Source organism: Adiantum capillus-veneris, chromosome 17, assembly GCF_014529385.1.
Source record: "Adiantum capillus-veneris isolate H3 chromosome 17, ASM1452938v2, whole genome shotgun sequence".
Taxonomy (NCBI): domain Eukaryota; kingdom Viridiplantae; phylum Streptophyta; class Polypodiopsida; order Polypodiales; family Pteridaceae; genus Adiantum; species Adiantum capillus-veneris.
This window is the reverse complement of record NC_140947.1, coordinates 31674228-31741485: the sequence shown is the minus strand read 5'-3', so window position 1 is coordinate 31741485 and position 67258 is coordinate 31674228. Positions and strand designations below refer to the sequence as shown.

At 44.0% G+C, this 67258-nt stretch overlaps 1 protein-coding gene across 1 annotated transcript; it reads left to right on the top strand.

Annotated features, from left to right (window-relative positions):
- The first annotated feature begins 7999 nt into the window (after nt 1-7999).
- On the top strand, nt 8000-40998 carry LOC147437016 (uncharacterized). Its single transcript, XM_086486429.1, has 3 exons — nt 8000-8196; nt 40272-40375; nt 40466-40998. The coding sequence occupies exons 1-3, from the start codon at nt 8098-8100 to the stop codon at nt 40641-40643; spliced, it is 381 nt and encodes a 126-aa protein (XP_086342555.1). The 5' UTR covers nt 8000-8097; the 3' UTR covers nt 40644-40998.
- Nucleotides 40999-67258: the final 26260 nt, after the last annotated feature.

Here is a 67258-nt window from a genome sequence, read left to right as displayed (position 1 = left end):
GTTCTGAGTGCTTCTGCTTAAAAAAATCTATTGAATTTTTACCCTCATCTGGACTCAAATGCACCTTTCTCGAAGGAAAGAAGCAAGTTGAAAGTTGAAATGCTATAGAAAGAAATGACTGTAACCATTTAGTAAAGGCTTAACTACACATCGATGACCATTAACAAGACAAAAAAATTTAATCAAGAGTGTGTCCATACACAATGCACAATAGCTTGATCTACTTTATAATGAATGCGACTGCAGTGTTGCTTATGCTTCTAGTGCAAAATGTGGTATAGTAGAGGGCCATTTTATAAGTGAATGGAGGATAGAGGTGTAAATAAGTAAAGTTGGGACTTTTGGGCACCCCTTCTTCCTAGGAGACTCCCTAGGATGCAGTATTCATCACATGTAGAGACATGGCCCTTATTGATTGGCCATGTGAGATATATACACCATGTGATAGTAAAATCTCGTAGGGAAAAACTGTTAACGTACACGCAAGGAGGGCAATGCAATGATAGGTGAGTGTGGAAACCCTCAACAAAACTTCCTTTTCCTACATACTCATTTTTTGGCTCTCCTTGCCTAGTCAGAGTTCACCCATTTGTGATTACGGGGTACTTTTGTTTAAGCTTTGAATTGATGGGCCCCTTCTTCCTAGGAGACTTAACATATAATTAAGGAGGGCAATGCAATCACAGGTGAGTGTGTATGAAACCCTCGACAAAACGTCTTTTCATACATACTCATTTTTCAGCTCCCTTCCCTATTCAGATGTCACCCAATCGTGATTCCATGGTACTTTTGTTTAAGCTTCAAACTGATGCCTGTAGTTTTGCTCTCGTCCTCTTGCTATAGTGGCTTATTTGAAAATAGAGGATTACAACTTGAAAAGATTGTTCCTGACGCTATATGGCGAGAGTAGGTTGCTTTGGATTTCTTTAGGAATGATCACTAGCCTTTTCCAAAATGTGTCTCCTCAAATGAGGCGACTTCCTTTGCTCCTTAAACTATATGAAGTGCTTTGCCATTTATTCCTTTGGAACCAACAGCCTCTTGTGATTTGGAAGGACCCATCCGTGTGATTGTCACTCAGTCTTTGAATTTGCCTTTCACTTCTTCTATTTGACTTTAGCTTGCTTCTTCTCCACTTTACAATCCTTGTCAGCTACCTATTGGACCATCTCACTAATTTGCAAATGAGTCCAAAGCTACACTAAGTTTGCTTGGTGTCATCCTTTTGATCAGTGAAAGAGTTTAGCTTTAGTGCTTTTAGTATTTTTACTCTTTCTTGACAAATGCTACCCTTTTTCATGGCGGAGTATCACCTATGGAGGGTGATAGTAACTCAATCCGTTTGTTTTATAGAGTAGGTTCAAATCATGAATGAACTCTTTACAAACCTGCACCTACTCTTGGGCACTAATGATGTGAGTAGGGATGCCATAGCTGATGGCTAGGCTATGCATGATAAAGGTGATGATTTTGAGAGCATTATTTCACTGTGAAACCATCCAAAGATCGGATAGAGGTGTTCTCGTTCGTTGAAGATCTCCCCCCCCCCCCCGGCCCCCAACCTCCTCTTCCCAGCTACACTCAACGTGCCCCTTGTCCTCAAGTCGCTTTACAGGGAAAGCATCCAAAGATTGGATAGAGTGTTCTCGCTCGCTAACACACACACCCCCTCTCAAAAAAAAAAAAAAGAAATAGAGTAAAAGGAAGAAGAAAAGAAACCTTCTCTTCTTAACTCCACCCAGCGCGCCACCCTCATCCTTGGGTGGCCTTGCCACAAATTGCTGACGTGTCAAAGCCGTGAAGAATGGAGCCAACTTGCAGATCCCGGCCGAGGGTCCTAAGCCCTAAGAAGAATAAGTAACAGAAGAAGAAGTCCTACCAACTTATGGGGACCCTGTCCGATGAGGCCCCAGGGACATAAAGGAATTAAAATAAAGCAAGACCCACACACACACACACCAAGACTTGCGCAAAAACTGATGACGTGGCAGCTGTACGGACGCTCCGGATTTTCGATGACTAATGACGTGGCGAACTGTACGGATTTCCACGTTTTGCGTTGACTGTTGAAGCGGCAGTTGTACGGATTTCTGTGATTTACGTTGGTAGCTTTTGGGCATTGCTTTTGGACTAGATGCTTTTGAGTTTGAAGGCTTTTCATGTAAACTGCTTTTGGCAGCTAGGGCCTTTAAATATGAGGCCATGGGCTCATTCTCTGGCATGCTTCCTGGAGAAGGTGCAGCGTCTAGAGTACCGGCCTGTACTATGTTGATGCAATATAAAGAAATACCGAAAGGGGCGCCAAGGTTTGGGACCAATACTCTCCGGGATGGAATTCTGCCACTCCCGTGTTGCGTTGTCTCTCTCTCTCTCTCTCTCTCTCTCTCAAAGTTCAATTGTTATTGAAGTGCTAAAAGTCTGTTCAGTCTGTTCTTTTCTATTGGCACGTGGTGCCCGTTTTGTCACTGCGTTTGGGCATTCCATATGTAATGAGTCCCTCAAATATGGTGATTTCGAGAAGGGAAAGTTTCAGCAGAGCATGCAAGACTTCTTGAACAAAGCTCGAACAGGAAAAGAACACTTTGATAGAGATTCCCTTGTCCATGATGTGTACTATGCAGTGCTTATCACTGTTGAGGTATGGATGAGTGATTATGTCACGTGTCCTTTTAAAAATACTGTTGTAAAAGATTGCTATGAGTGTTACGATTTAGCTTTGGTACATTTCTGAGGTGGCACCAGGAATCAGACTGCAGATTCACGGAAAGTATTGAGTGCTTCTGCTTAAAAAAATCTATTGAATTTTTACCCTCATCTGGACTCAAATGCACCTTTCTCGAACGAAAGAAGCAAGTTGAAAGTTGAAATGCTATAGAAAGAAATGATTGTAACCATTTAGTAAAGGCTTAACTACACATCGATGACCATTAACAAGACAAAAAATTTAATCAAGAGTGTGTCCATACACAATGCACAATAGCTTGATCTACTTTATAATGAATGCGACTGCAGTGTTGCTTATGCTTCTAGTGCAAAATGTGGTATAGTAGAGGACCATTATATAAGTGAATGGAGGATAGAGGAGTAAATAAGTAAAGTTGGGACTTTTGGGCACCCCTTCTTCCTAGGAGACTCTCTAGGATGCAGTATTCATCACATGTAGAGACATGGCCCTTATTGAATGGCCATGTGAGATATATACACCATGTGATAGTAAAATCTCGTAGGGAAAAACTGTTAACGTACACGCAAGGAGGGCAATGCAATGATAGGTGAGTGTGGAAACCCTCAACAAAACTTCCTTTTCCTACATACTCATTTTTTGGCTCTCCTTGCCTAGTCAGAGTTCACCCATTTGTGATTATGGGGTACTTTTGTTTAAGCTTTGAGTTGATGGGCCCCTTTTTCCTAGGAGACTTAACATATAATTAAGGAGGGCAATGCAATCACAGGTGAGCGTGTATGAAACCCTCGACAAAACTTCTTTTCATACATACTCATTTTTCGGCTCCCTTCCCTATTCAGATGTCACCCAATCGTGATTCCATGGTACTTTTGTTTAAGCTTCAAATTGATGCCTGTAGTTCTGCTCTCGTCCTCTTGCTATAGTGGCTTATTTGAAAATAGAGGATTACAACTTGAAAAGATTGTTCCTGATGCTATATGGCGAAAGTAGGTTGGTTTGGATTTCTTTAGGAATGATCACTAGCCTTTTCCAAAATGTGTCTCCTGAACTGAGGCGACTTCCTTTGCTCTTTAAACTATATGAAGTGCTTTGCCGTTTATTCCTTTGGAAGCAACTGCCTCTTGCGATTTGGAATGACCCACCCGTGTGATTGTCACTCAGTCTTTGAATTTGCCTTTTGCTTCTTCTATTTGACTTTAGCTTGCTTCTTCTCCACTTTACAATCCTTGTCAGCTACCTATTGGACCATCTCACTGATTTGCAAATGAGTCCAAAGCTACACTAAGTTTGCTTGGTGTCATCCTTTTGATCAGTGAAAGAGTTTAGATTTAGTGCTTTTAGTATTTTTACTCTTCTTGACAAATGCTACCCTTTTTCATGGCGGAGTATGCCCATCACCCATGGAGGGTGATAGTAACTCAATTCGTTTGTTTTATAGAGTAGGTTCAAATCATGAATGAACTCTTTACAAACCTGCACCTACTCTTGGGCACTGATGATGTGAGTAGGGATGCCATAGCTGATGGCTAGGCTATGCATGATAAAGGTGATGATTTTGAGAGCATTATTTCACTGGGAAACCATCCAAAGATCGGATAGAGGTGTTCTCGTTCGTTGAAGATCTCCCCCCCCCCCGGCCCCCAACCTCCTCTTCCCAGCTACACTCAACGTGCCCCTTGTCCTCAAGTCGCTTTACAGGGAAAGCATCCAAAGATTGGATAGAGTGTTCTCGCTCGCTAACACACACACACACACCCTCTCAAAAGAAAAAAAAAAGAAATAGAGAAAAAAGAAGAGGAAAAGAAACCTTCTCTTCTTAACTCCGCCCAGCGCGCCACCCTCATCCATGGGTGGCCTTGCCACAAATTGCTGACGTGTCAAAGCCGTGAAGAATGGAGCCAACTTGCAGATCCCGGCCGAGGGTCCTAAGCCCTAAGAAGAATAAGTAACAGAAGAAGAAGTCCTACCAACTTATGGGGACCCTGTCCGATGAGGCCCCAGGGACATAAAGGAATTAAAATAAAGCAAGATGCACACACACACACACCAAGACTTGCGCAAAAACTGATGACGTGGCAGCTGTACGGACGCTCCGGATTTTCGATGACTGATGACGTGGTGGACTGTATGGATTTCCACGTTTTGCGTTGACTGTTGAAGCGGCAGTTGTACGGATTTCCGTGATTTACATTGGTAGCTTTTGGGCATTGCTTTTGGACTAGATGCTTTTGAGTTTGAAGGCTTTTCATGTAAACTGCTTTTGGCAGCTAGGGCCTTTAAATATGAGGCCATGGGCTCATTCTCTGGCATGCTTCCTGGAGAAGGTGCAGCGTCTAGAGTACCGGCCTGTACTATGTTGATGCAATATAAAGAAATACCGAAAGGGGCGCCAAGGTTTGGGACCAATACTCTCCGGGATGGAATTCTGCCACTCCCGTGTTGCGTGGTCTCTCTCTCTCTCTCTCTCTCAAAGTTCAATTGTTATTGAAGTGCTAAAAGTCTGTTCAGTCTGTTCTTTTCTATTGGCATGTGGTGCCCGTTTTGTCACTGCGTTTGGGCATTCCATATGTGATGAGTCCCTCAAATATGGTGATTTCGAGAAGGGAAAGTTTCAGCAGAGCATGCAAGACTTCTTGAACAAAGCGCGAACAGGAAAAGAACACTTTGATAGAGATTCCCTTGTCCATGATGTGTACTATGCAGTGCTTATCACTGCTGAGGTATGGATGAGTGATTATGTCACGTGTCCTTTTAAAAATACTGTTGTAAACGATTGCTATGAGTGTTACGATTTAGCTTTGGTACATTTCTGAGGTGGCACCAGGAATCAGACTGCGGATTCACGGAAAGTTCTGTGTGGTTCTGCTTAAAAAAATCTATTGAATTTTTACCCTCATACGGACTCAAATGCACCTTTCTCGAAGGAAAGAAGCAAGTTGAAAGTTGAAATGCTATAGAAAGAAATGACTGTAACCATTTAGTAAAGGCTTAACTACACATTGATGACCATTAACAAGACAAAAAAATTTAATCAAGAGTGTGTCCATACACAATGCACAATAGCTTGATATACTTTTTAATGAATGCGACTGCAGTGTTGCTTATGCTTCTAGTGCAAAATGTGGTATAGTAGAGGACCATTTTATAAGTGAATGGAGGATAGTGGAGTAAATAAGTAAAGTTGGGACTTTTGGGCACCCCTTCTTCCTAGGAGACTCCCTAGGATGCAGTATTCATCACATGTAGAGACATGGCCCTTATTGAATGGCCATGTGAGATATATACACCATGTGATAGTAAAATCTCGTAGGGAAAAACTGTTAACGTACACGCAAGGAGGGCAATGCAATGATAGGTGAGTGTGGAAACCCTCAACAAAACTTCCTTTTCGTACATACTCATTTTTTGGCTCTCCTTGCCTAGTCAGATTTCACCCATTTGTGATTACGGGGTACTTTTGTTTAAGCTTTGAATTGATGGGCCCCTTCTTCCTAGGAGACTTAACATATAATTAAGGAGGGCAATGCAATCATAGGTGAGTGTGTATGAAACCCTCGACAAAACGTCTTTTCATACATACTCATTTTTCAGCTCCCTTCCCTATTCAGATGTCACCCAATCGTGATTCCATGGTACTTTTGTTTAAGCTTCAAACTGATGCCTGTAGTTTTGCTCTCGTCCTCTTGCTATAGTGGCTTATTTGAAAATAGAGGATTACAACTTGAAAAGATTGTTCCTGACGCTATATGGCGAGAGTAGGTTGCTTTGGATTTCTTTAGGAATGATCACTAGCCTTTTCCAAAATGTGTCTCCTCAAATGAGGCGACTTCCTTTGCTCCTTAAACTATATGAAGTGCTTTGCCGTTTATTCCTTTGGAACCAACAGCCTCTTGTGATTTGGAAGGACCCATCCGTGTGATTGTCACTCAGTCTTTGAATTTGCCGTTCACTTCTTCTATTTGACTTTAGCTTGCTTCTTCTCCACTTTACAATCCTTGTCAGCTACCTATTGGACCATCTCACTGATTTGCAAATGAGTCCAAAGCTACACTAAGTTTGCTTGGTGTCATCCTTTTGATCAGTGAAAGAGTTTAGCTTTAGTGCTTTTATTATTTTTACTCTTTCTTGACAAATGCTACCCTTTTTCATGGCGGAGTATGCCCATCACCCATGGAGGGTGATAGTAACTCAATCCGTTTGTTTCATAGAGTAGGTTCAAATCATGAATGAACTCTTTACAAACCTGCACCTACTCTTGGGCACTGATGATGTGAGTAGGGATGCCATAGCTGATGGCTAGGCTATGCATGATAAAGGTGATGATTTTGAGAGCATTATTTCACTGGGAAACCATCCAAAGATCGGATAGAGGTGTTCTCGTTCGTTGAAGATCTCCCCCCCCCCCCCCGGCCCCCAACCTCCTCTTCCCAGGAACACTCAACGTGCCCCTTGTCCTCAAGTCGCTTTACAGGGAAAGCATCCAAAGATTGGATAGAGTGTTCTCGCTCGCTAGCACACACACACACACACACACACACACCCTCTCAAAAAAAAAAAAACAGAAATAGAGAAAAAGGAAGAAGAAAAGAAACCTTCTCTTCTTAACTCCACCTAGCGCGCCACCCTCATCCTTGGGTGGCCTTGCCACAAATTGCTGACGTATCAAAGCCGTGAAGAATGGAGCCAACTTGCAGATCCCGGCCGAGGGTCCTAAGCCCTAAGAAAATAAGTAATAGAAGAAGAAGTCCTACCAACTTATGGGGACCCTGTCCGATGAGGCCCCACGGACATAAAGGAATTAAAATAAAGCAAGACCCACACACACACACACCAAGACTTGCGCAAAAACTGATGACGTGGCAGCTGTACGGACGCTCCGGATTTTCGTTGATTGATGACGTGGCGGACTGTACGGATTTCCACGTTTTGCGTTGATTGTTGAAGCGGCAGTTGTACGGATTTCCGTGATTTACGTTGGTAGCTTTTGGGCATTGCTTTTGGACTAGATGCTTTTGAGTTTGAAGGCTTTTCATGTAAACTGCTTTTGGCAGCTAGGGCCTTTAAATATGAGGCCATGGGTTCATTCTCTGGCATGCTTCCTGGAGAAGGTGCAGCGTCTAGAGTACCGGCCTGTACTATGTTGATGCAATATAAAGAAATACCGAAAGGGGCGCCAAGGTTTGGGACCAATACTCTCCGGGATGGAATTCCGCCACTCTCGTGTTGCGTGGTCTCTCTCTCTCTCTCTCTCTCTCTCTCAAAGTTCAATTGTTATTGAAGTGCTAAAAGTTTGTTCAGTCTGTTCTTTTCTATTGGCACGTGGTGCCGGTTTTGTCACTGCGTTTGGGCATTCCATATGTGATGAGTCCCTCAAATATGGTGATTTCGAGAAGGGAAAGTTTCAGCAGAGCATGCAAGACTTCTTGAACAAAGCTCGAACAGGAAAAGAACACTTTGATAGAGATTCCCTTGTCCATGATGTGTACTATGCAGTGCTTATCACTGCTGAGGTATGGACGAGTGATTATGTCACGTGTCCTTTTAAAAATACTGTTGTAAAAGATTGCTATGAGTGTTACGATTTAGCTTTGGTACATTTCTGAGGTGGCACCAGGAATCAGACTGCAGATTCACGGAAATTTCTGAGTGGTTCTGCTTAAAAAAATCTATTGAATATTTACCCTCATCTGGACTCAAATGCACCTTTCTCGAACGAAAGAAGCAAGTTGAAAGTTGAAATGCTATAGAAAGAAATGACTGTAACCATTTAGTAAAGGCTTAACTACACATCGATGACCATTAACAAGACAAAAAAATTTAATCAAGAGTTTGTCCATACACAATGCACAATAGCTTGATATACTCTATAATGAATGCGACTGCAGTGTTGCTTATGCTTCTAGTGCAAAATGTGGTATAGTAGAGGGCCATTTTATAAGTGAATGGAGGATAGAGGAGTAAATAAGTAAAGTTGGGACTTTTGGGCACCCCTTCTTCCTAGGAGACTCCCTAGGATGCAGTATTCATCACATGTAGAGACATGGCCGTTATTGAATGGCCATGTGAGATATATACACCATGTGATAGTAAAATCTCGTAGGGAAAAACTGTTAACGTACACGCAAGGAGGGCAATGCAATGATAGGTGAGTGTGGAAACCCTCAACAAAACTTCCTTTTCCTACATACTCATTTTTTGGCTCTCCTTGCCTAGTCAGATTTCACCCATTTGTGATTACGGGGTACTTTTGTTTAAGCTTTGAATTGATGGGCCCCTTCTTCCTAGGAGACTTAACATATAATTAAGGAGGGCAATGCAATCACAGGTGAGTGTGTATGAAACCCTCGACAAAACGTCTTTTCATACATACTCATTTTTCAGCTCCCTTCCCTATTGAGATGTCACCCAATCGTGATTCCATGGTACTTTTGTTTAAGCTTCAAAGTGATGCCTGTAGTTCTGCTCTCGTCCTCTTGCTATAGTGGCTTATTTGAAAATAGAGGATTACAACTTGAAAAGATTGTTCCTGACGCTATATGGCGAGAGTAGGTTGCTTTGGATTTCTTTAGGAATGATCACTAGCCTTTTCCAAAATGTGTCTCCTCAAATGAGGCGACTTCCTTTGCTCCTTAAACTATATGAAGTGCTTTGCCGTTTATTCCTTTGGAACGAACAGCCTCTTGTGATTTGGAAGGACCCATCCCTGTGATTGTCACTCAGTCTTTGAATTTGCCTTTCACTTCTTCTATTTGACTTTAGCTTGCTTCTTCTCCACTTTACAATCCTTGTCAGCTACCTATTGGACCATCTCACTGATTTGCAAATGAGTCCAAAGCTACACTAAGTTTGCTTGGTGTCATCCTTTTGATCAGTGAAAGAGTTTAGCTTTAGTGCTTTTAGTATTTTTACTCTTTCTTGACAAATGCTACCCTTTTTCATGGCGGAGTATGCCCATCACCCATGGAGGGTGATAGTAACTCAATCCGTTTGTTTCATAGAGTAGGTTCAAATCATGAATGAACTCTTTACAAACCTGCTCCTACTCTTGGGCACTGATGATGTGAGTAGGGATGCCATAGCTGATGGCTAGGCTATGCATGATAAAGGTGATGATTTTGAGAGCATTATTTCACTGGGAAACCATCCAAAGATCGGATAGAGGTGTTCTCGTTCGTTGAAGATCTCCTCCCCCCCCCCCCCCCCCCCGGCCCCCAACCTCCTCTTCCCAGCAACACTCAACGTGCCCCTTGTCCTCAAGTCGCTTTACAGGGAAAGCATCCAAAGATTGGATAGAGTGTTCTCGCTCGCTCGCTAACACACACACACACACACACACACCCTCTCAAAAAAAAGAAAAAAGAAATAGAGAAAAAGGAAGAGGAAAAGAAACCTTCTCTTCTTAACTCCGCCCAGCGCGCCACCCTCATCCATGGGTGGCCTTGCCACAAATTGCTGACGTGTCAAAGCCGTGAAGAATGGAGCTAACTTGCAGATCCCGGCCGAGGGTCCTAAGCCCTAAGAAGAATAAGTAACAGAAGAACAAGTCCTACCAACTTATGGGGACCCTGTCCGATGAGGCCCCAGGGACATAAAGGAATTAAAATAAAGCAAGATGCACACACACACACACCAAGACTTGCGCAAAAACTGATGACGTGGCAGCTGTACGGACGCTCCGGATTTTCGATGACTGATGACGTGGCGGACTGTACGGATTTCCACGTTTTGCGTTGACTGTTGAAGCGGCAGTTGTACGGATTTCTGTGATTTACGTTGGTAGCTTTTGGACTAGATGCTTTTGAGTTTGAAGGCTTTTCATGTAAACTGCTTTTGGCAGCTAGGGCCTTTAAATATGAGGCCATGGGCTCATTCTCTGGCATGCTTCCTGGAGAAGGTGCAGCGTCTAGAGTACCGGCCTGTACTATGTTGATGCAATATAAAGAAATATCGAAAGGGGCGCCAAGGTTTGGGACCAATACTCTCCGGGATGGAATTCCGCCACTCCCGTGTTGCGTGGTCTCTCTCTCTGTCTCTCTCTCTCAAAGTTCAATTGTTATTGAAGTGCTAAAAGTCTGTTCAGTCTGTTCTTTTCTATTGGCACGTGGTGCCGTTTTGTGACAATGGTATCAGAGCATTAGGCATGTGCTTTTCAGAAAGCATACCGGTCCTACAAAAGAGCAGACATAGCAAATCTTCGGGTCCCGACCCCGGACTTATTAGCCACTCCCACCCTTACTTCATCGTGCACCGGACGTGCTCCTGTCTTCACCACTCATGTCTTACAGGGCATAAGCCATAAAGATCACTTGCAAGAGAAGGATCTGTTTCGAGCTGTTGTTTTTCTCAGACGCAGTGCCATGCAGGGGTGGAAGTCTATAGCTACCAATCCGCACACTCCAAGGACTTGGCAAGCTTTCAAGAAAAATTTTCCCCGAAGTTATATGGTTTTTGATATCTTCCTTCGGAGTGCAACTTCTGGCTGAGTGGGGTATCTTGAAATGCTTGCCATGGAAACCCTAGCAGATTACAAACCGAAATTTCTTGACATCTCTTAGTAGGTGTCTCTTGTTGATAACCTTGGAGGTCCAGTGTGATTGCTATGTCTTGGGACTACCACTGCCGCCAGAGGAACAATGTCTGGCCAAGAGCTAATGGACCATGCTGTGGTCGGCTACGACCTTATGGAAGGAACCTAACCCTTATTTTTGGTGTAGGTTTGAGGATGGAAAGTCAGTCGACTCGATTGATGTCGAGATTGCTTTTCAAGTTTCAAATCTGTTTGAGAAGTTGTTTGGTGATCCTGTTTGAAATTTATTTGAAATGGATGGTATGTGTTTTGAACCTGTTTTGGTGCTGAGTTGAGATGTTTCTCTCGTTTTGATACTAGTTTCATGATGATTGGTGATTTTCCTGTTTTGGTATTGTTTGAACCTGGCCACGTCAGTTGTTGTCAACGCATAACGCGGAAACCCGCCATACTGTTTGCCACGTGAGTATGTCAATGCAAATTCCCGGCCTGTCCGTACAGCTTGCTGCCACGCCATCTGTCCTCTGTCCCCCCCCCCCCCCCCCCCCCCCCCCCCCCCAAGCCTTGATTGCAGGAGTAGACAAGATTGGACCCTATTGGAGAATACTCATTGGTGGCCTTCTCCTTTCCGTTCTGCACTCCCAACGATAGAGAGTGGACCATGGAGACTTGCAGGAGCAGACAAGACTGGCCCCTCCTGGAGAATACTCATCGGTGGCCTTCTCCTTTCCATTTTGCGACCAAGCGATAGGGAGTGGACCCATGGATCTTACGATGCATGATGGAGCTGATGGTTATATCATCTTGCGGGTGATTACCATGGGTCTATATCTTGCACGTTCCCTTAAGGGTGAATCTGGGCTTATCTTGGATATATCTAGGTATTATTAGTATTATTATTGTTTGTCTATGCAAGCAATGGAGTTCTCTTGCCATATGGGAGACTTAGACGTGACAAACATACTGGCTCGCTTCTGGGTGTTAGCGCACTTCTTCGTCATTGGGAGAGTGGATGCTATGGGGTTCGCCACTTAGTGATTTGGATTGTGGCAAACCTCTTACAGGCTCCTAGTTATGTATGCATACATGAGGATCACATGGAGGAAAATGATGTTTTGACAATGGCCTGTAGGCATTGGAACTCGGTTAGGATGCTCGTGGACCTGTAGGGGGCTATATTTGCAGTCATTTGGACGCGGACTACTCCCATCCAAGCGTGTTGCGAAGGCGCGCCGCACAATTGAGTTAGCTACTCTCTTCTCGAGTCAGTCATGAGGACCATCTCATGGAATGTATAGGGTTTGGGAGGCTTGCAATATTTGAGGTATTGAGGACGACTTTGGTAGGAGTTTTAGAGATGCCTCATTGGTGGTAGCATAGATATTTTGATGCTACAAGAGCACCACCTAAGTGAGAGCAGGATTTACAGATATGGCTCAGGGATGCTTGGCAGTTGTTAGACATTTTGGTATGCTAGCTTTGGCTCCACCTTGTAATTTGCGTTTAAGAAGGCTTTTCTCTTATCCAAGCTCAGCTCCTTCCAACGGGTGCACCCCTTGGCGGCCTTGCACTCACGCCAAGGTAGCTTTTTCCCACCTAACATCGATTGGCCTGCCGCAATGTGCAAGGTCCGCTCCTAATGAGTGGAAAAGAGGAACGTGGACAAGCCCTTCTAGTCTGGGTTACCTGACACTCCTCAAAAACACATATTAGCGAGATTGACACGCCCAAGTGGTCTTGGCTTACATCTCTACAAGCATTTTTTTCACAATGGTTCTTTATGGCTTAATTGCCCTTAAGACAGAGCGACAAAGAGGGGAGCGCGCCCGATGCGCGATGGACTAAGGGTGAGAGTGGCTATTAAGTCCGGGATTGAGAGTGGCTAATTAGTAATAAGTCCAGGATCGGGAGTGGCTAATAAGTCGTGGATCCGAGTGGCTGGTAAGTCCGGGGTCGGGGCACGAAGATTCTTTGGTAAAACCTCTGAGAGAGATTCTTTAGGTTCTTTTCTTGAATGATGATACCGAACACTACCATAGAGCTTTGATACCAATGCTATGTGCAACGGAACTGATTTATGGTGTGTACTCAGGATGAAGGCTCAGTGCGTACTCAAGGTTCCTTTTAATGATTGAAAGACTTCCTTTTATTTCATAAGAGTTGTGCACTAGACGAGAGAGAGAGAGAGAGAGAGAGAGAGAGAGAGAGAGAGAGAGAGAGAGAGAGAGACACTGATGGCTGAAGCTGAGAAACGCTTATACTTGGTGCTGAAAAACGCTGGAGACTGAAGGCCGGAAACGCTGATGCTGATGCTTGAAAACGCTGGCAATGGGCTGGAGTTGGAGAATGCTGATGCTGCGGGTACTTTTGTCATGCTACTGCAGGTCCTTGCTTGCTTTGAGAGGTGACCAATAAGATCGCGTATATAGGAGTTTAGTGTTGGGTCGAGCATTCACTTATTTAGCCCCAATGACCTTGGAAAATAATGCTAACATGACTTATTAATAAGTTGCTAACACACTAATAAGAGGTGCTTCGTATGCGGTTTTACCTAGGGTTGGTACTAATGGGAACACTCCCTAATGCCTAGACCTAGTAGACACGGGTTTGTGCCTTTGTGCAATCAGAGGGTATGCAGCTACTCTAAAGTGTTTGGACATGCATGTCCTGCGTACAAGGGTGCCAGAACACTTCCTAGGCTGACCTACGCCCTAGAAGCAAGAGCTACAGCTCTTCCACATGCACATAGGACTAGATGTGCACATGACAGGTGGATTGCCGGCAAAGAGGGATTAATCTCTCATGGATTGATTAATTCCATTTTGGGGATGTGTACAAGAGCATGGAGGCTTTGTAAGGATTCTAGTGGGCACTACTGTCTCATCAAGTTGTTGTCTTGGTGTTGGAGGAGCCGACTCGATTGGTCGGCGAGTAGCTCTGGATTCTTGAGATGGTATTGTTAGCTTGGCCGATGAGGCTGAGAGGATCTGGACGGCTAGTGTCATGTGACACATGCCAACCCTATGTGTCCGTGGACAAGCTACACCACAGCAGGGTTCAGTCAGTCCAGTCAGTTTAGATTAGCAGTGATCTGGCACTTTTGTGAGTCTATTCGTAGACCGTGCATGCCCAATCACTGAGTGTAGATGCATATCCTCCGGTTGCACACAGCATGATCATCAGTATTCCCTTCAGAATCCAACAGATTCAGTCAGGGGAATTTTCCAGTGCATTTAGCCTATTTTCCTATTTTTGGTTATTTTCACTTATTATTTTTAAGTGACTTTCCAACAAAAGTAGGTAGGGCAATTTTGCTAAGTTAATATATAAGCAAACCCAAGTTAGCACTTTCTGGCAGAAGAGGCAGCAGGACCTTCCCGCTCAACATGCAACTTCTCAGCAGCACCCCCCCCCCCCTCAGCACCCCCAGCAGATTACCATCACCATCCATTGACTTCCCTTTGCGTTTTTCTTCATAGCAGCCTCGCCTACAAGACCCATTCCCTGGCGTTTTTACCCATCTACAGCAGCCCAAGCCATCAGCGTTTTGGTCGCTAGCAGAGCAGTAAGATCCAGCGTTTTTGGACTGAGACAATTCAGCCCCATCATTAGCGTTTTTCCCTTAGCCACTTCAGCCAATGCAGCGTTTTTGGCTCAGCAACGTCAACAAACTCTTGCAGATCATTAGCATTTTCAACCTCAGCAGATACATAGCGATTTCAGCCAAAAACGCCAGCATTACTTCAGCCATCTCAGCGTTTTTGGGATCATCTACCCCAGCGTTTTTGGATCAGAAATTCAGCAGTCGAAATGCAGGTTTTCAGCCTTTAGCAAAGTAGAAGATCAGTCCTAGATTGGTTGTAGAAGTTCCCCCATTTTTGACCCAAGAAAACGCAGCCAAAACAGTCATTTTCAGCCACTGAAACAGTCCCGAAATTCAGCCAATAGAAGATCACAGATTTCAGCCTAAGTCGTTGTCGTCATCACCGTCGTCGTCATCAGCATAGTTTCATTGCATCAGTCCATTGCATACGCATTGTACACCTTTGTGCAATCAAAGTAGACCACTCTCGCCGACGAGAGTGGGGCCTTCGGAGGAGGGTTTTACAACCTCTCGGGTGTCGTATCTCTTCTCTCTCCTTCTCTCAGTCTCATTCACTTGCACGCACAATATCCACTCACTTGTTCGTGATCATAGCACTCTCCATAAGACGGAAGGCTCTCTCCTTCCCTAAGAACTAAAAGGAACCTTGAGCAATAAAGATCACTAATCTTGAGAAAATACAATATTCATTGCTTTGCACCTTACATTGGTATCAGAGCTTTGGAAGTGTTCTGCATTACTCAAGGAAAGAACCACAAGAACCACAAGAATTTTTTTGCTTGTTGCGGTCGCACGAACCCAAGTTTACCTGGGCGTGGCGATTCCTAATTATGTTTTATTGAAGAGTGACAGGAATCCCAAGAAAGAAGGGCTTGTCTAGCCTCCCCTTGTGTCTCTTTTCACTCATTGAGAGCGGACCGTGCACTTAGCGGCCGGCCAATCGACGTGAGGTGGACAAAAGCAACCTTGGTGTGAGCGCAAGGCCGCCAAGGGGTGCGCCCGCATAAAGGAGTAGAACTCGGGTGAAGAGAAGATCCTTCTCCAACGCGATTTGCAAGTGAAAGAACACCTCAAGAACCTCAAGATCCTCAAGAACCCAAGATTCTCACGAATCAAGGACCTCAAGAACTTCACGACCCTGAAGAACCCAAGTTCCTCGCGAGCTTAAGACCCCAAGATCATAGTGCATGGTCGTCACCCGAAGCGGAATGGATACTTCGCATACAGGTGATGAGCATGAGAGAGGCGACGAAGACTCGTCCCCACCCGGAGATGATTTCTTCAACCCTCCCCCTTCGCCATCTACGCCACCAAGTGCACCAAACCCTATGGAGGCAATGGTCAAGCAGATGATGGCCATGATGGATAGACAAGAAGCAAATCGCCTTGCTCAGGAACGTGAGCGCGATGAAAGAAACGCAAAACTTGCCGCAAAACAAGAAGAAAATCGACTTGCTCTCGAACGCGAGCGCAATGAACGAAATGAACGCAAAGCAGAAAGGGACGCCGAGCGAGAAGCTCATAGGGAGATTCGCAATCAAGAATTTATTTCCCAAGTGCTAGCCTCGAAGACCGAACCACCCAAAGATCGTGGGAGTTCCTCTAGTGGTGCAAGCCACGATGCGGACTCCAACAACCCAGTCACCGAAAAGTTGACTTTCAGTAAGTATGATGGTAAGATGGATGCTACGGTGATTCATTCTAGGTTACATCAATTTAATGCTGATTTTGCGACAACTAAGAAAACAAGAATTAGCAAAGTTTTGACGACAGCTATGTACCTTGCCGGTGATGCCATCAATTGGTACCATGCATGGCAAGAGGCATAGCTAGCCGCTAACCTAAAGGCAGCCGATGATTTCACGCCCCTCTCTTTTAGTTGGGCTGATTTCCAAGACAAGCTCAAGGCGCGGTTTATGCCACCTCAGTACCTCGCACAATTGAAAGAGGATTGGCGTAATCTCAAGCAACATGGTATGCCAGTCATCTCTTTTTCTAACCGTGTTTTGCAGCTAGGCACTCAATTACGCAAGTCGGATGATGAGCGCAAAGAGGCTTTTCTCCTTGGGTTAGACGAATACATCAAGTTTGATGTTGAAGTCTTTGACTCCGCGGATCTCAACAAGGCAGTAGCAATCGCTCTCGCCTAAGAGATGAAGCACAACAAGGGAAAGCCTAAGGAGAACAAGTCTTCTCAAGGGACATCTCAGAATTCTCAGAACCCTCAGAATTGTAAGAACGGTAAGAATGGTAAGAATGATAACTCTTCTAACCAATCTTCCAACAGCCTCTCATCAAAGAATTCTTCCAATGAATCTAAGGGTGAGGCTAACACAACTGCTAAACCTAAGCTTACTCCAGATGAAAAGGTAGCACAAGGAATTGTAGGAGGATACATCACCTCGAAAGAACAAAGCACGTATTCTAAGGAAGGTCGGTGTTTTCATTGTCACATCAAGGGTCACATAAAAAGAACATATCCTAAGCTTGAATCGAATGAATCTAAAGACCCCACAGCACCTACTACATCTGTCAATGCAATGAATGATAACACGATTGTGCCCAAAGTTTCTTAGGACCCTCCCATTGATGATTCTCTCATTAAATGTTATGGTCGTACGTCGGGGCACCGTTTTGTCATATTGTTTGACCCAGGTAGTATGCATGATGTGATTAGATCCTCTCTTGTTGAGAGAGCCCGTCTCGAAGTTAGTCCGAGATCTCCTATCGAGGTCTCTGGCTTTCGTCCCGGTATGGACGCTCTCATCACGGAGGAGTGCCTTGATGTGTTGTTTGCAATTCAACAGACCGCCTTCACTAGAAGATTTGTTGTTTCTCCTCTCTCAGGATGTGATGATTTTGGGCATTCGATGGTTTCGTGAGACTAACGCTCTCATTGATTTTGAGGCTAACACTTTAACTCTCAATGCCAAAAGTGATTCTCCTACTGTCTTTCATGGAGTGGACATTGCTCCTTCTCCATCTCTCATTGCTAATATGCAGGACAAGGTTGAAAGGATTCGGGATAAGGAGATTCTCTCAGTCTCTCAGTCTCCACAACATGACACACAGGATTTTCATGATTATGAGAAGCATGATGATTTGAAGGGTAATGATTTGCATGATTATGAGAAGCATGATGATTTGAAGGATAATGATTTGCATGATGATTTGGATGACAATGACAAGCATGATGATTTGCATGATGAAGATGTGATTGTTCACAAGCATGATGAGTTAGTGGATGCTTTTCCTAGCAAAGCTAACCTCGTTGTAGATTCGATCAATCACGAAGAACTGATCTTGGTTGTCGAGTCGAGGTCCAAAGAACCCCCACAAGACAATTCGATCATTCAAGAAGAAGCGATCTTCGAGCCTTGGTCCAAAGAACCCTCATAGGAAGTATTATGTGTTCACTGTTGAGCACGTTTCTCTCATGGATGAGCACGAGTGTATGCGGATTGTTCATAAAAAGCTGAAAAGTTTGTATGTAAGGAAGTCGCATTCCATGTCTCTTCCTTGGCATGACACAGTTTCCGAAAGAGCACATGACAGTATGAGCACCAAGCATGGGCATTTCCATTGTGATTTGCCACAGTTGATTGATTTCGATCAAACAGAAAAGATTCGATCTCATTGTTTGCATGTGTTTGATGAACGGGTTGTCACTCCGTCTCTATGTTCATCTACATTGCATATACAGTCTTTAGAGAAGACAAGATTTTTTTCCTTCACTTTACTTGGAATGGGTATGTTCATGGTTTTGTGTTGGAGATGGTTTCAGGAATTTTCAGCCATGGAGATTCTTGAAGACTGAAGAAGTAGGTCTCTCGACGAAGTTGAAGCATCAAAGGAGCCACAGAAGACTTTGAGTCGCTTTCGGTGCGGCCCAAAGAAGCAAGTGTTGTAGATCTTTATGAAGTTCAAGTATCGCATGACCCACACAGCAGAGTGGGCCGGCGAAGAGTCCCTTCCAGGATTCTGGATGCTGTTGGCGATCTCCCTCAACGCCATACAGTTCGGTACCAATACCTCACTTTGAAGAGGAGGGGATGTCACGTGACACATCCCAACCCTATGTGTCCGTGGACAAGCTACACCACAGCAGGGTTCAGTCAGTCCAGTTAGTTTAGATCAGCAGAGATGCCATCAACGGAGAGAGATAGCATGAAGACAGACTGCGTGGGCACACGTACAGCACAGTCTCGGATCGCATGTGAGTTGTCCTAGTGCAACCTTTGAGAGACTCTTAAGTCGATAGATGTATTGTGGGCTTTGCCAACAATTGCCTAGGAGAGGATGGTTTGACACCTGCTTTTTTACATGTAAGGTGCAGCGGAATGAATGATGAACTTTGCTCAAGATGAGTGCTCCGAACTGTGCTCAAGGTTCCTTTTTACTTATGGAAGGGAGAGCCCTCTGTTCTTATTGAGAGAGTGCAATGGACACAACAAAAGTGAATGGACACTTTGCGTGAAGGTGTATGAGACTGAGAGATAGAGAGAGAAGAGAATACGACACCAGAGACGTTGTAAAACCCTCCTCCGAAGGCCCCACTCTCGTTCGCGAGAGTGGCCTACTATTGATTGCACAATCTGGTACAAAAGTGGATGAATGATAACTGATGCAAGTCTAGGGGCTATGTCAATGTCGACGACGTGGATGACGAGACCGACTCGAGGGCTGAAAACTGAGTGCTTGTTCTGCTGTCCAAAAACGCCAATGAGGCTGAAATTTGCTGCTGCAAAAACGCAAGTGTTGTAGCATGAAAAACGCTGGTTTGCTGCAGATTTTCAGTGCCTTTTGATGCCCAAAAAAACGCTGATTTGCGGGCCCTTGAAGTCTTCCAAAAACGCTGGTTTGGCTGGTCTTAAACGCTCAAATCCTGAGGCCTTATCGTTGAATTGTTGAGTCTATGGCGCTGTTGAAAACGCTGGGGAAAAGGGCGATGAGGTTAATGCTGAAAAACACTAGGGTGCTGGAGGTCTATGCGACGATGGCCTTGCTGAAAAACGCCAGGAAGAGGGGGATCGCTTGCTTGCCTTGCTTGGAGGAAATCGCCACCAAAGGGGGAAAGGTCTTGCTGACATAGTTACAGGGGACGGGGGGGACGGGCCCTAGGGCCGGGGAACGGCCGTAACCGGGCCGGGAACGGCTGGGAACGTCGAGGGACGGACGGAAAACGGGCCGGACGGGCGGGTCGCAGGGGGGACGGACCGAGGACGGCCGGGTCCGGACCGGGGTCGGACGGACCAGACGGGGACGGCAGGGGTCGGCCGGGGTCGGATTCAAAAAAATGGCCGTTTTTGACCGTTTGCAACGGCTGTGTGCAGCCCCAACTGCCATATTTTTTAAGCCTTGGCCCTTGGGAGGCTATAAAAGGCTCCCTTGGGCCTCTTAATACTCATAGTCTCAATGCTCAATGCTCATTCCATTTCCCTCAAGCTCAAGGCTCAAGCTCATTGCATTTCCCTCAAGCTCAAGGCTCAAGTTTGAACTTTGAAGCTCTCCTCTCCCTCTTCTACCCACTTTGAAGCTCTCCTTTACTCTCTCTCCACACAAGCTCTCCTCTAACCCTTCTAACTTCTAAGCTCTACTCTCTCGAGTCTCTCCACCATCATGTCATCTCAAGCCAACTCCACTTCTCAAGCCGCTTCTTCTCGAAGGAGGCCCGCCGTGCAAACGTGGTCGTGGTGGGATGAAGTCGACTTTAGCTCGCGTGGCAAAGGTGGCGGTGCAAGACCATGGACGTGCAAGCTATGTCCATACAAGAGATCGGGTGGTTCAAACAAAGTGCGAGCCCATCTTCTTCATGAACCCGGTCACGAGGTGAAGTTTTGCCCTCATGTAGCTCCCGAGAAGAGGTTGGATCTTCTTGAGAAACTCACGGTGTATGAGGTTGCGGAAGCGGCCAAGAGGGGCCGTTTTGTTGCCGTTGATCCCTCCGCCACGGCGACACCGCGAGAGCAAAGGAAAGCCAACCTTGACGACATCTCTCGAACCTTCAAGAGCCATGGATCTACACCGTCCTCTTCCCTTCCGCATCGCCAAACCACTCTCAACGAAAATTGGAATCCTAAATTGAAGGAAGAGGTAGATAGGTCGGTTGCCCGGTTCCACGACCACATTGCCTTCCATGCTTCGCGGTGAGTTTCCCTTGGCATATGCACATTGCAATCTTCCATTTTGTATTCATAATGGGTTATAATTTCTCAACTCTCCATACTAACGCAACATGCTCTATTTTGTGTGGATAGGTCTCCATACTTTCGAACCATGGTTACGAAAATAGGGGAATATGGCTCCTCTTATGTGCCACCTTCATCGGAGAGGCTTCGCACCACCCTCCTTGACAAAGAGAAGCTTGCCGTGGAGCAAGCGGCCCAAGCAACAAAGGATTTGTGGGAGACCAATGGCGTCTCTCTTCTTGTAGATGGATGGAGCGACACCCGCAAGCGGTCCATCCACGGGGTGGTGGCCTACTCTCGGGGGGAGATGTACTTTGTGGAGTCACATGATGCATCCGATAGTGGCAAGGCCGCCGAGATGCTTGCTGCGGAGTGGACAAGCACCATAGAGATCACCGGCCCGGAGAATGTCCTTTGTATGGTTGCAGATGGAGAGGCGTCAAATAGGGCAGCCGGAGCTATCATTGAGGGCATGTATCCCAGCATCCATGTCACATTTTGCATGGCGCATTGCCTCAATAACCTCCTCAAGGACATAGGGAACTTGTCATGGATTTCACCCACCATTGGTGACGCCTCTCGAATTGTCTCCTTTGTGCTCAACCATCAAAAAGTGCGCCATGAATTCTCAAAGAGGAGCCACTTGTCTTTGCTCAAATATTTAGAGACAAGATTTGCATTCAATTGGCTTATGCTAGGCCGCTTGTCTACATGTGGCGGAGCCTTAAGGGGCCTCTTTCTCAGTGATGAGTTCCAGGCCATGCCGGAGTCTACATCAGCAGTAGGATTGAAATGCCGAGAATGGGCCGACGACGCCGCTTGGTGGGAGGAGGTGAAGACTCTTGACGCCATGGTCAAGCCTATTCTACACCTACTTCGAGTGGTGGATGGCTTGCAGCCATGCATTGGCAAAGTCTACGAAGCCATGGATCGGATGATAGAGGCACTTGAGAAGCTTGTGCCTGACCCTGTTCAGTATGCGGAGATTCATGGCTTGTGTGAGTCGAGGTGGAATGGATACTACTCTCCACTTCATGCGGCAGCTTATGTGCTTGACCCTGAGTTTCAAGGAAGGCGTGAAGAGACCGACAAGGAGGTGAGCAAAGGATGGCGGCTTGCATTGGAGCGCCTTGAGCCTAGCAGTGACATTAGGCGCAAGATTAGAGACGAGCTACTCAACTACAGGCAAAAGAAGGGCTCCTATGGATGTGTAGATGCACAGCTTGATCGCAACAAGATTGGCTCGGTTTTGTGGTGGGAGGACTATGGAGGAGATGGCCCACATTTGCAGCGCTTGGCTGTTCGTGTCCTTAGCCAAGCATGTACCACTAGTTGCTTGGAGCAACTATGGAGTGTGTACAGCCACATTGCCTCTAAGAAGAGGAATCGCCTTGGCGTTCAGAGGGCCAATGATTTGGTGTTTGTGAGGGCTAACTTGCGCATGCTTGCCAAGAGCGTCACACACAAGGCAGATCCTTTCATTGAGTGGGAGATGGCACAAGAGAATCCATCTATGGCCGATACTCTTTTGGAGGAGCTAGAGGAGGATTTCGAGCCTCAATGCGAGCCTCCCGAGCCGGAGCCCTCATACGTTGCTGACGACCTCGACTACGACGACGATGTGGAGATTCAGCAGGCGAGCACTTCTTGAGTTTGATGATCATTGATCACTCGACTCTCGAGTCTAGACTCTTGAGTCTACGACTCTACCTACTACATAGCCCTTTGTACTTTTTGTTATCCTTGAGGCCTCAGGCTTGTCCTAAGTCCTTTAGGCTTTTTGACTCTTGAGCCCTTGTGGCATGCACTTCTCATTTTGTATCCATCGATCATCGATGTTTTATTAGCACATTTCAGCCTATATGACTCGTGTTCTTTGGTCTATTTAGTGTAAATTTATGGTCAAAGTGATGCTCTATGTGTGTGGCATGTGTGTAGGTCAAAAAATGCCAAAAAAACTCTCTTTTTTTTTTTTGCCGTTCCGACCCCCGTCCCCGTTTCTTGACTTTTGCCATCCCGACCCCGTTCCCGACCCCGACCCTGACCCGCCGTCCCATGTAACTATGCTCTCCCTTCCATAAGTAAAAGGAACCTTGAGCACAGTTCGGAGCACTCATCTTGAGCAAAGTTCAACATTCATTCCTCTGCACCTTACATTGGTATCTGAGCTTTGGCAGTGTTCTGTATCACTCAAGGAAAGAACCACAAGGACCACAAGAATTATTTTTGCTTGTCGCGGTCGCTCGTAACCCAAGTCCTCTTGGGCGTGTCGATTCCTAATCGTGTTTTTGAAGAGTGATAGGAAACCCAAGAAAGAAGGGTTTGTTTAGCCTCCCCTTGTGCCTCTTTTCACTCATTGAGAGCGGACCATGCACTTAGCGGCCGGCCGATCGACGTGAGGTGGGAAAAAGCAACCTTGGTGTGAGCGCAAGGCCGCCAAAGGGTGCGCCCGTAGGAAAGAGAAGACCTCGGGTAAAGAGAAGATCCTTCTCTAACACAGATTGCAAGCGAAAGAAGAACCTAAAGAACCTCAAGAACCTCAAGACCTCAAGAACCTCAAGAACCTCAAGAACCTCAAGACCCCCAAGAACCCAAGAACCCTAGATCCTAGTGAACTTAAGAACTCAAGACCACAAGAACCCACAAGAACCCAAGACTTCAGTGGATGGTCATCACTCGAAGCGAAATGGATACTTCGCTTGGAGGTGATGAGCATGAGAGAGGCGAAGAAGGACTTTCCCCACCAGGAGGTTTTTCCGACCCTCCCCCATCTACGCCAAGGATTGCACTAACTCCTAGGGAGGCTTTGGACCAGATGTTTATGGAAAGGAAGTTAGAATGCGAAGTAAGAAATGCAGTAGGAAAAGCAGAAATTGATCGTAAGTACGTAGAAAGAATGGCAGCCATAGCACGTGAACGCGACGAAAGAGAAGCAGAATTTGATCGCGAGAACAAAGCAAGACAAGCAATGAACGATCGCCACATGAAAGAAATGTTGCGACTCTTTTCTCGAGTTCAGGCACAGATGCAAGAGATTTGGGAAAATGAGACTCTTTCCGCCTCTTCTTCTTCAAAGCAAGACACATAGGATTTGCATGATTATGATAAGCATGGTGAATTACATGATAATGATGAGCATGATGATTTGCATGATGATCAAGATGTGATTTCTCACAAGCATTTGCATGAAGATGATGTGATTGTTCACAAGGATGATGTGTTAGTTGATACTTTCTCTAGTGAAGCACACCTCATTGTAGATTCGATCAATCACGAAGAATCGATCTTGGCTCTTGAGTCGAGGTCCACAGAAACCCCCCCCCCCAGGCAGATTCTATCAAACACGACGAAGCGATCTTTGCTCTTGAGCTTAGGTCCAAAGAACCCTTACAGGAAGTACTATGTGTTTGAATGATTAGTGAGCACGCATTGTTCGAGTGTTTCATTCATGATCGTTTCCTATATTTTAGTCAGCGTCTTTATGTGATCCCTTTCCTAGGCCTGACATATCGTTCGTTGAGCACGTTTCGCTCATGAATGAGCACGGATGTATGCGGATTATTCATGAAAAGCTGAAAAGTACGCATTCAAGGAAGTCACATTCATTTGTCGAAAGAGCACAAGAAAGTATGAGCACCAAGCATGGGCATTTCCGTTGTGAATTGCCATAGTTGATTGATTTAGATCAGAAGAGAAAGATTCGATCTTATTGTTTGCGCGTGTGTGGTTAAGAGTTTGGCACTCTATCTATTTGTTCATCTACATTGCATGCACAGTCTTTTAGGAAGACAAGATTTTCTCCACTCACTTTACATAGAATAGGTTTGTTCATGTTTTTGTGTTGGAAGTGGTTTCAAGAATTTTCAGCCTTGGAGATTCTTGAAGAAGCTGGACCTACGTCCATAGACAAAGTTGAAACATTGAAGGAGCTACCGATGATCTGGTGTCGCTTTCGGCGCGGCCCAAAGAAGCAAGCATTGCAGACCTTTATGAAGTTCAAGTATCCCACGACCCACACATCAGAGTGGGCTGGCGAAGAGTCCTTTCGAGGATTCCGGATGTTATTGGCGATCTCCCTCGACTCCATACAGTTCGGTACCAGTACCTCACTTTGAAAAGAAGGGGATGTCACGTGACATATCCAACCCTATGTGTCCGTGGACAAGCTGTAACATTTAATGGCCTAAAAACTTGTGTGTAGCGGAAATTAGCATGAACATAGTGGGCATTTCATTAGAATAGATTCCTAATGAGAATTACAAGAGTGCTTGGGTGGACAGAGCAACAAAAAGCATAACACCTAGTTAGATAGCATGAACAATACTTTTAAAAGAGAGAGAAATTAAGCTATTGACAATAGTTGAGGACCGGATTTACATGGAGCCGGTCCCCCCTCCAAAAGGCTTTGTATTATGGTTTCTCCCATCAAGAGAGACATTGTACAATACAATTCTTTGTGTTCCTTCAAGACTAGCTAGTGCAATGAAGATGAAAGCTTCATGCACTAAGCAAAACACTTAGCAAACACAACATCAATTATCCCCGGTCTCAGACCCAAGACCTCACACACCTTCGAAGATGGTGAGAGCTAGCAGGGTATGAGAGTAGATTGAGAGGAAGAAGGAGTACTTATGAGAAAGATGTACATCTCCTCACATAATCACTCATATTAGCATAGCTGAGCTTAGTAATTAGCTTGGTAGAGGAGATGAGCATGCATTGGAGCTTGGCTCTTGGTGGGATTTGCATCCACATGCCAAGAGTGTGTCGATGTAGGCTTCTATCTCACAAGCTTGGAGTAGGTGATGAGCTCTCCATTAAAGCTTGGGAAGAGATAGTCTTTTTCTTGCTTCTCACATAGACCGTGTGAGAGTGTGTGTGATAATGCCTTGCAAAAATCAGCCCTCTCTCTCTCTTGGGCGAGCCCTCTTGCTATTTGCTCTTGCTGTCCTCTCATTGGACCTCCCTAGGGCTAGCCAATGACAATTAAGCAGCATAAGTGATAGCCTTCTGACATATGTCCCCCTTTCCCCTTTTGTGAGAGCTTTAGGTAATTTAATAATTCAACTAAACTCTCATTGGACCCCTTTGCCTCCTGGCCAATAGGAATCAGGCAAGCCATTGGGGTGCTGAATGCTCATTGGACCCCTCGAGAGACTGTCCAATAGTCTTCTAGAGGACTTAATTCTCATTGGTTCTTTTATTAAGTGTTTAAATTAATTAAACTCTTTCTATCTTTTGTGGTGCGTATGCCCTGTCAACTACCTCATTTGTGCTGATTGTTTCGATTTCATGCTTCTGTTAGTGCTAGGCTTCATTATGGCTGAGTCTGTCCTTGATCTCCGGAGTCATGACAGAAACTCAATACGCTGAACTTTGTGTTGATGTATGCTCGTGTGTGTGCGTGTGGTGTGTGTTGTGTTGGGGAGCATATGTTAGTACCTAGTTCTACACCCACTATTGGGCACTGACGACGTTAGTGGGGATGTCGTGGTATTTAGTCAATACTATGCATGATGGAGCTGATGGTTATATCGTCATGAATCCAGGATAAGCCTAGATTCACCCTTGAAGGAAAGTGCAAGGTATAGACCCATGGTAGTTACCCACAAGACGATATAACCATCAGCTCCATCATGCATAGTATTGACTAAATACCACGACATCCCCACTAACGTCGTCAGTGCCCAATAGTGGGTGTAGAACTAGGTACTAACATATGCTCCCCAACACAACACACACCACACGCACACACACATGAGCATACATCAACACAAAGTTCAACGTACTGAGTTTCTGTCATGACTCCAGAGATCAAGGGCAGACTCAGCCATAATGAAGCCTAGCACTAACAGAAGCATGAAATCGAAAAAATCAGCACAAATGAGGTAGTTGACAGGGCATACGCACCACAAAAGATAGAAAGAATTAGCACAATATCAACTGGTCGTAACTCGGACGAAAACTCCACAATGTGAAGTCTGCATGTCCGCTATACGACTAAAAAATATACCTAGATGAATCCAGGATAAGCCTAGATTCACCCTTGAAGGAAAGTGCAAGGTATAGATTTACTCTAGCCTAATTCTCATTGCTCCACCTCCAAGGCCATCTAATAGGAATTGGGTACACCGTGTGGGCATCTGGCCTAGGGAGCTGACATGTGTCTGTTGGAATTAGGGTTGCAGAGAAACACACACAGCTTGGAGAAGACGAAGGAAGCTCAAGGCACACAATAGAGAGTGTATTCCTTAGTGTGCAATGGAAAGATGGATAGCCCTAGAGTGATGGGCGTATATACAATGCACGGGGGAAAAAACCTCCTAAAGAGGGAAAAAATGCCCCGGCGGTCCTAGTGTGTTCACACACATCACTACCACATGTATATGGTAACAAATCCCCCCTGGAGTGATGCGGTGAACGAGAGTTGGCACATGAGTAAAGGGAAGTGCCATGCCCTGAGGACAGGATCAGTCCACAAAGGGGAGTAAGCCCAAAGCTTTGCGGAAAGCTTCAAGCTTCTCACGAGACAATGCCTTTGTGAAAAGATCTGCAAGGTTGTCCTGTGTTGGCACATAAGCCAAGCTGATCTCTCCTGCTGAGAGCCTCTCCCTGACATAGTGGTAATGCACCTCAATGTGCTTTGTGCGAGCATGAAAAACTGGGTTCCTCGCAACTGCCAATGCGCTCTGACTGTCAGTGTAGATAGTGTTGGCAGTGTCCTGTCCAACACCCAAGTCAGCCATAAGGCGTCTGAGCCATACACACTCAACCGTAGCTGTGAAGACTGCCCTGTACTCAGCCTCACAACTCGAAGTGGCCACAGTAGGTTGCTTCTTGCTCAACCATGATATACATGAACTGCCAAGCATGAAACAAAAACCACTTGTGGACACTCGCGTGTCAAAACAACCAGCCCAATCTGAGTCCGAAAAAGCATGTAAGTCTGGCGGCAATGATCCCCCCTTGGGATAAAACAAGCCAAGATGTAAAGTGCCACTAAGGTAGCGGAAAATCCTCTTGACAGCCTGCCAATGCTTAGACCCTGGGCTATGCATAAATCTGCTGACCTGCGAGACTGCAAACTGAATATCTGGCCTCGTGTTGCATACATAAATGAGGCAGCCAACAGCAGTTTGGTAAAGAGTGACATCAGCAGGATCGCCAGCATCATGTAGACTCAACTTCAAACCTGTTTCCATGGGAGTGGCAATAGGTTTGCAATCCTCAAGTCCAAACTTACATAGCAATGTCTCTATGTAACTTTTCTGACACAAGGCAATACCACCATCACACTGCTTAAACTGTATACCCAAGTAATGATGCAACAGCCCCAAATCTTTCATCTTGAAAGTAGCATTCAAATCAGCCTTAAATTCAGCAATATGTCTCTCATTTGGTCCAGTGATCAGCAAATCATCAACATAAAGAACCACAATGAGAAATACATCATCCTCACGCTTTACATACAATGTGCTTTCTGTTGGACTGTTACGAAAGCCTCGTTTAACCAAATGAGTGTCAGCTTTCTCATACCAAGCACGAGGAGATTGCTTCAACCCATACAAAGCCTTCTTACATTTGCACACTTTGTCCTCTTGTCCTTTTATGACAAAACCGCGAGGCTGCGTTACATAAACTTCCTCAAATATGTCACCATTCAAGAAAGCAGTAACAATGTCTGATTGATGTACATCCCAACCAAAATGAGCTGCCAATGCACATAGAAAACGCACAGTAGTCATACGACAAGTGGGAGCAAAAGTCTCTTCATAATCTATGCCTTTTTGTTGTGCATAACCCTTTGCAACAAGTCGAGCCTTATGGCGATCAATCTCACCATCCGGCTTGCGTTTCAACTTGTAAACCCACTTCGTACCAATGGCCTTTTTGCCAGGAGGCAAATCACATAAAGTCCATGTGTCATTCTCTATAAGTGCATCATATTCTGATTTCATGGCAGCAATCCAATTTTCTGAATTCTGTGCTTCATCAAAAGACAGAGGCTCCTCAACATCATGTAAACTAGACACAGCCAAAGCATAACAATCTGATGCATAAGATGCATGGCGAGAGCCTGAACGAGTACGACTAGATAAAGGTGCATCCAATTTACTGTCACGCAAAGTGTGCACCAGCCATTTTGGCATACCTCTAGCCTGCTCATTTTCAGCCCTTTCCTCATCAAGTACATCATGTACATCTGCATCAGTAATAGGCTGTTCTAAAACATTTTCAGAAACCCCATAGGCTGTACATTTGCCTCATTGGAACTTACATTCGTATTTCCACCACTGAAAAGAGGCAACAAAGTGTCATAAATGTCCTGTGAGCTTACATTACTGTCTCTAGTACATGACAGCAAGGGTTGAACAGAATCTTCCACAAACACTACATCCCGTGAAACCAAAATATGTTTTGTTTGCGGATGATACAACCTGTAACCTTTGCTTTCAGCACTATAACCAACAAAAATACATTTGACAGCCTTATCATCCAATTTTCTGCGCTGCACTTGTGGCACCAAAGCATATGCCAAACAGCCAAAAACACGCATGTGCTCAATAGAAGGTTTTCTATCATGCCATGCTTCATATGGAGTAATAGACTGCAAAGCTTTCGTAGGACACCTGTTAAGTACATAAGTGGCACACATGATGGCCTCAAGCCAAAAAGAATGCGGCAAAGCTTGACTTTTGACCATACATCGTGCCATTTCCGTTAGTGACCTGTTTTTCCTCTCAGCAACACCATTTTGCTGAGGTGTATAAGGCACTGTACATTGGTGTTTTATCCCACGACTAGCCAGAAATGCATTAAATTCATGAGACATATACTCCCCCCCTCGATCGGAACGGAGGGTGCCCATAGTACATTTTGAGACATTTTCAGCCATAGCCAAAAATTGTTTGAAGCACATAAAAACTTCGGACTTCGCTTTAAGCGGAAATACCCACGCATGCCTGGAGTAATCATCAATGAAAGTCACGAAGTACAGGTAATTGCCCAAGGACGGAGTTTGCATGGGCCCACAAACGTCACTATGCACAAGCTGCAACCTGCATGTAGCCCTAATTGAACCATCCTTTGGAAACTTAGAACGCTGCATTTTACCCAGAATACAGCCTTCACAAACATGTTTGATAGGTGCTTCAAGAGGCGGCAAAGAAGCAACCATATCAGATTTCTGCAAACGCAGCAAACTGGCAAAATTCAGATGACCAAAACGTGCATGCCAAAGTTTTGCATCTGAAATAGCCCTTGAATCTGCAACAGCATTTGCAAAATTTTGTCCACACTTGTCATACAAAGTGAGCTTATACAGCCCACGGCACAAAAGCCCAGATGCAACAATTTCATCACCAAAACTGAGATCATGAACTGTACATCTGTCATCCACAAATTTGACTACAAGTCCAAGTCTAGCAAGTGCGGATACAGACAATAGATTCTTCTTGATCCCAGGTACATAAAGTGCATCAACAAGTGTGAAGGAACTGCCATTAGCAGCAGTGAGCACAATCTTTCCAACTCCCTGAACTGGATAAGAGGCGTTGTTGGCACAAGTGACTGAATTCCCATGAGGGACAGACTCGAGAGAGGTAAACAATTCATGATGTGAGGTAATGTGCTTTGTAGCACCACTGTCGAAATACCACACATGTGAATCTGCAGCAACTGACAAGCATGCATCATGGACAGCAGGATTGTAAGTGCACTCTGCGCTAAAAGCCCATTCTGCATCAACATCAGCATCACAATCTCCTTTCACAGAAGACTCAACAATGGCTGCATTTGTAGTGGAACCAGCATTTGCAGTGGAACCACCCTCTTTCTTCTTAGCCTCTTTGGCCTTCAACTTAGGACACGACTTGATCAAGTGATCATTGGCTTTACAATAATGGCAACGCATCTTCTTTTTTCCCTTATCACCAGAATTGCCAGCCGAAGTGCTGCCAGCAGAAGCATTAGGAACATAATTTTTGCCACTCGCAGCAGAACCATAAGAAGTGGCTGCATTACTGTTACCACCCTTTCTTTGAGAAGCAATAAAAGCCTGTTCAACTGCACGCTGCCTAGTCCTGTTTTTTCTAGAAAGTGACTCTTGCAACAGCAATGTGCATAATGCATCAAACTTGACAACTTCAGGATTTCCTTGGGTCATCAGTCTCCAAGTACTAGCAAAAGTCTGGTAGGAATCTGGTAAGGCATCAAGAACAGTCTGCACAAGGGAACTGTCAGAAATGACTTCACCTGCAGAAATGAGTTGCTCATTGATATCCTTGACACTAGCAAGGAAAGTGTCCATATCATCTTCCTCATGCATAATCTTCGACTCTAGCTCTTTACGCAGCAAAGCAATTTTAGCCTCATTGCGGCTTGCATAAAGACCTGCTAGAATATCCCAAGCCTGTTTTGCAGATTTTGCTGAACGGATGTGAGGAATAATGGTGCGCTTCACAGACAACGCAATCAATGCATGAGCCTGCGCATCCTTAACATCCCAACGAGCTTGTTCTGCTGTAGGCAAAACAACTCTAACAGCTGCAATCCTTGCAGCAAGACCTGCAACATCCTCAATATCGCCTACATCTTCAGAACCAGGACGTACATCAATGCCCTGCACAATGTTCCAGACACCTTTTGACACAAGAACGTGTTGCATCATATAAGCCCACATAGGGTAGTTGTCCCCATCCAACCTGTCCTCAGCAGCAAACATCTTGAACACATCTGTGTTGTTGTTGTCAGCCATGGTAAATGCTGCACCTGATGTGAAAACTGCCCGAAAATAGGAGAAATGGAGCGGGAACAACTTGTGCTATATAGCACAAACCGTAGAAGACTATAAGGCACCTGTTATGCAGAAAACGGCACTGACAGAAAATCTGCACAAAATGACGAAATAGCCTGTGCAGTACTGCCCGTAGTGGAAACGGAGGCCGAAATGAGCCCAAATCAAAATTCTGAGCAGACCTAGCTCTTCGAGCTTTCCCAAAATATTTGTCGACCTGCGAACGCTCGCCAAAGCTCACTGAAATCGGAGAAAGTGAGCAGGCGTGTGCTGGAGCAGCTGGCGACTAAGCCCGGGAGGACGTGACCTGCTCTGATACCAATTGTTGGAATTAGGGTTGCAGAGAAACACACACAGCTTGGAGAAGACGAAGGAAGCTCAAGGCACACAATAGAGAGTGTATTCCTTAGTGTGCAATGGAAAGATGGATAGCCCTAGAGTGATGGGCGTATATACAATGCACGGGGGAAAAAACCTCCTAAAGAGGGAAAAAATGCCCCGGCGGTCCTAGTGTGTTCACACACATCACTACCACATGTATATGGTAACAGTGTCCCCCATTCCCTTTGTGTAAAGGGAGCTTGTGTGTGTGTGTGTGGCTTTCTCTCTCATCCCCTACATGCAAGGCTCGCCCCCTCCTAAGTAGGGATTGTAATTACTTTTTTGTACACACAAAACATCCAATTCCCCTATGGTTGACCTTTGGACACAACCTTTGACTTTTGGAACCTTAGCATTTTGGAAGTCTTAATGGGCTGAACCTTAGGGTCTTTTTAGCCCATTGTTGCACATGGCTCTTTTGCAGATGGCCCCCCCCTTTGGATCCCTATTTTCTCTCCTTTGGATCCCTACTGTGGCCGGTCTGCTAGCTTAACCAATATTCTAGCTTTTTCTCCCCTGGCCTTCCCCACATTAAATGATCAGTTTAACATGAGAAAATCATTTAGGAGAATTAGATATTGATTATTATGACATTACCTCTCTCTTGAAATCATAGTTGTCCTCGACTATGGTGTAGAGAAGATAAAGCATATTCATGAGTCCTTTTCTTAGCGGGTAGAGGATCCCTATGTTACCCTACGACATCTTTCCACAATGGATGACTAGTCCATTTGGCGCTTGAGAGCCTGAGGCTGCCGCAAGCATGTCTGCACATTAGTCCTATCAATCTTCCATAGTAGAGTGACAAGCTCTACTCGGTGTTTGGGAGACGTCGTCTCCGCAAACTTGATCTAAGCATCCATATTACTTCATTTTTGTGCACAATAAAGAAAAGAGAGTCTTATAAGACAAAAACTTTGTTCATTTTTAACATTTTGTACATTTGCTTACTCTTGGGAAGCATTGTAAGCATTGACAAGGTTTAGGTTATCCTTTAATTGTATGCCTTGCATCCATCTAGCATCTTCAAAAGGATAATTCTTAAACTTAATAAGATATCGTCGGATAGTCTTACCGCCTCTTAGTACCTTGTCTTCATGTCGGAGAATGGACTCAGGCTCCGGCACCTCCTCTTGGCATAGTTACAGGGGACGGGGGGGATGGGCCCTAGGGCCGGGGAACGGCCGTAACCGGGCCGGGAACGGCTGGGAACGCCGAGGGACGGACGGAAAACGGGCCGGACGGGCGGGTCGCAGGGGGGACGGACCGAGGACGGCCGGGTCCGGACCGGGGTCGGACGGACCGGACGGGGACGGCAGGGGTCGGTCGGGGTCGGATTCAAAAAAATGGCCGTTTTTGACCGTTTGCAACGGCTGTGTGCAGCCCCAACTGCCATATTTTTTAAGCCTTGGCCCTTGGGAGGCTATAAAAGGCTCCCTTGGGCCTCTTAATACTCATAGTCTCAATGCTCAATGCTCATTCCATTTCCCTCAAGCTCAAGGCTCAAGCTCATTGCATTTCCCTCAAGCTCAAGGCTCAAGTTTGAACTTTGAAGCTCTCCTCTCCCTCTTCTACCCACTTTGAAGCTCTCCTTTACTCTCTCTCCACACAAGCTCTCCTCTAACCCTTCTAACTTCTAAGCTCTACTCTCTCGAGTCTCTCCACCATCATGTCATCTCAAGCCAACTCCACTTCTCAAGCCGCTTCTTCTCGAAGGAGGCCCGCCGTGCAAACGTGGTCGTGGTGGGATGAAGTCGACTTTAGCTCGCGTGGCAAAGGTGGCGGTGCAAGACCATGGACGTGCAAGCTATGTCCATACAAGAGATCGGGTGGTTCAAACAAAGTGCGAGCCCATCTTCTTCATGAACCCGGTCACGAGGTGAAGTTTTGCCCTCATGTAGCTCCCGAGAAGAGGTTGGATCTTCTTGAGAAACTCACGGTGTATGAGGTTGCGGAAGCGGCCAAGAGGGGCCGTTTTGTTGCCGTTGATCCCTCCGCCACGGCGACACCGCGAGAGCAAAGGAAAGCCAACCTTGACGACATCTCTCGAACCTTCAAGAGCCATGGATCTACACCGTCCTCTTCCCTTCCGCATCGCCAAACCACTCTCAACGAAAATTGGAATCCTAAATTGAAGGAAGAGGTAGATAGGTCGGTTGCCCGGTTCCACGACCACATTGCCTTCCATGCTTCGCGGTGAGTTTCCCTTGGCATATGCACATTGCAATCTTCCATTTTGTATTCATAATGGGTTATAATTTCTCAACTCTCCATACTAACGCAACATGCTCTATTTTGTGTGGATAGGTCTCCATACTTTCGAACCATGGTTACGAAAATAGGGGAATATGGCTCCTCTTATGTGCCACCTTCATCGGAGAGGCTTCGCACCACCCTCCTTGACAAAGAGAAGCTTGCTGTGGAGCAAGCGGCCCAAGCAACAAAGGATTTGTGGGAGACCAATGGCGTCTCTCTTCTTGTAGATGGATGGAGCGACACCCGCAAGCAGTCCATCCACGGGGTGGTGGCCTACTCTCGGGGGGAGATGTACTTTGTGGAGTCACATGATGCATCCGATAGTGGCAAGGCCGCCGAGATGCTTGCTGCGGAGTGGACAAGCACCATAGAGATCACCGGCCCGGAGAATGTCCTTTGTATGGTTGCAGATGGAGAGGCGTCAAATAGGGCAGCCGGAGCTATCATTGAGGGCATGTATCCCAGCATCCATGTCACATTTTGCATGGCGCATTGCCTCAATAACCTCCTCAAGGACATAGGGAACTTGTCATGGATTTCACCCACCATTGGTGACGCCTCTCGAATTGTCTCCTTTGTGCTCAACCATCAAAAAGTGCGCCATGAATTCTCAAAGAGGAGCCACTTGTCTTTGCTCAAATATTCAGAGACAAGATTTGCATTCAATTGGCTTATGCTAGGCCGCTTGTCTACATGTGGCGGAGCCTTAAGGGGCCTCTTTCTCAGTGATGAGTTCCAGGCCATGCCGGAGTCTACATCAGCAGTAGGATTGAAATGCCGAGAATGGGCCGACGACGCCGCTTGGTGGGAGGAGGTGAAGACTCTTGACGCCATGGTCAAGCCTATTCTACACCTACTTCGAGTGGTGGATGGCTTGCAGCCATGCATTGGCAAAGTCTACGAAGCCATGGATCGGATGATAGAGGCACTTGAGAAGCTTGTGCCTGACCCTGTTCAGTATGCGGAGATTCATGGCTTGTGTGAGTCGAGGTGGAATGGATACTACTCTCCACTTCATGCGGCAGCTTATGTGCTTGACCCTGAGTTTCAAGGAAGGCGTGAAGAGACCGACAAGGAGGTGAGCAAAGGATGGCGGCTTGCATTGGAGCGCCTTGAGCCTAGCAGTGACATTAGGCGCAAGATTAGAGACGAGCTACTCAACTACAGGCAAAAGAAGGGCTCCTATGGATGTGTAGATGCACAGCTTGATCGCAACAAGATTGGCTCGGTTTTGTGGTGGGAGGACTATGGAGGAGATGGCCCACATTTGCAGCGCTTGGCTGTTCGTGTCCTTAGCCAAGCATGTACCACTAGTTGCTTGGAGCAACTATGGAGTGTGTACAGCCACATTGCCTCTAAGAAGAGGAATCGCCTTGGCGTTCAGAGGGCCAATGATTTGGTGTTTGTGAGGGCTAACTTGCGCATGCTTGCCAAGAGCGTCACACACAAGGCAGATCCTTTCATTGAGTGGGAGATGGCACAAGAGAATCCATCTATGGCCGATACTCTTTTGGAGGAGCTAGAGGAGGATTTCGAGCCTCAATGCGAGCCTCCCGAGCCGGAGCCCTCATACGTTGCTGACGACCTCGACTACGACGACGATGTGGAGATTCAGCAGGCGAGCACTTCTTGAGTTTGATGATCATTGATCACTCGACTCTCGAGTCTAGACTCTTGAGTCTACGACTCTACCTACTACATAGCCCTTTGTACTTTTTGTTATCCTTGAGGCCTCAGGCTTGTCCTAAGTCCTTTAGGCTTTTTGACTCTTGAGCCCTTGTGGCATGCACTTCTCATTTTGTATCCATCGATCATCGATGTTTTATTAGCACATTTCAGCCTATATGACTCGTGTTCTTTGGTCTATTTAGTGTAAATTTATGGTCAAAGTGATGCTCTATGTGTGTGGCATGTGTGTAGGTCAAAAAATGCCAAAAAAACTCTCTTTTTTTTTTTTGCCGTTCCGACCCCCGTCCCCGTTTCTTGACTTTTGCCGTCCCGACCCCGTTCCCGACCCCGACCCTGACCCGTCGTCCCATGTAACTATGCCTGCTGAGAGAGAGAGGGGGAACCTGCTACCTTTGGCCTGTGTTCTCCTTGCTCTTTTGCCAAATAGTGCTAGCCTAGGTTTGCTTATATATTATCTTACCCAAATTGCCCTACTCAGTTCCCAACAAAAGTCACTTAAAATGATAAGTGAAAAATGTCAAAAATAGGGAAAATAGGCTTAATGCATTGGAAAAGGCTCCTGATGGATTCTGTTGGATTCTGATGGTAATGCTGATGATCATGCGGTGTGCAACCAGAGGATATGCATCTACTCTAAGTGCCTGGGCATGCACGGTCTGTGAATAGACTCACAAAAGTGCCAGAACACTTCCTAAGCTAGACTAACTGGACTGATCGAACCCTTGTCATGCTGTAGCTTGTCCACAGACACATAGGGTTGGATGTGTCACGTGACATTACATATACTACTGGGATGTGGTGGGGCTTGGCTTGTGCAGAGGTTTCAACATATTTTGGACACATGAGTGATGCCTGAATGGTACTCAGAGGGCTTGATCTTTCTCATCCCCAAGGGGGAAGGAGTGTTGAGCAATTGGCATAGAATTCAAAAAGACCAAAACAAAAGACAATGAGACAAAGATGACAGAGGTGAATGCAAAAAGAAATACCAAGAGCTAAAACAAACTTTAAAAGAGGTTTGGATGACAAAGATGGAAATTGAGGAAACTCGAAGTCTGATCAAATGAACGTTCCATCCCATCACAGGAGGTATACGATTCAAGAGAGAAGGATTGTGATACAACAGCCCATGAATTTAAAGATCCAGGGACATCCCATTATGGGCCTAAGAAAGCAAAGAGAATTGACCAATCAAACCTGGAGAAGCTGCCACCTGGATACACTTTGAATGATCTAACCCCTCAAGACGAAGAGATCCTGATACACTTGACAGTAGAGGAGTTGGGGCTATGGGGACTACAGCTCCCAGTGTGGGGAGAGGACTTGCTCAATGCAGAGTTCGCTGATGGTACTGGGTTATACTTGCATGGCCAGGAGGCCAACTTGCTTCGATCAGTCAGTCTCCCACTCTTGGAAGGCCGGCGGACCCTGGGTTTCCTTGGATCCCTCTTGTTACTACAGTGAGATACTTGGGATGACTGATAGGACTTGATTTGTCACCAGAGCAGCAGATTGCCCCACTTCTTCTGGGTTTTCGGAAGAAGCTTCTCTATTGGAGCTCAGCTCGCCTTTCCTTGGCTGGGCCGATTGTGGTGACAAACCAGTTGTATTACATCACTTTGGATTTTTTCTAGTTCCTAGATCGTCCAGGTTCAGCGGGTAATGAGGAACTTCCTCTGGTTTGGGCAGGATAGACAGTCTGTTGGGGCCAAGGTGGCATGGTCAGTTTTCACTCTCCCCTCGACACATGGAGGACTGGATTTTATCGATCCTGCTGATCAGAGTAGAGCACTGTTGTGGAAGCTTATTGTTCATGGGCTCATTCCAGGAGCGTGCTCCCGTGGCAGGTGGCACATGGCCTTGAGAGGTTTGATGGATCTTCACTGAGATGCGGAGGATAGGATTGAGCAGAAGTTTGGAGAATCACTTCACATCGAAGCATCTTATGAGCTTGGGAGCTTCTCCCGGCCTTTCTCAGCGCCAGCCGACATGCAACGAGGAGCGCGCGCAAGCCATTGATTTGGAACCCCGTGGCGCGTACAGACCATGGCCATATGCTTGGCACAGGGCCACATCTTGCTTGGGGTCACTTGGAAGTAGAGCCAGCACGCAGCTTTGGAGAGTGGCAGGCCTTTTGAATTTACCACGATTAGCAGACATCTTTTGAGCAGCAGGCTCCGAGCAGACACTTTTTGAGCACCAGGCTCCGAGCTGCATGGGTTCTTTCACTCAGCTTGAGAATTTGATAGCAGTTAGAGCATGCACAGTGGAGGGATGTTGTCTCTTCTTTGAGGGTCAGGATGAGGGTAGATTGCAGCGGGTCGAGGAGTCGTCCTCATTAGTACATTTTTCAGTGGATTTGAGTGGTTGCAGCTGCTTCTTGGTAGTGGCTGATTGATCCAGACCCAGTGGAAATTGATGATGATTGGCGGCTATGGGCCTACAGAGCTCACCCTTGGCACGACTTCAGTGGGATCCTGGAGAGTGGCTGTGGCACGATCCTATTGAGTCCCCTTATGCTCCTGGCACCCCTTTTTTCAGTACACAGTCTGATTGGGAGAGGCATATCGTGACAGTGAGGAGGACAGCCATTCTAGCAGCAGCAGAGGAGCATTGGAGGCGGCAGGGACTCTCTCAGGATTTCCTATCAGATTTTTGGTCTGGACTGTGGCCCAGCTGACAGGTCCGCAGGATCTCTACCTTCTAGCGGTTTGTTGCTGACAAGGGTACAGCAGTGGGCACTTGGTTAGTTTACAGTGGTCATCCCCTGTAATGCCCTTTCTGTGCACATCATCTAGAGTCTCAGTGTCACTGTCTGTGGGACTGCCCTCAGGCACAACAGATTGAGCTGCGGATATTCCTCTGTCGTTGGAGGGGATCTATACTTGGGGAGTGGCTGCTTGACCGACTTCTTCCAGCTGGGCTCTGAGCTACGAGTTAAGAGTGTGGTAGCCAGGCCATCAGGCTTCATAGTGGGCAGCCTTGACTACACCCCACACTGAACTTCACGACGGCGCCCTGGACTCGAGAGAGACATAAGGTGGAAGCTCTTGAGCAATCGGACTCTCTGGTTCATTTGTCTAGCCAGGTGCTTCAGATTTTTTGAGGGCTGGCTATAGCCCCTGTGGAGACTGTCCAAGCTCTCTGGTTGAAGCTGATCCACGCTCTTCGCGGAAAGTATATTGCATGTAGGTATCTTTTGCCTCTTCTAGGTAGGTATGTAGCAGTATTCAATTCTAGTCTTGAACTTACATCAAGATCTAAGACTTTGTTCTTTTGGTGTAGATTCTGAATTCTAGGATTAAGTCTTGGTGATGTCTTACAAAGTTTGAGAACTTGTTTCAAGTTTTAGTCAAGTAAGCTTCTTTAACTCTACCGAGAGGAGAAGAGGAGACAGAGAAACTCAAGAGAGAATAGAGAGAGATGAGAGAAGCCCTCCAAAGGACAATCTATACAAGAGATGGTACAATGCTGGCATGTGCTCTCCCACCAATTCAAACTTGGGGCACCCCCCACCCCATAAGGGGTGCATCAAGGTTGCCTGAATCCCCCTATATGCCCCATGGTCCAATAATGTTGGGACTATGAGTCATAAGATAGTGAGATCTCACAAGGCAGCACAGCCACAAAGAAGCCCCCACTTTCTAGATCTAGACAGAAAACCAGAAGGTGACCCTCAAAATCCTTTGAGACACAAAGTCCAACTAAGAGCACCTTGTATGTAATTTGTAAAATGCAAGGGTTGGCGTATTTCTTAAGATTGTGATCTATCTGGATGATATGCTCCTCGTATTACTGATTTGAATTTACTTGTTAGAGATCTGGGAATCGGGTCTTGAACATCATTATTTGGTCAGCATTGTGATGGAGGTATGCTTGGTGTCAAGCAAATTAGAGAGAAGAGTGAGCAAGCCCGTGGCCTGAGGAAGTCCTAACTTTGCAGGTTCTGAAATCAGTTCGATTAACACTTAAATGTGTTTGCAAAAGGAATATCTCTCAGACACTTCACGTTACCTAAAATGTTTGTCTTTTGCAGTTGATCTGCTTTTGAAATAAGAAAGTGTAGAAGAGAGGTGCAAGAAGAGGGTGTGGGTGTTTTAAGTTCTTTTACATAGACCACTAGTGACTTTTAACTGCCCTTGCAGCTAATTGGGACAGAATGGCAAAATCTAGAGGACACATTTCGTGAGGCTGCTTCTCGTGTGGTTGCGAATGCAATCCATGCCACAGCTGGGACAGCCGATGCAAGGTATAAGTGAAACGAACTGAGCTGATGTTTAAACTAAAAGCAAGGGAATACCATCATCTCTGAGAGTTTGTGTTTGTTTTGAATTTGCAGAAAGAAGGCAGCAAAAGCTTTGTATTTGTTTGCAGCACAAGTTAGGACTGCTGCCCAAGATTCCGAAATCAAGAGGCAAAAGGCTTTAAAAGAGGCGGAGGCCTTGCTTCGTAAAGAGCAGGAAAGGCAACGTGCCTCACAGTTGTCTCTGCCAAGTACCTCCAATGGCTCACATTAGTACTTCATTAAAGATTAGTGTAAGTTGTTCATCATTGAGTGTTATTAAAGGATTTCAGCAGGTCATTCCTTCAGATGTCAATTATATTACCCATTGTTTGAAAAATTGAACGGGAAGTTTGTCAGAGTGTAGCGGGTTACCATACATGGGGGGATTTCTCTTCTACAGAGTTTGGAGTTGGTTTTTTTTGGCCTTATTGAATGAACTTACAGGAACATCTTTGGTTGTTGCTTGGCATTGCCTTTCAGCAGAAAGAGGAGGTGTATGCCGAGGGTGTTTCAGCCCGTGTACAGAGGAGCACCCTTCCTATGTGTTTATTTTCTCCCTCTCTAATCTATAGAGTTTTTTCCACACAGACATGGGGCCAGTACAGTGGACTATGTTATGACACAGCCGAGCTTTATTCCTTGTATTCAGGATTTCACGGTGGGAGCCAGACCAGTGGGCGTAGCAGTGGATCATGCTCTCTTGACACTGTCCGTATCTTTTCAGTTTAGTACAGCCCAGAAATCAGGAGGCAGGTCACACACCCGTTATACATTTACACCAGAGACTGACTCGGTTTATACAGAGGCGATCTGGGATCGTCTATGCACAGTTGCTCCAGGCCTCTCAGTAGAGGAGTGCACTACTTTATTGACTGAGACACTACATGATGCAGCATCAGAGGCATACCCACACACTCAACCGGATCGGAGGCGACATTCTGGGAGCATGCCCCAGAATAGTTGGTATGATGAGGAGTGCAGAGAGATGAGAGCCCAGCTTCAGAGGGATCTTCATTTAGGAGTCATCACCTACAGACAGTCGCGGATTGCTTTCCGGCGCCTTGTGCGAAAGAAGAAACGAGCTTACCTGGCCCAGATGGAGCGAGACTTGTATCAGTTGTTCTTGAGTAGAGACTCAGGCGAGGCATGGCGACTCTTCCATGAGCACTCCCCTCCCCCAGTGATTACTTCTCCTGATGTGTGGGGCCAGTATGCGACATCGTTATATACGGTTCCTGGGCAGGATCCCCTTCCAGATCCTACAGAGCCATGTCCACCTACGAGCACCTTCTTTACCACTGAGATGGTAAAGAGAGCCATTGACAGGATGAGGACCAGGAGGGCTTACGATCATGACGGTCTAGTAGCGGAGCACTTTATACATGCTAGGGATATGCTGATGGAGGTTCTTGCAGTGTTGTTCAATCGTGCCATGTGTGAGGGATTACCTGAGACTTGGAGGTTGTCTACTATTGTGCCTATATTCAAGGCAGGTGATCCTACAGAGCCTGGAAATTACCGCACTATTATGGTTGGACACACACTGGCACGATTGTATGCATCCATTATTGAGCAGCAGTTGAGTAACTGGGCAGAGGGTGAGGGTGTACGGGCAAAGGGACAGGCAGGTTTCAGGAGGGGTTTCTCCACTCTTGACCATATTCTGACACTCAGAGCTATCATTGAGGAGGGCAGGTCACATGGGAGACGGATTTATTGTAGCTTTGTGGATTTCCGCAAAGCATTTGACATGGTACCGAGAGCTCGACTGATGCGCAGACTGCAGGAGATGGGGGTGCCCACAGTGTTGATTTGGGGGATTATGGCTTTATACAGATCAGTGATGGGACATGTACGCACCCCAGAGGGGATATCTGACTTAGTTCACTCCACTATCGGGGTGAAACAGGGTTGCCCATTGTCTCCTACTCTATTTGGTATGTATGTTGATGAGGTGTCTGATTACATTGACAGAGAGGGTGATAGAGGTGCCCAGCTGGCAGGGACGTGGATCCCATTGTTGTTATATGCTGATGATATTGTCTTGATCTCTGACTCACCAGAGGGTATGCAGCGACAGTTGGATGCATTACACAGTTTTGCAGAGGATAGTGGATTGTCTGTAAACCTTGGTAAAACCAAGGTCATGGTGTTTAACACCACACCGCAGTGGATCAGGAGATCGGCACCGACCTTCACGTATGGTCAAGAGATTGTGGAGTATACAGATGCATACACTTACCTTGGGATAGTCTTCACTGGGCCGAGGTTTTCTTTGGGGAGAGCAGCAAAGACTAGACTGACCAGAGCTTATGCGGCCTTGGGAGGCTTGGAGAGGATGTGTTCGCAGGTTCAGTTCCAGGAACCTCGGACAAAGTTATGGCTCTTTGATACTTTAGTAGCCTCAGCTATGATGTATGGGGTACAGGTATGGGGACCTTCTGTAGGCCAGGATGGTTGGAGAGGTATGGAGAGGCCCTTGGTATCTATGATCTCCCGATTGATTAGAGCCAAGGCCTCCGTACCTCACGCGATCATTCGAGCAGAGCTAGCTGCCCCCCCCATGGAGATTGAGGCGCTTACCAGATCAGTGTCCTTTGTGCACAGCCTATGGGATACTACTAGAGACAGATATGCTAGATTGGCCCTTGAGTCTTCCAGACAGTTAGCTCTACAGGGGGACACTTCATGCTGGTATGCACAGATGACTTCATGGTTTCAGACGCATGGCTTCACCATGGACAGGTTGCCCCCTTTCCAGTATTCTCTTCAGGCACCCTCGCTGTCTCTTACACGGGTGGAGATCACTAGACTCATTCGTCAGGACCTGATCCAGCTCGACACTAGGAGGACATGGATAGAGCCGCCTCAGGAGTTGAGCACAAAGATGGCTTTCTATAGAGAGCATCTTCTCCACCTCACAGGAGATGGGTTTGTGATTCGACCCAGCTACATGGACACACATATGTCTCATGGTTTGCGTTGTGCCATTGGTCAGATACGCACATCCTCACATCAGCTCGAGATTGAGACCGGTAGATTCAGAGGGATACCAGCAGACAGCAGGATATGCCGATTATGCCAGAGAGAGCCAGAGACAGAGTTGCACTACATATGTCATTGCACAGTGTTCTATGAGATACGGGGGCGTTTCCACTGCTTATTCAGAGAGGGTTTTGGTCCTCTATCTAGGGTCATGAGTTATGAGGATCAGAGATGTCTTGGACTATATCTACTTGAGTTACACAGGTATAGAGACACTTTACTGGGGAGAGCTAGAGAGAGGCAGTCCCAGAGACACATTACAGATTTCTTTTCACTAGATATGGGACAGCCAGAGGAGCAGCCACCACTGCAGAGCTCGTCCCACACTCATTCGACCACTACTGGCACTCTCATCGACCGAGCATTGGAGCTACAGAGATACAGACGACCGCGACTGAGGAGAGGAGCTACACAGCATCGACGGAGACTACAACAGAAGATTCGAGCCATACTCTCTCGACATCCAGAGTGCAGATGAGGATGGATCCTCACCATTTCTTCCATCTTTGTTTCTCACACTGTTACATCCAGTTTACCGGGTACCTATTGTATCAGCTGCTACACCCACGTAGTTTTAGATTGTAGTAGTAGTAGTAGTATTTTGTTCCACTTCTAGTTCTTTTGTACCCAGACATGGTATTAGATTCACTATTTTGTAACTGATTGGTCTCATAGGTCATTTTGGCCTTTTGAAGACGTTAATATAACATTTCATTTCATTTCATTTCATTTCTCTCTCTCTCTCTCTCTCTCTCTCTCTCTCTCTCTCTTGCGAATGGCAATGCCTGGGTCTGTGTATCTACTTTCCTTCTAATCAATGTTTTCTCGAGGTGGCTTTTGCACCCAAAATCACGTGAAGTTGGGAGTTGTGGCTTTTTACTGGTCCAATCCTTTTCTTTGAACTTTCAAGAATGTCATTCCTAATTTCCAAGTCACTCTTCCACTTTCGATTTTGGTAATCTGACCCTCTTCAATTGTTGTTATGGCTTAAGAGTTTCAGGATATATACACAATTTAGGTGCTTCAGTTGATGGCTCAACCTTTTCTTCTGCTTGTAGGCCTTAATTTACATGGTATGTTTGAACATCGAATGTCTATGATGAATGATCAACAAGCCACCTGCCTCTGTAGACTATGGCACTGCTTTTCAATGAGAGAGAGAGAGAGAGAGAGAGAGAGAGAGAGAGAGGCCTCTACTTTCACCCACATGGCAAGGATTGAGAAAAGCATGTCCTTATTATACGGGCTCAGAAAACCTCCACATCAACAGTCCCTTTCTCTTGAAAGGTGGTGGCAACAAACATATTGCACAAGCTGGTATATTTGAATGTGGCTTTGGAAGGATATATATAGAGGGAGGAAAGTGAACCAAGCAAGCAATGGTCAACGATATTTGACTAGTTTTTTTTTTTTTTTTTGGGGGGGGGGGGGGGGGGGGGGGGGGGGGGGGCAATCAATTTTGAAGGGAGACTTGATACCCAAAGATCAGCACAATGTGAGTTTGGATTTTGCAGCAAACTTTACTCCAATGATTACCTTGATAACGAGAGCTCCAAAAGAAGAATGCGTGCCAACCTTGTAAGGGTCATAATTCAACCCATGTTATTGAGTGTGTGAGCATGGAAAATATGTGCCAACCCTTTTTTTAATCTGGTTTAACAACACAAATGCTCGCATTGAGGGGGGCCATGCAATTTACTACATCGAATCATAAAAGGCAACAATACTGAAGAGGAGACAAGTGCTAATTGTTTTCTTCCTAACCTTGAGTTCATAATAAATTTTTCTCTAACTTGCTCAAAATTGATTATTATTCTTAGAACTATTAAAAATAAAATACAATTACTAGTAATACTCGCTTCTAAATTCATTAGTAAGGTATTCTTAATGGCTTCAAAAAAATAAATTCATTATCTATCTAGTGCAAGGACACTCTAAAGAGAAGAAAACGTTAAAGGGAAAATAAGCAAAAGAAAAACACAAATGTATTAATGTCCACTGGACCATCTCTCTTTATATGGACACAAAAAGTTTTTTGACTTTCCACTTTCATGGGTCTACTCTTTTCCTAAAGTCACTTTTCACTTATGCACTTAAGATGTTTTGAAAGACTTTTTATTTATTATGCAAGATATGGCACCTCTACAAGATGGATGCAATCTCCTATTGCCATTTTTATCCAAGAAATGGAACCTCTACAAGTTGATTGCAATTTCTTTCACATAAGTGGCAATTCAAAAGACCAATCGCCATTTCTTATGCAAGAAATGACACTTTATGATGATGCTTCCATATCCTACTCAAGATAGTTGCCCTGCCATTTCTTATGTATGAAATGACACTTTTGCATGGTCGTCATTTCTTACCATCTCACAATGAGTGCAAGTAGGTATATGTAGAGGTGTGACAAATTGCATTTCTCATTTGGTTGAACAAGTCTAAATTGAGACTACTTAAGTGAAAAAAATCTAGGTAAGTATGATGGGGTCTAATTTTGACTTGGTAGATTTTTTTTCAAACATAAAGGAAACAAGGTTGCCATTGAGGCTACAATAAACATTGTCAGGAAATATTTTCATGCAATAGAATTCACTTCAAGCTGCGAAAACACATGGTTGAATTCTTGGTACAAACAAATGGTATTGTGAACAATCAAAGTATAAACGGTATATTTCTTATTGCTTAGTGGCATGAATCTACTTGATTTTAATGGAGAAAATTTAATACAATTACACACAATGGGGTGGATCTTCCCCACTACCTACTTTGTCCAGTAGCATGAATCTACTTGATTTTAATTTAGTACATTTACACATAATGGAGTAGATTTACTCGGTCCAACTTCAATTTTCATTATGCGGAATCTTCACAAGATGCTTCAATATCTCCATCCATTCTCCATTTCAAAGGCTACAACAAAACAACTTTTAATTTCAAATATCATCACTCGCATTAACCCATCACTTTGAAGGAAATCACTAGGCTACAAGCCTATGATAGTGTGTATGGTGGCCTCATACATTAAAAAAAAACAAACTCTTGTGTAAACCAACCCCCCCCCCCCCCCCCCACCCCCCCCCCCCCCCCCCCAATCATCAATGGTTGGAGTTCAATCGGCCGTTGATCAATTAAGTGGAAAAAAAGGTTCGTTGCATCGCGGTAACCCGTTGAACCCGCAACCTCTCCCTCCACAGTCCTTGTCCTAACCACCTATGGTGTTGATGTGCACCGATGCACATATGACGACCTGACGTGTACAAAAACTTGCCCCCCTACTGCAGAGATTCAATGGCCCAAAACGTGCGCGTCGCCGATCACGTGCCCCTGCCGCATCGATCCCTTCACTCTCTTCCCATGGCACTTATAGACGAGCCTCCCCCCCCCCTCCCATCTACAAATGACACGGGAAGGGAGTCGAGGGATCGACGACGGGGCGCGTGATCGACGATGCAAGGCATTTTGGGCCGTCGAATCTCCACTGCAGGAGGGGGGTGTGCAGGAGTTTATAGTTGTGGTCTCACAAGCCTTGAAGTGATACGCGCTACATGGGTTGGGTAGGGCGTTGGAGTGCCGAGTGGGAGGTCTGGATACAAGGCTCATCTGCGACGGTTGGAACCCTAAATTTTTTTAACTCCATGAAAGTCCATCAACGGATTAAACATCCACAATTGATCCTTTCACCTTTGGGCATGCACTTATAGATGAGCCCCCCCGCCCCCCCCTCCCTTTTCTCTTTTTCCCTCTCTCTACTAATTAATCAATTTACTTTTTGTGTTTATTTAGCTCTAAGAGATGGGAGCATCTCTCTTAAGTCTATACTATATATGAAGCATCTCTCTTAGTTTATACTATATATGAAGCAGCTTGAATTTTTGAAGCAAGGAGAAAGCATCCAAGTGTCACTCCTAGCTAGGTTCACTTCACACAAAACTTTGTAAAATGTTTCGTTTCTCTGAACCTTGGAACCTTTGAACCATTTCAACTTTCAACCTCACAATTTTAAAAAAGGGATTGACTTTACTTTTTCTTTTAAGGAAGACTTTACTTATCTTTGCCAAAGCCAATTTTGGGTGGCTCAACTTTGCTTTTCAAAGGCTAATGGCTATAAAAATTAAAAATTTAAGAGATTGCTCGTATGTGCACTAGCAAAATTTCAATGGTTTACTTCAAGGCAAAATTGGAATCTAATTAGGATTATACAATTTTAGACCATTACAAATATACTAAAGCCCACCATTTATCTAACATCAAACTCAAACAGTCTCAAAATAAAAGGATGTGTGTGTGTGTTTGGTGGGGTGGGGGGGGGATCTTAAAGAGGGCACCAAAACTTTTCTCGCAACAATCGAAATAATTTAAAGTAAATAAGGGACACACTAAAAGCTCTTTTGAAAATTAATGGTATTTATACGAAAACTTGTAAAATTTTGCTGGTTTTCTTCAAGGTAAGCTTGGAATCCTCATGAGTGAAAGTCACTATATGTAAAACCTATATCACGTGTGTTCAAACACTATTTATAAACCCTTAGCTATTAATTTCTCACCAATAAAAGAGAGCATTTTTCTATTCAATTTGTAAAGTTTTTTTCAAGAATAGTTTTTCAACACCCTTTTGTATGTAAAATTGTGAAAAAAAATATATAAGAAAATAATCCACAACGTTGAACCCACGTGATAGGTATTTTTTTATTGTCGTGACCTTTGTGAGTTGGAATATGTCTGGGATTTTACAATTTAATCTGGTTAAAAACATAATAAACCTTGGTTTTTTGTGAACATTGATTTTGAATAGCCCCAAAATAAAAGGGAATGATAGACGTAGAAAAGTTGGATGCTTGGTACATTAAAGATTACTCTCCGCACCTCGAGGACATGCTTTGCGAAGAGAGGAGGGAAGTACCTGTTAAAAATCTTTTAGATCCTCACATGCAACACTAGCATGAGAGAGAGAGAGAGAGAGAGAGAGAGAGAGAGAGAGAGGAGCCCTGGAAGCATAACACTGCTCGATGAAGACTGACTCTATTTTTCCTCTTGAAGGTAATTTGAAGCGTGGCTCTAATTTCCCTTTTGAATGCTTTAAAGAAACCCCCCTTTTCTTTCTACACAAATCCACAAAGAGCTCTCAAATTTAAAGGGTTACTCTATTTTGATATTTTATCATTTTAAATATGTATAGCAATACTCACAAGGGTTAATAGATTAAAACCACCACCGATAAATAAGCCTCATGCCAAGAATTTTCCATTGCCATGAGGAGAAAACATAACTGACCATACCAGTTTACAAGGCTATCTACAAGAAAGCATAACCCACAACCAGGTACATGTATTGGTGCCATCACAAGGCCATCTCATCACATTGAGGAACATTGTGTCTATATGAACATGGACCATGAACCATACAAAGCAAAAGGAGAAGAAGTCCTTAGAATAGCACATGCTAAGCTCTCCATGATTCCACAAGTCAGGCAATGCTGAACAAAAACCTTGTGATTGGCACCTAAATGCATAGGTATTCTACTAACCTCGAAGACGTGCACACTACATGTTACAACTTCACCCAAAGAGGCAAAGTCAGATGGTCTAGTAGTCGGGCTGACACCACATGTGCCTCACATGGGACAACATAAGCATGTGGCATGTGAGGTCTCAAATAGTGCTTACCAAAAACATTTGTCCTAATCGAACTATTTTGTTAGGCTTGCTAAACAAAAATTGTACTTGAAGTAAAGAAGGGCACTATTAAAACTTTTGTTTTTATGCCAAAATTTGAGAAATTACCGCTAAAACTTGGAAAACATTTCCAAATTTTTTCAAGGCAAGCTTGGAAACTAGAAAATTTTGCCAGTTTTCTTGAAGGCAAGCTTAGAATATAGGCCACATTTGTAAGTTTATCCAGTTACAAGTACTCTAAACCCCGGTTTTTGTAAATATGGGCCTCAAATTGTAACATTTAATGGCCTAATAACTTATGTGTAGCGGAAATTAGCATGAACATAGTGGGCATTTCATTAGAATAGATTCCTAATGAGAATTACAAGAGTGCATGGGTGGAGAGAGCAAAAAAAAGCATAAATTAGCTTGGTAGAGGAGATGAGCATGCATTGAAGCTTGACTCTTGGTTGGATTTGCATCCACATGCCAAGAGAGTGTTGATGTAGGCTTCTATCTCACAAGCTTGGAGTAGGTGATGAGTTCTCCATTAAAGCTTGGGAAGAGATAGTCTTCTCTTTCTTCACACATGAGCTTGTGTGAGTGTGTGTGTGATAATGCCTTCCAAAAATCAGCCTCCCCTCTCTCTTGGGTGAGCCCTCTTGCTAATTGCTCTTGCTGAAGCCTCATTGGCCCTCCCCAAGTCAAGCCAATTACAATTAAGCAGCATAAGTGATAGCCTTCTGACATGTGTCCCCCTTTCCCCTTTTGTGAGAGCTTTAGGTAATTAAATAATTAAACTAAACTCTCATTGGACCCCTTTTGCCTCCTGGCCAATAGGAATCAGGCAAGCCATGGGGCTCTTGAATGCTCATTGGACCCCTTGGGAGACTGCCCAATAGTCTTCTAGGAGACTTAATTCTCATTGGTTTCTTTTATTAAATGTTTTTAAATTAATTAAACTAGATTTACTCTAGCTTAATTCTCATTGGTCCACTTCAAGGGTCACCCAATAGAAATTGGGCACACCTTGTGGGCATCTGGCCTAGGGAGCTGACATGTGTCCCTCATTCCTTTTGTGTAAAGGGAGCCTGTGTGTGTGTGTGTGTGTGTGTGTGTGTGTGTGGCTTTCTCTCTCATCCCCTACCTTTAGGGCTCGCCCCCTCCCATGTAGGGATGTGCAAAGACTTTTTGGGCACACACAAAGCATCCAATTTTCCCGAGGGTTGACCTTTGGACACAACCTTTGAATTTTGGAACCTTAGCATTTTGGAAGTCTTAATGGGCTGAACCTTAGGGTCTTTTTAGCCCATTGTTGCACATGGCTCTTTTGCAGATGGCCCCCCCTTTGGATCCCTATTTTCCCTCCTTTGGATCCCTACTGTGGCCGGTCTGCTAGCTTAACCAATATTCTAGCTTTTTCTCCCCTGGCCTTCCCCACATTAAATGATCAGTTTAATATGAGAAAATCATTTAGGAGAATTAGATATTGATTATTATGACATTACCTCTCTCTTGAAATCATAGTCGTCCTCGACTATGGTGTAGAGAAGATAAAGTATATTCATGAGTCCTTTTCTTAGCGGGTAGAGGATCCCTCTGTTACCCTACGACATCATTCCACAATGGATGACTAGTCCATTTGGCGCTTGAGAGCCTGAGGCTGCCGCAAGCATGTCTACACATTAGTCCTATCAGTCTTCCATAGTAGAGTGACAAGCTCTACTTGGTGTTTGGGAGACGTCGTCTCCGCAAACTTGATCTAAGCATGCATACTACTTCATTTTTGTGCACAAATAAAGAAAAAGAGAGTCTTATAAGACAAAAACTTTGTTCATTTTTAACATTTTGTACATTTGCTTACTCTTGGGAAGCATTGTAAGCATTGACAAGGTTTTAGGTTATCCTTTAATTGTATGCCTTGCATCCATCTAGCATCTTCAAAAGGATAATTCTTAAACTTAATATAGATATCGTCGGATAGTCTTACCGCTCGGAGAATGGACTCGGGCTGCAGCACCTCTTCTTGGTCCTTGATCTCCGATGGGTCTTCAATAGTTGGTTCTTGAGGTGGCTCTCCTTTGTAAGGCTTTAATAGGCTCACATGAAAAGCATTGTGTATGAGCCAATGATTGGGCAACTTGAGTTGATAGGCCATCTCATTGATTGGCCTAAGAATCTGAAAGGGACCTTAGTACCTTTTTGCTAGTTTAGCATAGTACTTTTGGTGACCCGTAGGATTCTTGCCCGTTGTGTGCCTTAATCGAGCCTTGGGAAACTTTAACAAGACCCAATCATTTTCTTTAAAGGCTTGGGCTCTTCTGTGCTTGTCAGCAGCAGCCTTTTGCCTTTGCTGTGAGATAGAGATAGCATCCTTAATCTTTTGAAAAGATTCTTGTAGGTCTCGGCTATACTCATCTGCAGCGAAGATCTTCCCATGTACTTTAAGTAGCAAGGGACTTTTTGATCTTCCCTCAATTACCTCGAAAGGTGCTTTTCCCGTGGAAGTATGTACAGTGTTATTGTAAGCATACTCCACTAAGGGTAAGTACTTCTCCCATTGGGATCTTTGATCTACTTCCGTTACATAGGCTTTTAGTAGATCGAGAATGGTTAGGTTAGCTATTTCACTTTGGCCATCAGTTTGTGGATGATAGGCTGAAGAGAAGTTTAGCCTTGTTCCTAAATTCTCAAAGAGACCCTTCTAGAAATTACTGGTCATTCTAGGATCTCTATCCGACACTATGGACATGGGCAAGCCATGGTACTTGAAAATTTGTGAAATAAAGAGGGTTGCCATTTAATGGGCTTTGATAGTCTTTTTGACAGGTATAAAATGAGCTTGTTTACTAAACCTGTCTACTATCGTCCATATTCCCGTATTCCCATGGATAGACTTAGGCAATCCAAAGATAAAATCCATGGATATGCTCTCCCATGGTGAATTAGGGATTGGCAAGGGTTGAAGCAATCCAAGTTGCTTCCCTCTATCAAATTTTGTCTTTTGGCATACCACACATTTGGAAACATACTCTTGTATGTTCACTTTCATGGTAGGCCAATAGAAATATGTTTCAATTCCCTTTGAGGTAGACTGAATCCCTCTATGCCCCGCATAAGGTGGAGCATGAGATTCATACATTACTTTCTCACGTAGTGAGTTAGTAACGCATAGTCTATTGCCATAGAGAAGATAACCATCTTGTAAAGTAAATGGTTCTTCTTTCTTCCCTAATGCAAGGGCTGAAATCACATCTCTAAAATCGAGATCAATAGCATACTCATCTATCATTGAAGATAGATCATTGTGAGTTGCTATGGAAACCGCATTCACTCTCGGCCGTCTTGAGAGTGCATCAGCTACTTGATTATGCTTGCCAGCAATGTGAGCAATATGAAAATGAAATTGCGAAAGGAAATTTGCCCACCTCATTTGTTTGTCAGAGAGCTTGGTCTGCGTCATGAAGTACTTAAGACTTTGGTGATCCGTTCGTAGAATGAAAGGAGTCCCCAATAAATAGTGCTTCCATGAGTCTAAGGCATGTAGAACTGCAAGGAGTTCCTTTTCGTATATGCCTAGAGCTTGCTCAACAAGGTCGAGCCTTCGACTCTCATAGCCTATGGCGTGCCCTTCTTGGAGCAAAACAGCTCCAAGGCAATCACCACAAGCATCACATTGGACCTCAAATGGTTTTGAGAGATCCGGTAGTGTAAGCACAAGTTGAGAGATAAGCTTTTAAAAAGCATTGTTCTCTTTAGCAGACCATGTATACCTAACGCTTTTCTTTGTTAGGTCATGTAATGGTCCCGCAATTTGTGAGAACTTTTCTATGAAGCGTCTATAGTATGCACACATACCTATAAAGCTTCTTAGTTCATGAAGATTCCTTGGTTTAGGCCATCCTTTTATTACCTCTAACTTGGATGGATCCATTTAGATGCCACCTTGAGAGATAATGTGGCCTAAATACTGAATCTCTTGCAAGAAAAATTCACTTTTCTTTCGATCAACATAAAGTTTATTCTCTCTTAAAACTTGAAATATTACCTGGAGGTGTTGCTTGTGTTCCTCCAATGAATTAGAGTAGATGATAATATCATCAAAGAGCACTCCAGTGAAGGTTCGATGAGGCCTGAACAGCTTCTCCATCAAGTGGTTGAATGTGGCTGGTGCATTGGTCAAGCCAAAAGGCATGACAATGTATTCGTAAAGACCAAATGTAGTACGAAATGCGGTCTTTACAATGTCTTGATAAACTATCCTTATTTGATGATAGCCACTTTTTAGGTCAATCCTACTGAAGTAGGTCGATCCTTGTAGCTTATCAAATAGGTCTTCTACCCGTGGAACGGGAAACCTATTCTTGATAGTGATCCTATTTAGTGCTCTATAGTCGACACACATACGATATGTGCCGTCTTTCTTTTTCACTAATAGCACAGGTGAGCAAAATGGAGATGAGCTTGGCCTAACCATACCCTTCTCAACTAACTCATGCACTTGCCGCATAATCTCCTCTTGTTGAGCTTGAGAAACTCTATAAGGAGGTTTATTAGGCGGTGAACTTCCTGGAAGAAGTTCAATTGCATGGTCATCATCACCTCGTTTAGGAGGTAGCTCACAAGGGATGTCGTCAATAAAAACATCTTGAAACCCCTTGAGAAAATTGGATAACTCTAATTCCTTTTGGTTGCTTTTATTTTCTTTTGTTAAAGCATTAGGTTCATTTTGAGAATCTTTAACAAAAATCATGTACACGGAAATAGAGCTCTTTATTGACTTGTTGAAAGCTGGTGTATGTACAATGGGGATGGTGTTACCCATCTCCTTAGCATCTATATACATGTCTTTTTCCCTGAACTTAAAGGAGATTCTCCTTTCAGGAAATTTAACATCGGCAGCCAGGCGGTCAAACCATGGTGCCCCTAGGATTACATCCTCATGCTTGAGAGGAGAGATAAAGAAGTCCTCTTTGTCCACATAGCCTTGGACATGAAACCTCAATTTCCCGATTAAGGGAGTGACTGAAGCTTCTTGCCCCTTGAAGGCACTGTCTGCGGGTAGGACATCTCCCATCTCGTAGGATTGTATGCCTAGCTTGGTGGCTAACTCCATAGATATAAAATTGTGAGTAGAACCAGGGTCAAAGAGAATAAAAGCATCATGTTCTCTTACCTTTCCCCAAGCATGGCATAGAGGAGATCCTTTGTGATGAGTTTGGTGAATTTCCTCCTCTTGGATTTCAACCAAGGAAGCTCTAGGAGGATCTTGGCGGTTGTTCTTTTGGGGACAAGCGCGGTACGCATGCCCTTGTTTGCCGCACTTTAAACATCGGTTATCCTTACGATAACGCTCAAGCTCTTTAGGAGAGAGTTTATTCTTACCTTTGTAAACTCCCTTCTCTTTAGCTTTGTTGGAGTTGCCCTTAGGAGACTTTTGGACATTGTCCTTCCCCTTAGGCTCATTGGAACCCTTGTTTTCCGGGGGCTTATTATTTCTTTTTGCCCCCGTTTGGAAATTGATTCGAGAGGCCACCATAGTGTGGTGTATTACCGCCGATATGGTACGTGGTCTTTGGGAGTTGACATACTCCGCCATTTCTTCGGTTAAGCCCGCACAAAATTGTTGCTTTTGCTCTCCAAAATCCAACTTTTTGAAGACAGTGGCTTTGAGTTGTAGGTCCCAAAACTTGTCTACATATTTGTGGATAGATTCATTGGGAGAGAGCTTTAAACTTCGCCATTCGGTGAGTACTTTGTCTTTGGCATCGGTGGCCAAAAACTGCTTCATAATGGAAACTCTTAAAGCTTTCCATGTTCGTGGAGCTTCACCATTGGCTCGTAGACTAGACCACCATTGTCTGGCGGACTTTTGAAAGTGCATAGCTACATGGCGTAGCTTAGAGGACTCCGTGAAGCCCTCATCTCCAAACGCCGCATCGAATTGCTGGATAAAGGCCAAGACTTTGTCCGTGGCACCAAAGGTACCATCATAGGTAAGGAAAGAGTACTCTTCCCTCCCTCTTTGAATTTCTTCAGCTTGGACGACCTCTTCCATGCGGCATAGGATTTCCTATGGCCTCTGCTTTTTGATGGTTCAAAAGTTGTACCATCACTTTCTTCAGAAGGTGAAGAATTTGAAGAAGGTGGAGAAGAGGGTGACCTCTTTCTAGCCTTTTTCTTGTCCTGATCTTTGTCGTCTTCACCATAGCTTTCATAAGAGGAAGAGGATGAAGAAGATGGAGAGGAGGGTATCCTCTTTCTCGCCTTTTTCTTCTCTTGCTTTTTATCATCCCTCTTCAAATTGTGGTGAGGAGAAGAATACGATGGTCTTCTCCGCTTTGGTGGTGATGGAGAGCGTTTAGCCCGCCGTCTTCGTGGAGCCATCTCCGCCGAGGTGGCGGAAGACTCGCTTCTTTCTCGTTCCTTCGGTGGAGGCTCTTGAGTTCTCCTTTGGGAAGGAGATGCATCATCAAGAAGTAAATTCTTGAGCCCTTCATAAGGATTCTCTTTTTCTTCCCGAATCGGAGAGAGACCTCTTTTGGGAGTCTCACAAGGAGGCTTCCTAGGTGTTCTCTCGTCATGGTGATGCGCTTGGAGAATCCCGTGAGCACGAAGCTGCCTTTGCACTTCACTTTGGAGAGATGGATTGCCCATGGCTTGTTGAAGCCTAGTAACAAGATAGTTAACAAACATTGAAGCATCATTAGTATCTTGCTCATGAGCAAAATCAAAGTTATCAACATTAATTTCACTCTCTTTACTATTGTTAGCCATTCTAACAACTTTTAGGTGTACTTTGGCACTTCAAGCCCTAGTTGCTACTCCTCTTTACCCCTTTAGAAAAAGCACTCAAGCTACTGTACCCGCGGCTCGAATACCATTAATTGCAAGGAATAGAAGAGAGGGTCTTTCAACACCAAAACAGCACCGGCTCCTGTCAAGCTTCTAATAGCTCAATAGTGGTTAAGCCGTAGGCAAGCCCCGTAGGACTCCACTATTAAGACCATAGCTCTCGACGGTGATGCCCCGTTAATTGCACAAAGGCCGGCGCACTGCAAGGTTGAAAAATCCCTATTCTACTTACTCACAGGCAATTAATAATACCAACCATTTGTAGCTAGCTTGAGGAACTCCCTTCTTGAGTAAGAAAAGAGAAACCTTGAGCTCTGATACCAATGTAACATTTAATGGCCTAATAACTTATGTGTAGCGGAAATTAGCATGAACATAGTGGGCATTTCATTAGAATAGATTCCTAATGAGAATTACAAGAGTGCTTGGGTGGAGAGAGCAAAAAAAAGCATAACTTAGCTTAGTAATTAGCTTGGTAGAGGAGATGAGCATGCATTGAAGCTTGGCTCTTGGTTGGATTTGCATCCACATGCCAAGAGAGTGCTGATGTAGGCTTCTATCTCACAAGCTTGGAGTAGGTGATGAGTTCTCCATTAAAGCTTGGGAAGAGATAGTCTTCTCTTTCTTCACACATGAGCTTGTGTGAGTGTGTGTGTGATAATGCCTTCCAAAAATCAGCCCTCCCTCTCTCTTGGGCGAGCCCTCTTGCTAATTGCTCTTGCTGAAGCCTCATTGGCCCTCCCCAAGTCAAGCCAATTACAATTAAGCAGCATAAGTGATAGCCTTCTGACATGTGTCCCCCTTTCCCCTTTTGTGAGAGCTTTAGGTAATTAAATAATTAAACTAAACTCTCATTGGACCCCTTTGCCTCCTGGCCAATAGGAATCAGGCAAGCCATGGGGATCTTGAATGCTCATTGGACCCCTTGGGAGACTGCCCAATAGTCTTCTAGGAGACTTAATTCTCATTGGTTTCTTTTATTAAATGTTTTTAAATTAATTAAACTATGTTTACTCTAGCTTAATTCTCATTGGTCCACTTCAAGGGTCATCCAATAGAAATTGGGCACACCTTGTGGGCATCTGGCCTAGGGAGCTGACATGTGTCCCTCATTCCCTTTGTGTAAAGGGAGCCTCTGTGTGTGTGTGTGTGTGTGTGTGTGTGTGTGTGTGTGTGTGTGTGTGTGTGTGTGGCTTTCTCTCTCATCCCCTACCTTTAGGGCTCGCCCCCTCCCATGTAGGGATGTGCAAAGTCTTTTTGGGCACACACAAAGCATCCAATTTTCCCTAGGGTTGACCTTTGGACACAACCTTTGAATTTTGGAACCTTAGCATTTTGGAAGTCTTAATGGGCTGAACCTTAGGGTCTTTTTAGCCCATTGTTGCACATGGCTCTTTTGCAGATGGTCCCCCCTTTGGATCCCTATTTTCCCTCCTTTGGATCCCTACTGTGGCCGGTCTGCTAGCTTAACCAATATTCTAGCTTTTTCTCCCCTCGCCTTCCCCACATTAAATGATCAGTTTAATATGAGAAAATCATTTAGGAGAATTAGATATTGATTATTATGACACAAATAGCCCCAAAATGGAAGGGCATGATGAATGAAGCAAAGTTGGAAGCTCAATACATCCACTGTCACTCTCTTACCACCCTAAGAATAGTATGTGACAAAAGGAGGCGCGCACCTAGCGAAAATTTGTTACATCCTCACGTGGGGCACCGACATGAGAGAGAGAGAGAGAGAGAGAGAGAGAGAGTTTCCCCAACAACCTGGTAGCCAACCAAAAGCAATGACATATTATTTTAAGAAAAAGAGAGTCAATTTTATGATAAGAAATGCTTCATCTACTTATATTATTTTTCCTGATTGTAGCAATTTAATAAATAAGGACACAAACAAAACTCTTCTAGCTTTTAGGTTAAAATTTGAAGTAGTGTCAGTTTTGTTAAAGGCAAGCTTGGAATGTAGCATGGGTCTTTCAATTTTAGCAGGTTAAAAATACACCAAGGCTTTTTTTTGTGAACACATGTCTCAAATAGACCCAATATGGAAGGCTATGAGAGGCACTAAAAACTTGGATATCGAGTATATCCTCGATCACTCTTTTACCACCTCAAGCACAAGCTATGCACGAAGAGGAAAGTAAACCTGTCAAAAATCTATTACACTCTCGCATGTGACACTGGCATGAGAGAGAGAGAGAGAGAGAGAGAGAGAGTTTTCCAAACAAGTTGGAAACCCCATAAGCAATTACATATTGTTTTAAAAATGGGAGTCAATTCTACGGTATGAAATGCTTCATCTACTTATACTATTCTTCCTAATTGAAATAATATAATAAATAAGGACAAAAATAAAATTCTTCCAATTTTTAGGTTAAAATACGAAGAATTGTCGGTAACATCGATACTTGAATAATTGTGAGTATTTATATTAACACTTGCAAAATTTATTGATTTTCTTCAAGGCAAGCTTGGAGTGTAGGTCAGGTTTTATAATTTTAGCCGGCTGAAGGACATTAAACTCTGTTTCTTTTTGTGAACACGGGTTTCCAACATACCCAAAATGGAAGGGCACTAGAGGCACCAAAAAGATGCACGCTCGGTACATCCACGATCACTCTCTCACGACCTTGAGCACAAGCTATGTACAAAGAGGAGAGGTGCACCTATCAAAAATTTGTTACACCCGTGCATGGGATACCAACACGAGAGAGAGAGAGAGAGAGAGAGAGAGAGAGAGAGAGAGAGAACTATCATCTTGGATAGTGATCCACTATCTCCACTTGTGTGCATACAGACACTTATCCACACCTACAAACGTGTGTGTGTGTGTGTGTGTGTGTGTGACCCAATGGCCATGCTTTTCTTGGCCGCAGCAACGCGCGGGTCACAGACTAGTTCCAATTAATGAAACCTGTTTCACCTACATTTTACGTACTCACGATATTAATAGATATTTCAAAAAAAAACTTAATAATCCACTTTAGATGCTTCACACTTTGAGTACAAATAGTTACGCTCATTGAATTCATCTCTCAAGTGATTTCACATGACTCATCTAAGAGACACACACACACACGTGCGTGCGCGCACACACACAGACACATTGTTCAAATTTTAAAAACTCCTATTACCTTACATTTTGTTTGGACACTGTACGAAGGAGTTAAAACACGAGAACTTACCCGCTAGGTTATAATCTAAACTTCTTCCCACTAATGCACTTTATTCTAGCCAACAATAACTCTATGATTATTTTGTGTTTACAAATAATCGAAAGACTGCTACGAGTATCTTTCAGTAAAAGGTTTTTTTAATTTTTTAACACGGGATTTTTCCCCCCGGACAACCCTACATTGAGTATTTCCCTCATCTTTGACAATTATCCCCCTGAAATCACTATTTGGTATGTACTCATGCTAATGGTACTTATTTTAAAACTTTAAAACACTCCAAAATTATACGAAAACGACGAACGCTTTCTGATGTTCTGCGAAAGACTGCTATGAAGAATACCGCCTAGCTTGGATGGTTGTATAGCAAACATTTATCCCTCCTATGTGTTGACGAACCTACGTTCTGGCCATTTTTCTCTCTCTCAGCATTGAGTTTACACACACACACACACAATAACACTATTGCGTTATATAAAGCCACAAAGGGCTGCAACAAACGAGTGTTCTCTAAGTACACACAGTTTTTGAATTTTGCATGCATTTTAGCTGAGAACGTCACTAGTTCTCTAATACTCACACTCTCGCATTTCGAATATTGCATGCGTATTAGCTAAGAATGTCAACGGAACTCTGGCTTTGTTAATTCACCCGCAAGTAATTGCTTGAGAGTGTTACAATAAACTCAGTTTCACACACGAGAGTTCAGTTTATGCTTGTTATGCTAAACGGTGCATTGCATTAAGCAAACCACCATACATTCTAATATTGGAAGGCAGGCAATAACACACATACACATGGCAGAAACTTCAATAGCCTTTGATAACATCGCATCGGCCTCAACTTCCCAGGATATTGTTGATTTTTTCTCGCTTTACAATGCTTTACTTTCAGTGTTCTTATTCTAACAGAGTGCGATTAAGCATTCTTACTTGCATTGTTCTTTAATTATTATGGTTAAAAGCAAAAATTGCCCCTTTAATTAATTGCTTTTAAGATTTGTACACGTTTTTGCTTTCCACGGCGGAAAAAAATAACACACTATTTAGTAAAAAGGGAGGATTAAACACCCTTTACTTTCGCCTCAGTCATGTTTTTTTTAGGTCGACTTTGAATTGGTTGCAGTTTGTCATAACAGTAGCAAGTTTTTAAATAAGCTGTTCACTATTCAAATAGTGCTTCAATTAAGGCGTTTAAATCTTTGGTTACACGAAAGATAGTCAATCAAATATTGCACGAACTCCATTTTAGCATATTACATAAATATTCTAGTAAACATGTTTTGTAAGCTTGTTACTATAATCACGAGTACTTTTTAGCTAAACATTTTGTCGGACACTAGGTATAAAAGTTCTACTTCATGTGTGAAATTAAATTCATACCCTTAACCCGTATATGAATTATTCCATAACAAAAGTTTGTTTACAAATAATTAGACTTTCCCCTCTTTCTAGCCATTAACATTTTGGCTCTAAAACAAAAATCTTTATCATCTTCAAACAAATATGAATGCATGGAGAAGAGGGATATGGATAACAACTGCCAGGTCTGTCCTATACTTGCATTCGGTGCCTACACAAAAATGTTGATTTTTTTTTTTTGCATGATGGTTGCAGGTAAGGACTCTGACTTCTTTTATCTTTGAATTCAAATGCTATTCGACCAATTTTTGCAAGAAACTTCTACTATTGATACTTTATTTTTTACTTCTTAGATGTTATAAAAACATCAAAATTCTACTTCAAATGTACATGTGTTTAAGGGAAAAAATTGTATGTACTCACTTTATTCATCTTTGTCAAATTTCTTTTTGGATCGTATGGTTCAGGTTGTGAATAAAGTATATAGATTAGTACTCCAACACACACACATCTAATCATAGAGGCAACCCATCTGGCTCTCTTGCTCTTTGGACCTTGCGTACCAGTTGAGTAACCTTTGGCACAGTGGATCTCTTTGCAGAAGGAGGGGTGGTAAATACCTCATTCACCATTATAGCTCGTAATTGCTCATTGACTTCCCTCCTTACAAATGAGCATTTCTATTATTTGAGAAATAAGTTAACTGGTTGATTTAGGATTTTAGTTGATTGAGATCTTTCCTAATAATGCACTCAACATGCAACATCTTAACTTCCTTACACATTGAGAGTCTCTCTCTCTCTCTCTCTCTCTCAAGCCAACATACAACAATGATCCACTTCTTCTATATTTGGTATGCCATTAAGGTGATGTGAATTACGCATATTAAATGCAGTTGTTGCATGGTGCACCTCCTTTCCTTGGGACCTTACCTCTCCTCACCCATTATGTCCATTTATTCATGCGTGCTCATGCACATGTATGCTCACACATTCACGCTTGCAGACGGCTCCGCCAGAGGGGATGTCGACTCCATACACACAATCTTGGATAAGACACTCTTCTTCTCACAACCAATTTGACATGAGGAGATGCGCGTGTGCACGTGCGCGCGCGCACACACACACACACACACATTGGTCATTGATAAAATATTGTATTAACTCTTATTTCCATACATAGCTAAGGACTTTGAGCCTAGGAGTTAAAAAACACGAACTTACCTACTAGGTCACATTCAAAACTTCTCTTTACCACCGGAAATTCAAAACCCACCTTGGATCATTGTTTTAACAAGGGGGAAGTGTAATTTAACCAGCTAAAATTGTAAAATCTTGGTTAGATTTTGAGCATGTTTTTTTTCTTAAACCCTGGAATTTAACACAAGTTTTAGTATATTACAGGCAAAAGCTTCAAATTTTGACCTAAAAACTAGGAGTATTTCAAGGTTGCTCTCTTTCACCAGATAGGGAAAATGTGAGTTTTGTACCCCACCTTGGATATTCATCCAGCCAAGGAACGAGTCGTGAAAGCTTTAAATAATTATTTATTAAAAATTCCAATAGTTTTTCCTCTCATGTTTTGCAACCTACATGGTGGTGATTCGACAATCAGACACCAAAAATTACGTTTCATAAGCAGTGATTCGACAAAATTCTATGAGAAAGTTTTTTCATTCCCCTACATAGAGACTATATTGCTTACGGTGTGAATCACATCCAATGCAATAATAAAGTATTTTCCTTGACGATAGTATACAAAATGGATTTTTTTTTCGACCTGCAAGGCCCATCTCTGCCTTGCTGTTTTGGCATGTTTGCAACTTGTGCAGGGGAGAGTTAACTCCTTTAGAATGGATTCTATGTGGACATCGATATCACACACACACACACACACTCCCTACGATGGCTCTGCAACATCGTTTGTCTGGCAAAACAGAAAGGCATGTTGCCTGGAAAAACGAAAATTGGTGCGTTTTCTTTGCACACTCACACACATGTTCTCTCTCTCTCTCTCTCTCTAACACACACACACACACACACACACACACCACACACACGCGCGCGTGCCTCATACTATTTAAGAGCAGCTTGCGTTGCTTGGTTGATCTTGTAAGTGGTCGAGTGTGCGTCCTTTAGGGAGCAAGTTTATAATTGACAATCAATTGGACACCACAATTCACTCAACTCCATTGAAGTATTGTTACACATGTTAAACAGACACAAATATTGGGGAAGACTCTCCTTATATGCATGTCGTACCTGGAATGACCGAGTCAGACAATGTTGATTGGTTAAACCTCACAGCAGCAACCATGGAGACCAGGGGCAATAGAGGAGCAACTTGGGTAACACCTAAGGGGAAAAAATACTGCAGGTTACACTAAGGAATATGTTAATTACAATGCATATACCTTCTGAGGATACAAAGAGTGAAGACTTGAATGACATCCAAGATACTAATGCCTCGAAAGATTGTGGCCAATGTGACTCAGAGATTGAATCATTGTCAGAAATTGATTTTGATCTTGAAAGGGTATCTGAGCCGCATATTAGCTCAAGTAGGGAGATAAAACCCTCAAGGCCAAGTACCACATCCTATAATGATGTATCTTGGAGTGAAGAGGACATATATGAGGACGAATCCAGTGAATCCATGCTAGAAGCAACCCAAAATAAAAAATTAGACAAGAGGAGTAAGAGATATAAGAGGGAACGATATCGAGCAAATGTACATGCTGGGATAAAAGAAAAGAGATTCACCACAGAATGTCTCAATTATGTGGGGGCATGCGATGCTCATCGAAATTTGGTAGACAATTGGGGTGAATATCTCTAGAGTGTCATGTGGTGCAATCCGCGAACCCTTGGCCTTTCACAATCAGAGATTATAGATAAGCCAAAATGATTCGTATTGTAAGACTCGCGTCAAAACCGAGAGTTAGCTCAACAACAAAAGGAAGAAAAAAGTAAAGCAAAGACCTTAGCACAAGAAGATCCCGTAGAGTTACATCATGCACTTGAAAATTTTAAATCTTATATCACAGGGGAGCAAAATGTTATGTATACCATAGCCTAACGAATGCCTAACGATGGAAGTAGTGGAGTCTAGGATGGTCCGACGATAGTTAACGAGATAGAATTAGCAGAACCAAGTAAGGAGTCTAAACCAATTTGTATTGCTCAAGACCTTACTCAGACTGAAGAGATTGTACTTAAAGAGATTCTCAAAGAATTCAAAGATATATTTGCTTGGACATACCATGATATGACGGGCATTCCACCTTCCATGATGCAATATACAATTCCCATTGTTAGCATTGTTAAATCATTCTAGCAACGACCCTACCCAATGAATCCTAAGTATGTAAAGATTGTTCAAGAAGAGATTGAAAAACTTATCCAATGTGGATTTATATACCCTGTTGAGCACTCAAAATGGGTTTCTCCAATTGTCATTGTGCCAAAAAAGATTGGGAACTCAGAGTGTACGTGGACCTCAAGAAGGTTAATGCAACCACTAGGAGAGATCATTATCCCTTTCCATATTCGAAACATATACTTGAAAAAGTTGCATGCAAGGAAGCTTATAGCTTTATAAATGGGTACTCTAGTTATAATCAAATCATGATTGCACTAGAGGATATTTCTTGTTATGACCTTTGGCTTGACAAGTGCCCTTGCAACAATGATTTATAAACTCTGTATTCAAGGAATATTTAAGGGAGTTTTGTGAAGCTTTCTTAAATGACCTTTGTGTTTATTCCTCTTGGGAGAAGCATCTATCATGTTTACGAAAAGTGTTTGAAAGGTGTAGATTGTATCACATCTCATTGAACCCTTTCAAATGCCAATTTTGCGTTAATCATAAAGTCACTTTAGGGCATATAGTGTCCAAGAATGGGATTTCCACAAATGAGAGCAAAATTAAAGCCATTCCAATTTGCCACCACCTACAAACTATAAGGGAGTTGAAAGATTCATGGGCCATGTTGATTATTATAGGAAATATTTTATGGTAGATCACTTGTCTCACATACCCAATGGTGAAGCCCCTATATGGAGTTGATGATTAATTGCCCAACACTTCCCTACTTATAGTCGAGACAATGCCTGAATGGACTGAAAATATTGTCAACTTTTTAGTTAATGGGTTTTCCCCCAAAGAGATTCAAAGGGATTTAGCTTGAAAGTTAATCAAGGAATGTGAACCTTATTGCTTGATTGCAGGAACTCTCTATAAGCAAGGAAAAGATGGCATTCGTAGATGTTGTGCCTGTGAGGATGAATATTTGTATATTTTGCAAGAAGCACACATGGGCGTAGCTGGTGGTCACTTTTTAGGAGAATTAACTGCTAGAAATGTATTACAATCAAGCTATTGGTGGCCATTTTATTTAAGGATGCATCACTCTTTACAAAAGCATATGATGAATGTCAACGTTATGCAAAACCACAAAAAAAATATAAAACGTCTTTACATGCTATTAAGGTGACCCAACCATTTGAAAAGTGGGGCTTAGATTATGTAGGTCCAATTAGTCCGACAGCCCCTAATACTCAATCCCAATAGATCATCATGGCCACTAATTATGTGACAAAATGGGTTGAAGCTAAGCTACATGCAAGGCCGATGAAGGACAACAACTATGTTCCTCTTTGAAAACATTATTACAGGATTTGGATGTCCCTTTGAGATTGTGAGTAACAATGGTACCCATTTTATAAATGAAGTGATAAAAGAACTCACATCAGATTTCATGATATCCCACCATAACTCTATCCACAAGTGAATGGCCAAGCTGAGAGTACCAACAAGACTCTAATTTCTATCTTGACTAAGATGGTAGAGGCTCATCGTATAGATTGGGACTTGAAGCTTACATCAGCTATATGGGCAGAAGAACAAGCTGAGTTAAAAAAGATACAAGCCAGGATTGAAGCTCAAGAGCGACAACAGCGTATTAGACGCCAACGATATGACACATTCATTCCAAGTTGAAGCAGACGACGATTCTATAGACTTTGAAACGCCTCTACGATACCCTATTGAGTTGAATAGCTCCTATGGGAAAGTATTATATAATGTATTATTGGACACATGAGCTCAACATAATTTGCTATTCTATGGAGTTTGGTGTCAGCTAGGAAAACCACACTTATCCATAAGTACCATCCAAGTCAAGGGTTTCAATAAGAAGAAGACCATTGTTTTGGGAATCCTACACACTCCTGTCATTTATGAGAATGAGACCATGGTTCAAAGCTTTTGGTCATGCCTGTTGGCCTTATGGAAGTAACATATACCTAGCGTGCAAGTGGATGTTTGCAACTAAATGTAATATCGATTGGGGGACTGGGAGTATCATGACACAGAAACCAACTCTTAGCCCTACTGCTCAAGGAGCGTGCTTGAACTATCACCTCTTGATAGCATAAAATAAAAAAAACCGATGCAAATCCAAGGAGTTGAAACATCCTTTCCTGAAGCACAACCCTCTAAAGCTCAACCTCCATGGCTACGACAGACAGTGTCACGTCCAAGACTTCACTTGATTGGAAAAATGATACATATCAATAAATCCCCCAAACCCTCCTACACTTCAAGTTCATTCACAAAAGAAACCTTAATACAATATGTCCAGTTAGATTAAGAAATGCAAGGTTATGTTGCACTGGGTTCCTAAATAACTATTAGAAGTCCATGTCTACTATGAAGGAAATGATCAAATTTGGGTACCTAATCGTAAATTTGGTGTTCTTTTCTGTCACCTACAGATCCATGTGAGTCAAATCATGTAACTCCGAAGCCAATCAAAGACCATGGGAATGGGAAGATCAAGAAATACTAAACACCTATTCCGAAGCTAGTTTGGGTTCCAAAGCGAGACCAATCTATTCCATCTAGCTCAAGAAGGGGGGAATCACATGAGGCTTCTAGATCCTCATCTAACACATCCATAGATGTGAACACTTCTACACAATCCCCACCCACCACTATGATTCTTCACAAAGCTACAAGAGAATCTACACCTCTTATTGTTAAATTATCACCTAATGAACCACTTCAAGTTCGTTCTTGGGAAAGTACCTTGCAACTCGATGAGGCACCTAAGGTAATAGACAACTATTGGCTAAAATACTCACCTATTACCAAGTGGAATAATTGGTTTCAAAAGGTAATGACATCTTTTTAGAAGGTAGGATCTACCCAAGGAAGGGGTGAATGCAACTTATTGTGTATCTTCTTGTGTATTCCCTCGAGGGAGTCCCCTAGGGTTCTTAGATTGGTATCAAGAGCAAGGTTAGTTTTTTGGGGAAAAGGATGTGGTCATCTCTACCATTTTGTGTGCATGCTCATACAATTTTGGGGGAGATGATGGCCGTGTGCAGGAAGGCTTGCTAAGCAAGAAGCCTTGGACGTGTGCATGGCCGTTTAGGCAATGAGGGAGCTGAGATTGATCTCCGTCAAACGGCACGCGTGATGGCTTGTTGAGAGCACGGGGTTGAGAGGACGAAACCCGTAGAAGCTATAAGCCTTGTAGAGCAACGCATGACGAGCTCTGTGTGTGTGTGTGTGTGTGTGTGTGTGTGTGTGTGTGTGTGTGTGTGTGTGTGTGTGTGTGTGTGTGTGTGTGTGATTCTCTTCGGCTCGTTGCGCAGGGCCGCCATAGCTTGAACTTGAAAAAAGGGGGCCACCAAGAGCAAAAGTTGGGGAAAATTCATCAAGGGAGGGTGCCCACGGAACCCCCCCCCCCCC

Bases quoted from the DNA above. Each gene is read 5' to 3' on its own strand.
- LOC147437016 (XM_086486429.1), top strand. From the start codon at position 8,098: ATGCAAGACTTCTTGAACAAAGCTCGAACAGGAAAAGAACACTTTGAT. The intron at 8,197-40,271 runs GTATGGACGAGT...CTGCCCTTGCAG, and splicing joins CAGTGCTTATCACTGCTGAG to CTAATTGGGACAGAATGGCA. The intron at 40,376-40,465 runs GTATAAGTGAAA...TTGAATTTGCAG, and splicing joins GCTGGGACAGCCGATGCAAG to AAAGAAGGCAGCAAAAGCTT.